Source organism: Onychomys torridus, chromosome 8, assembly GCF_903995425.1.
Source record: "Onychomys torridus chromosome 8, mOncTor1.1, whole genome shotgun sequence".
Lineage (NCBI taxonomy): Eukaryota > Metazoa > Chordata > Mammalia > Rodentia > Cricetidae > Onychomys > Onychomys torridus.
In genome coordinates this window covers 16,976,437-17,029,370 of record NC_050450.1, presented here as the reverse complement: position 1 = coordinate 17,029,370, position 52,934 = coordinate 16,976,437, and the positions used below count along the sequence as shown (strand labels likewise).

The following is a 52,934-nucleotide window of genomic DNA, read 5'->3' as shown; positions in this document are numbered from 1 at the left end:
TCACAGGTATGTGTGTGTGCTAGTGCATGTGTACATGTGTGTATGGAACTCTCTCTATAGACCAGGCTGGCCTCAAACTCACACAGATGCGTCTGCCTCTGCCTCCTGAGTGCTGAGATTAAAGGTGTGCGCCACCACCGCCCAGCCAAGAAATCCTTTTTATAAATTCCTCAATTGTGAAGGAAAAAAAAACACCCAATAAAGCCGGCTCCTAACGGGTAGGTGTAAGCCGTAGAAAGATTAGCATCCCTCCCCCACTTCAGAAGCCATGTGCCCTTGAGTGAAACATTCAGCATTCTGATCAACCCTTTTCAGGCTTGTTTTTATGCTCCCTTCCCTGGCCTTCTCTGTGTTTGGTTTTCTCACATTAAAGGAGTGCACCCCCATGCCCGGCTTGGAAACCAAGTTCCTTATGGTTGAGGAACAGAGCTACAAACACAGAGGTAGAAGGACAGAACAAACCTGGCAACTTTAGTTAGAACTGGAGGTATTGGGGATCTGGAGAGACGGCTCAGCAGTTAAGAGCACTGGCTGCTCTTCACTGGTTCAGTTCCCAGCCCCTACATCGAAGCTCACAACTGTCTATTAAATCCATTTCCAGGGTACCTGACATCGTCCACAATGCACATAAAATTTAAAAAGTCTTTTAAAAATAGCCAGGCAGTGGCAGCACAGGCCTTTAATCCCAGCACTCAGGAGGCAGAGGCAGGTGGATCTCTGTAAATTTAAGGCCAGCCTGGTCTATAGAGCAAGATCCAGGACAGCTGGGACTACACAGAGGAACCCTATCTCAAAACAAAAAAAACAAAAAAACAAAAAAAAAGAACTAGAGGTATCAGTGTGAACTCTTGATATAAGTATACTTGCCCATTTCCTGTCTCCACTTTGAAGAGGGCCTAGAAGTAATATAGAACCTTAGTATTGACAAATAAACTATCATTCAGATTTTGCCTTCTAAATACATTTCACAATTTGCAAAAAACAAATCATGAAGGTCTATTAGTTCCTGTTCCTTTCGTATAATAAGATACTGAAACAACCTCACTCTAATGACATTTGTTTTGGAGATCACAGCTTTGGAGGCTGAAACTCCAGGCAGCACATCCAGTGTGCATGAGGTCAGAGAGAAGAAGGCAAACTAAGTGCACATGTGTTTTCATCTTTTTTCTTTTCTCCCCAGACCGACCGACCGACCCCTAGACGGTGTCTCTGTGTAGCTCTGACTGTCCTGGAACTCTCTCTGTAGACCAGACTGGCCCTGAACTCACAGAGATCCTCCTGCCTCTGCCTCCCGAGTGCTGGGACTAGAAGTGTACACCACCGCCACCACCACCAAGCTATATTTTCATCTCCAAGGAGGCAGATCATCAAGTAAGCAAAAACAAGCATTTATTAGCAATACAAGAGTCCTTTCAGTCCCCACTAGCAGAATATGAATGGGCCTGCTTATCTACAGCTTCTCCAATAGAGGGAGTTATGATACTTTTGAATTTTTGTTACTATGCTAAATAATAAATGGTATTTTTTTTTCTTTTTTTTTTTTTTTTTTTTTTTTTTTCGAGACAGGGTTTCTCTATAGCTTTGGAGCCTGACCTGGAACTCACTCTGTAGCCCAGGCTGGCCTCGAACTCACAGAGATCCACCTGCCTCTGCCTCCCCGAGTGCTGGGATAACAGGCGTGCGCCACCACTGCCCGGCAAAAAATGATAATTTAGTGTAGGTTTTTCATGATAAAATATACAGAAAACAGAATTTATCATCTTAATTCTATAATTCAGTGGTATTAAGTATATTCACAATGTTATACAACCATCACCACTACCTATTTCCAGACCTTTTGAACAACATCCCAAATAGAAAATGTATTCATTGAAAAGTAATTCCAGAGTTGGGCATAGTGGTACACACCTATGATCCCAGCACTCAGGAGGCAGAGGCAGGTGGATCTCTGTGAGTTTCGGGACAGCTTGATCTACAGAGTGAGTTCCAGGACAGGCAGAGCTACATAGAGAAACCCTGTCTCAAAAAACAAACAAACAAAACAAAACAAAAAGTAGTTCCAGGGCTGGAGAGATGGTTCAGCAATTAAGAACGTTTGCTGCTCTTCCAGAGAACTCTAGTTTATTTCCTCATAATTACCTGTAACTTTAGCTCTAGGATATCCAACATTTCTTCTGGTTTCTGAGGGTATACCACACGCACACACACACACACACACACACACACACACACACACACACACGAATGAGTGACAAAATTTTTAAGAGTAGGTGTGTTTGTTCAACACCTTTAATCCCAGTATTCTGGAAACAGACAGACAGGCAGATCCCTGTGAGTTCAAGGCCAGCCTGGTCTACAAAGAGTGTTCCTTAACAACCAGGGCTACAGAAAGGGACCCTGTTTAAAAAACAACAATTTTTTTTTTAAGATTTATTTATTTATTATGTATACAGAATGTATGACTGCAGGCCAGAAGAGGGCACCAGACCGCATTATAGATAGTTATGAGCCTCCATATGGGTGCTGGCAATTGAACTCAGGACCTCTGGAAGAGCAGTCAGTGCTCTTAACCTCTGAGCCATCTCTCCAGCCCCCAAAAACAAAAATCTTAATAAGAAAAAAATAACTCCAACGCCGGGCGGTGGTGGCACACACCTTTAATCCCAGCTCTTGGGAGGCAGAGGCAGGAGGATCTCTGTGAGTCCCAGGCCAGCCTGGTCTCTAAAGCGAGTTCCAGGAAAGGTGCAAAACTACACAGAGAAACCCTGTCTCAAAAACAATCAGAGGTCCTGAGTTCAATTCCCAGCAACCACATGGTGGCTCACAGCCATCTGTAATGAGATCTGGTGCCCTCTTCTGGCCTGCGGGGATATGTGCAGACAGAACACTGTACACATAATAAATAAATTTTAAAAAACAAAACAGAAAGCCTGACAATTTGAGTTCAGTCTCCAGGCCCACATGGTAGCAATAAATAAAAATAAAAAGTAACCAACACATGCTGCCCCTCATGATTTTGCTAGCTCTGGGTACATCAGATGAGCAGGACCATGAAAATATGTGCCTGGTTTATTTCATTTAGCATGGTGTTTTAAAGATTCTTACATGTCACAGCATAATGACTGAATAAAAGTGGGATCACAGACAGGAGTTGGGGATTTAGCTCAGAGGTAGAGCCCAAGGCCCTGGGTTCAGTCCTCAGTTTAAAAAAAAAAAAAAATTGGATCACAGAACAGTGGAACAACGTCATTCAAGAGTGTTTGTATTGTTTCTGCCTTCTGGCTGTGGTGATGATGTCACTGTAACCATTTAAATACAAGTTCTTGTTTTTTATTTTTGGTTCAGGTTCTCACTGTGTAGCCCTGGCTGTCCTGGATCTCACTTTGTAGACCAGGCTGGCCTGGAACTCACAGATCCCCCCTGCCTCTGCCTCCCAGTGCTGGAATTAAAGGTGTGTGTGCCACGATGCCCACTCTGCATGCAAGTTTTCGTCAGGCTATATTTTTCTTTATCAATTTGGGTTTTTTTGAGGGGAGGAGCGGGTGATTTTTAGACAGTATCTTACTATCTAGTCCAGGCTTGACTTAAACTCACAGGAATCTTCCTGCCTCAGCCTACCAAATTCTGGGATTACAATGTGTGATATTACATTTTGCTATATTTTTCATTTCTTATATCTAAGAGGAGAATTGTTGGTGCCATGATAATTGTTATTTATTAGTGGTAGTAGTAGTAGTATTGGGTTTTTTTGTTTGGTTGGGTTTTTTGTTGTTGTTGTTGTTTGTTTGTTTTTTGAGACAGGGTTTCTCTGTAGCTTTGGAGCCTGTCCTGGACTAGCTCTGTAGACCAGGCTGGCCTCGAACTCACAGAGATCCACCTGCCTCTGCCTCTGGAGTGCTGGGATTACAGGCGTGTGCCACCACAACCTGGCTATTTTTGTGTTTTTTATAATAGCTATTCCAGTAGGTGTGAACTGTATAATCCACCCCCCTTCTCTCTCCCTCTCCTCTTTTCAGGGTGAGCATCAAACACAGGGCCATGTATGTACCAGGCACTTGAAAGCTCTCCTCCTGAGCCACCTCCCCAGCCTGTGATCTACCATAATGTTTTGATTTTAAGATACATTTATTTTATGAATGTTTTTCCTACATATATTTCTGTGTACCATGCGTGTGTCTGGTGCCCTTGAAGACCAGAAGAAAGCATTGAATCTTAATGTCTAGGAACCAAATGTGGGTGTTGGGGGAAACCTGGGTCCCTCTGGGAGAACAGCAAGTATTCTAAACTGCTGAGCCATCTCTTCAATCCCTGCCATAATAGTTTTACCATTTTTTTTTTTTTTTTTTTTTTTTTTACCGGAGCTGAGGACCGACCAGGGCCTTGTGCTTGCTAGGCAAGCGCTCTACCACTGAGCTAAATCCCCAACCTCCATAACAGTTTTGATTGGCAGTTTCAATAACTAATGAAATGGAACATACTACATATGGTGGTTGAAGATTTTCTTATGTCTTTTGGAGAAACTCTATTCAAGACCATTGTTCTCACTTGTGGGAGGTGTGCTGGAGACTGAACCCAGGGCCTTATGCATACATGTGCTCTACTACTGAGCTGCATCCCAGGACCTCTTTCTCATTTTTCTTTTTTCTTCCTACAAAGAAAAAGGAGAGATTGGTGGGATGGCATCCTTTGTTTCTAAGCCTGACCACTTGAGTTTGATCTGTAGGACCTACATGGTGGCTGGAGAGAGCCAACTGACAGAGATTGTCCTCTGACTTCCACACAAGCACATGCACACCCACACACATCGTGCAAATACACAATAATAGTAAAAATTTGTTTTAAATGTGATGCATCACCTTCTCCAGTCCTACTTGGGTGGATCATAATATCACAGAGGAGGCAGGTAGCTCGTGCCTCAGCCTGTCTCTGTTGCTCTCAGCCACCACGGCCCATACCCACACTGGCCCCAAGTGATGGCTTCCTCTCCAGTTCCTACAGCTTCCAAAATGTTTTCTCAATTTTCATTTGAAAAATTGTGTCATGCAATACAGCAGTTTGAACAGTCTTGCTCAAAATGTCATGTCCACCCAGACATGCAGTCTGGTTTGAGATAACAGGCTTTGCAGATATAATTAAGAAAATATATATATATACGTATATAAACATATATAATTAAGGGTCTTGAGAAGACATCATGAATTTAGGTCATCCCTTAAATCCAGTGACTTTACAAAAAAGTAGGAGGGGAGCCTGGGGAGACAGCTTAGTCAGTAAAATGCTTGCTCTGCAAACATGGGGACCCAAGTTCAAGCCTCAAAACCAAGTAAAAAGTAAACAGCCAGACATTGTGGTGCCCACTGTAATTTCAGTAGTTGGGAAGGCAGAGACTGGTGGGTCCCTGGGCCTTAATGACCAGCCAGCTTAGCCTAATCAGCAAGCTCCAGATCCAGTGAGAGACCTGTCTCAAAAACAAGGAGGGCAGGCAATATGGCTCAGTGGGTAATGGCAACTGCTAACAAATGTTCATGACTTGAGTTCAATTTCGGGGACCCATGTAATAGAAGATAAGAACTGACTCCTACAATTGTCTTCTGGTGTCCACATGTCTGTACATACAAAATAAATAAATGCAAATTAGATTTAAAAAATATCAAAACACAAGATGGGACCACTTGGGAGGCACAGAAGGTGGATCTCTGAGTTTGAGGCCAGCCTGGTCTACAGAGTGAGTTCCAGGACAGCCAGGGAGGGGCTAACAGAGAAACCCTGTCTTGAAAAACCAAAAACCGAACAAAGCAGCTGACAGGAAGGTGCTGGAGGGAGAGGCTGATCACCCTCTGCACCCACTCTTTCAGGGAGGGCGTATCATAGGTACAATCTTGAGGGTCTCTGGGGGACTGTCATAGCTGCTCTGATGTATGTCGCAGTAGTGTCAGGCATGGTGGCGCACGCCTTTACTCCTAGCTCTTGGGAGGCAGAGCAGGTGGATCTCTATGAATTCAAGGCCAGCCTGGTCCACATGGTGAGTTCCAAGCCAGCCAATATTACATAGTGAGACCCTGTCTCAAAAACCAGACAAACGGGCTGCAGGGATGACTCAGCAGTTAAGAGCGCGTACCGCTCTTCCAGAGTTCCGGCCTTTGAGTCTCAGTAACAACTTCCTGTAATACCAGCTCCTGGGGGAGCCAACTCACCCGGCCCTTGTGGCCACCTGCACTCATGTGCCCATACAAACTGATAAAAGCAGTTCTTTAGCCGAGTGATGGCACCACACACCTTTAATCCCAGCACTCAGGTAGCAGAGGCAGGCAGAGCTCTGAGTTCGAGGGCAGCCTGGTCTACAGAGCAAGTTCCAGCATAGCAAAGGCTACACAGAGAAATTGTATCTGGGAGAAAAAAAAAAAAAAGTGGTCCAGGCAGGCATGGTGGCTCACACCTTTAGTCCCAGCATTTGAGAGGCAGAAGCACGTCGATCTCTGTGAGTCAGAGACCAGCCTGTTGTCCAGAGAGAGTTCCAGGACAGCCGGGGCTACACAGAGAAACAAATCCTGCTTTGGGAAAAAAAAACAAAAACAAAAACAAAAACAAAAACAAAAAAACACTAAATAAATAAATAAATAATAAAAAGCTGACAATGGCTGTTACGCTAAGAGAACAGTGTTGTACAACAGCAGGAACTGGTAACCAGGCCTTATTCCTGTCCCTTCCAAGGAATGTAACCTATTTACTGCAGGCTGGCTGGGCAGGCTCCTCTAGAAGCAGGCTGATTTTCAGAGCACTAGGCTGCTGGCTCCTGTGGTTTAGAATCCAGTGTGACTGCCTTTGGGGGAATCTCTCAGCAGGGCAAGTGAAGGACACAGAGTGGAGATTCCATTCACTCTGATGCTTCCTTGAGGAGTAACTCGGTCGTCTTTTTCTGCCCACCCGGAAGTAATAAGCCCACTCCAGGTACCACACCTTGTTGTGTGCAAGCCTGCTCTTCCTCGGTGGACTCTCACGGGTGACCTTGAATTGGGCAGTAGAAAGACCCTATTCCTGTTCCAGGTTGGCTCAATGACAACCTTACCCTTCTCAGAGGTACTTTCCACAACTGGATTTGATTACGGAAGCCCTTGCCTCCTAAGGCCTATCTCCAGGGAGTATCCTTCTCCAGCCTGACCTTCCCAGGATGTCAGAGTCTTCCCTCCACCCCCCACCTTCCCATCCCCCCACCCCCCACCCCCCACCTCCCCACCCCCGCCCAAATCTTCCAGGCCTGATGGATTCCATCTGAGAACAGTGTGCCACCCACTGCTGCTGCTGCACTCAGCGGAAGCCCAGGCCCCAAAGCTGCCTCCCTGACGCCCCAAGAGGACTCAAGGACCAAGGGCATCTACCGGAGCAGGGTGGTCCAAGGCTCCCAAACAGCCGACCTGGGCGCAGGGAACAAAGGCACAGCGACTGCAGCTGCCTGTGAGCCGTTAGTTAGCAAAGCGCAGGTCCAGCTGCAGGTTCCGGAGTCCCTCACAGCTGCTGATTTTGATTCTTGAGACTGCCCAGGCTGCCCTGTGCTCAGTAGAAGTCCAGACTGGCCTCTCACTCCTCCTGCCTTGGCCTCCCCAAGTGCTAGAATTACAGGCATGAGCCACCATACTAGAGGAACACTGTTTGCCATACCGCAAAGGAGGGAACAGAAATAAAAACACGGGGGAGGGGAGTAAAACCCTGTCCATACAACTATTGCTAATATTACTTCTTTTTCCTTTTTCCTTTTTGGACTTTGTTTTAGACAAAGCCTCACTAAGACAAGGGTAAGTGTTAATGCTTGACCACTAGGCTGTATCCTCAGCCCTTTATATTTTTTTGACACAATTTCATGTAGCCCAGACTGGTCTCTAACTTGCTATGTCATTGAAGGGGACCATGATCATCCTCTTTCAACCTACTAAATGCTGGGATTACAGGCATACACCTGCTAGATCCCAAAGAAACTCAGGACAAATGACTAAATGAGGTGCCTACTAACCATCAAAGCAGAAGCTGGCTGTTAATATGCTGATCGCCCCTTGAAATCCCACCCCTTGCTGCCACCCTGCGTCCTGACGTAAGAGCCTCATTCTAAGGAAAAACTCCTCCCTTCCTCTCTCTGTCTTCCGCTTTCCTCCCACGAGGGGTGTGTGCTCTCTCGCTCTGTCTCTCTCTGTTTGTCTGTGTGTGTGTGTGTGTGTGTGTGTGTGTGTGTGTTTTCTATCTTTCTCTTCATCTCTCTATTATAATACACTCTGCACGTGGATGCAGCGTCTGGGTGGTGAATTGCTGCCCTGCCCCCTGCTGCCACCACCATGCCCACTTGGTGTGCATCTGCCCAGCATAGCATGTTTCCCTTCACACGCCTGGGATACCCTCGTGGGTTCTCCGCACAGTAATTCATAAAACTGGCTACCTGGCTCTCTCAGCATAGCAAGAACCTGTTACAGAACCCTAGCTCCTGTCAGCTTCTCACCCCACTCTCTACCCTAACTGTCTCCAGCCCCTGAGCTTCCCTTCCCTTTCTCAGCTTCTCACCCCACTCTCTACCCTAACTGTCTCCAGCCCCCGAGCTTCCCTTCCCTTTCTCAGCTTCTCACCCCACTCTCTACCCTAACTGTCTCCAGCCCCTGAGCTTCCCTTCCCTTTCTCAGCTTCTCACCCCACTCTCTACCCTAACTGTCTCCAGTCCCTGAGCTTCCCTTCCCTTTCTCAGCTTCTCATTCCCGGATAGCCCAGCCGTTTGGCCAGGTGCTCTCTTAGCCTCTTGGTCCTCATTCTCTTGGCCATTTGATTTTTCTCCCTCTCCTGGTCCCCTCCCTTGTTCCTCACTCTCTTCTGCTCTGCCCCTGCCCCCATCTCATGGCCTAGTTCAGTCTGGCCCCTTCCAGATGCCTCTGGCTGTACTCTCCCTCATATCTACAAGAAAACCCTCCTCAACCGTACCTAGGACTGGTCAGGTCCTTGTTTCTTTCACATTACCATGTCCAGCTTTTTTTGTTTTTTTTTTTTGGACAGGGATTCTCGCCAGGCGGTGGTGGCGCACGCCTGTAATCCCAGCACTCGGGAGGCAGAGGCAGGCAGATCTTTGTGAGTTCGAGGCCAGCCTGGTCTACAGAGTGAGATCCAGGAAAGACGCAAAGCTACACAGAGAAACCCTGTCTCAAAAAACTAGAAGAAAAAAAAGGACAGGGATTCTGTGTAATAGCTCTGGCTGTCTTGCAACTCACTGCCCAGGTCTTTTTTAACTTTTTATTTGACACAGAATATCACTAAACTTCTCCTCTTTGGCCATAAATTTATTCTCTTGTCTCAACCTCCTGAGTCACTGGGAGTACAGTCTTGGGCCATTTGATTCAGATAAAAATTTAAGAGTTTTTAACTCACTGGCTTAATTTTCTTAGAATTTTCCCTTTGTACAAGTTAGCATTTTTAAAAGCATAAATAAATTAGGGTTAGCATTCTTTTAAACATAAATAAACTAGGGCTGCCGACCAGAGCATGTTTTCTTTTACAAATACTGTGTGTGTGTGTGTGTGTGTGTGTGTGTGTGTGTGTGTGTGTATGTTGCACGTGTATGTTCCTGAATAGCATGCCTGTGTGTGTCCAGAACAGAGGACAGCTTTCTGAAAAGTCAGAGTCACTTCTACCATCTGGGTCCAGGGGATCAAACTTGGCTTGTCAGGTTTATCAATAAGTGCTCTTACCCACTGAACCATCTTGCTAGCCCTTGAATACTTTTTTGTCCTGTTTTTCCATACAGGGCTGTCCTGGAACTCACTCTGTAGACCAGGCTGGCTTTGAAGTCAGAGATCTGCCTGCCTCTGCCTCCTGAGTGCTGGGATTAAAGGTGTGCCCCACCACCACCACCTGGTAAAATACTTTTTTTTTTTTAATTGGAAACCCTGACTCACTCTGTTGCCCTTACTGGCCTACAACTCTATACAAATGGATGAAGGAAGTAAATAAAAAGGTAAAGAAAGGACATGACTGCTCCTAGGGATGGTGGAGGAGAAAGTTTATTATAGATAAAAGGGAGAGCGTAGGTAGAGGCAGAGACATCTGGGAGAGTCCAGAGTGGACATGACCAGACTGAGCTGGGCTACATGGGAGGGGGGAGGGGAAGAGAGAAGAGAGAGAGGGGAACCAGTTGCAGCAGCCAGGAGGCCCAAAGATACAAACAAAGGGTGGGTAACCAGAATGTCCGGATTATATAGGGAAGAGTCTCTGGAGGAGGGCAGCCCAGCCCTGGGCTGGAGAGTTCAGGTACAGAGTGGAGGTATGCCAGCTGTATAACAGGTATATGTACTCTGTAACTGAGGGATGCTGGGAAAATGTAGCCAGGTCCTCTTTGATATGTTAAATAGGCACCTCAGATGTTTGTCCTGAGTTTGAAACTAGGCTGGCCTCAGAGTCAGAGACCTGCCTGCTTCAGCCTGAGTACTAGGGTTTGACACCACGACTGGACCTTGAATACATCTTAAAAACACTAAAGCCAAATGTAGTTTAATCTCAGTACTCAGGAAGCTGAAGCAGGAGGATGGAAAGTTCCAGGCCATCCTGGATTACCTAGAGCGTTGCAGGCTGATAGATGGTGTTGCAAGTGTATACTCCCACTAGTGGGAGGGGAGAAGGAAAAGAATCAGCAAAAAAAGAAAGAAAGGAAGGAAGAAAGAAAGAAAGAAAGAAAGAAAGAAAGAAAGAAAGAAGGAAGGAAGGAAGGAAAGAAAGAAGGAAGGAAAGAAAGAAGAAAGAAAGGAAGAAAGGAAGGAAGAAAGAAAGAAAGGAAGGAAGAAAGAGAGAAAGAAGGAGCCGGGAGGTGGTGGCGCACGCCTTTAATCCCAGCACTCAGGAGGCAGAGGCAGGCGGATCTCTGTGAGTTCAAGTCCAGCCTGGTCTACAGAGTGAGATCCAGGACTGGCACCAAACTACACAGAGAAACCCTGTCTTGAAAAAACAAAAACAAAAAAAAAAAAAATAAAAATAAAAGAATCAGGAGTTCAAGATCAGCCTCTGCTGCAAGATTTCCAGGCTGGCCTGGGCCCATGATACCTATCTCTAAAAACCCAAAAACAAAGAAAAATTAAAAAAAAAAAAAAATGGCTGGTAGAGTGCTTGCCTACCAGACACAAATCTTGTGTCCAATTATCACTAACACACACACACACACACACACACACACTATGATATTTGTGGTGGTTTGAATGAGATGGTCCCCATAAGCTCTATAGTTGAATGCTGGGTTACCAGGGGGTGAAACTCTTTGAAAGGATTAGAAGGATGAGGAGGTGTGGTCTTGTTAGAGGAAGTGTGTCACTAGGCTTTGAGGTTTCAAAAGCCCACGCCAGGCCCTGTTTCTCCGTCCTCTCTCTGTCTCTCTCTCAGCCTGTAGATCAGGATGTAGCTCTTATTTCCACTGCTCCAGCACCACGCCTGCCTCCACGCTCCCCGCACACCATGATGCTAACGGACTAAGCCCCAGAAACAATAAGCGAGTTCCCACTGCAATGCTTTCTTTTGTCAGAGGTGCCTTGGTTATGGTGTCTCTTCACAGCAGTCCAACAGTGACGGAATGGGTGACTGTAAGCACCCACTTGCGAGGACAGAAGCAGAGGAGTGGCAGAAGTTTAAGGCTGGCTTAGGGCAGATGAGGCCCTACCTCAAGAAAACCACCAAAAAGCTAAAGGGGTAGAAGATATTAGTTAGGTGTAGTCTCTTCTTGTTCTCAAGGAACTCCTGTGTCGGACAGGCTTCTTTGTCAACCGAGGCCCAGGGAGGGTAGTACCATGGTGCTCAGTCCAAGCAGGCTCGGTTGACCCATGGCTTTGACTTGAGCTCCATAGCAGCCAGACTCCCACCTCCTCTGCGCCCTACTTCAAGGCTGTGGAAACTTTCTGTGGCCTAGCTCCTGGGCAAGGTTAGGATGCTCTTCTTCCAGACACCAACGGCACGTGGGACATTAGTGGTACATTTCTGTGCAGAGGTCTCAACAGTACTCTGACTGTCAGGGTTGAGGAAGCATCATGCTTAGCTCCCCACAGGGAACTCTGTCTTGTTCTGTCTCCAGTCAGAACTTAAAGGCCCCAGATCCCTCCTGCATGTGTGTCAATAAGGGGTGCATAACCCTAGCAACTTGGGAGGTGGAGGCAGAGAGACCACAAGCTCAAGGACAGTATGGGCAGCTCAGGGAGGCAACAATAAAGAAACAGGTGCAGCTCAGTAGTAGAATGTTTGCCTGGCACACACATCCCACCTTCTTGCCCTCAGAGTCCTGACTCAGCCAGCTGGGAGCCCAAGGCAGGCATATCCAGAGAAGGAAATCGCCAAGAGGAATATGGTCCTGCACGCTGTGCCATGAACACAGAAGTAAATGCAATTGAGCCCCAGCACCCTGAGGTGGAATCTTCCTTGTAAGCTCTGGGATCAACAGCACCTGGATGCTGCTCCTGGGCCCTGGATGACAGTCACTGTAGTGGCCTCTGTTTGTGGTCTTCTGATTCACAGGCTGTCTCCATCTTCTCTAGGGTCCCTGTGATCCAGTCCAAGCCAGATCTTTGGGCCTCCTGGAGTCCTTACCCACTTCATACCTTTACACTGCAAAGGACAGGGAGTGCTCCCCCTCCCTGCGCCCCTTTGGAGCCAGACCCCGTCCTTGACCCAGAAGTCCCCCCACTCTCTCCAGTGTGCACCTTGATGCCCTTCCCAGCCCAAGTCCCACTTCTTCCAGGGAGCTCTCCAGCCTTTGTGGTTTCAGCTCTGAGCTGCAAGGCCGTGACTCTCTGACAAAAAGAGCCGCTCCAGGGGTTATCATGAGGACTAGGTAGAGCTGTGGAGCTCTGCATGGTGGCCAGGCCCATTTATGCAGTCAACACTGGGGCCTCTTAAATCCTTTGCGGTGAGGGTAATGTCATGGGTTCTTAGCTTCACTTTGTCTGGTCTTGGCCTAACCAGGTGCTCTAGGCCTGCGCCTGCATCTAATTCTGTGCTCGGCCTCAAGAAGGCTCCTTGGGGGGGTTCCTTTGCTACCCAGAAGTCAGGAGCAGTTGGTTGAACTTTGATTTCAGAGCTAGGGAAAAACAAAAACTAGTACACTCCAGAGGCAAGCTCAGAACTGAGCCGTGTCACGTGACTTTGGAGAAAGTAGTTCGCTTTAATCAACCGTTTCTGGGAGAGGGTAGTAGGAGTTTTATTTTCAGCTACTGATGACAGTGACCCCTGCAACTGAGCGGAGCTTGCCTCTTGTCAAGGTGAGAGCAGGGTGCCCAAAAGGGCACAGCCAGAAGGAATCATTCCCAGCGTGGGTCTCACTGATGGTGCCTTATCAAGAGAGGGCAGCCAGGGAGGATGGACCTCCAGGGTGGACTCCCATGGGATAGCACATTGTCCGGAGAACATAAGGGTTGGACGGGGCAGGTTGAATCTGGAGAAGGTTCTCCACCAAGGGGAAACCCAGATGAAACATGTCAAAATCATGCTTTCCTTGGAGAAGAGCCAGCAGGGTCCTCTAGATAGATGGGGGGTGGGGTGGGGTGACAGCTCCAGTGTTCCATGACATTTAGGGCCGAAGGCAGAGACCCTAGGAGGAAGTGGCAGAGAGTAGATAGAAGACTAGACTCTTTCTTTCTTTCTTTCTTTCTTTCTTTCTTTCTTTCTTTCTTTCTTTCTTTCTTTCTTTCTCTTTTTTTCCCCCCGAGACAGGGTTTCTCTGTGTAGCCTTGCTCCTTTCCTGGGTCTCGCTCTGTAGACCATGCTGGCCTCAAACTCACAGAGACCTGCCTGCCTCTTGCCTCTTGAGTGCTGTAGACTGTTTCTTTACATTCACCCCAGGGTTACCCATCCCCCTCCCATGCTATCTCCCACCCAAGGCTTGACCTACCACCATTGGTTCTCAGGATCCATATGTGCCCAGGGCTCTGTCAGAGCATTAAAGTGAGAGTCTGGGCAGCAGAGGAAACCATCTGGGGACAAGAAGTGATTGCAGAGTGTTGACTGAGGACCCAGGGATGAAAGGGGTGAGGGGACAAGCCTGGGGTGCTCAGTCTGGAAACTAAGAGGGCTTTGAACCCTCCCAGAGCACAGTCTGTATTCTAAGATGGGAGAGAGAACAAGAAACAGAAGCTGAAGAAGCAGGATGCCAAGGGAGGCAGTGACCATTGCGCAGGCCACAAGGGCTTGCCAGGAACAACAGGCAGTTGACTTCTAATCAGCTCGCTGGCAGCTGGAAGCCCTGTGGAAACAGTCCCCCGATGCCCCCCTCAGCTGCAGCCTTCTTCAGCTGCCTCCTCTGTCAGGGAGCCACAAGATGGCTGTGAGCAGCTTCTGGAGAAGCTCCTGCAGAGCTTTGATGGCTACCCAGACCACTCTGGGTGAGCCCAGGCAGGATTGGGGAGCCTGGGAGGAGTTCCAGCCATGGTCTGAGAGGCCTGAGGGCATCTTCCTAAAGTCCAGAGTTTGTAAGCACTGCTAAGCTATTTCACTAACCCCTGCCTCTACTTTTGGGATGCTAGAATTATTTCTATTTGGTGTGTGTGTGTGTGCGTGCACATGCGGGTGTTTGAACTCCTCCACATAGCTCAGGCTGGCCATAGACTCACTATGCAGCTGAGGCTGGCTTTGAATTTTTTGATCCCCTTGCCTCCTCCCAAGTGTTGGGATTAGCCCACCCATTTTGGTTTTTAGAGAAAAGGTCTCACTGTGCAACCTAGGCTATTCTCAATACTCTATCTTCCTCCCTCATTGTCCAAGGCCAGCCTGACCCTCAGAGTATTGGGTTGCAGGCATGTTTCACCATACCCAGCTATTCCTGATACACGCATGCACACACGCGCGCACATACACATACACACACACACACACACACACACACACACACACACCTTCATATATATATATATTTCAAGACAGGGTTTCCTCTATGTAACAGCCCCAGTTGTCCTGGAACTTGTTCTGTAGACCAGGCTGGTCTCGAATTCACAGAGATCGACCTGCTTCTGCCTCCCAAGTGCTGGGATTAAAGGTGTGTGGTACCACTACCTGGCTCTCCTTCTATTTTTAATCTTTATTTATTAATAATTTTATTTTGTTTTTTCGAGACAGTCTCACTTTGTAGCCCCTCTGGCCTGGAACTCACTATATAGACCAGGCCAGTACCGTCACACCCAGTCCTGCTATTTTTAATAAATAAGTTTTTACCTTTTCCATTTAAAACTCTATGTGAAAAAATTTAAACTCACATAACCAGAATCTCTTTGAATTTCTCAATAATTAAGAGTTTGTAAAAAAAAAAAAAAAAAAAAAAAAGGCAAATGTCTTTAATCCCAGTGCTTGGGAGGCAGAAGCAGGCAGAACTCTGTGAGTTTGAAGCCTGATCTACATATTCTAGGACAGCAAGAGCTACATAATGGAGAGACTCTGTCTCCAAATAATAATATAAAAGGGCCGCCAAGGGAGATGGATTCTTTTTTTTTCCCCCTTGGTTTTTCGAGACAGCTCTGTGTAGCTCTGCACCTTTCCTGGATCTCGCTCCATAGACCAGGCTGGCCTTGAACTCACAGAGAGCTACCTGCCTCTGCCTCCCGAGTGCTGGGATTAAAGGCATGTGCCACCGCCCGGCAGGAGATGGATTCCTTTTTCTTTTTTTGTTTTAAGATTTATTTATTTATTATGTATACAGTATTCTGTTTGTATGTATGTCTGCACACCAGAAGAGGGCACCAGATCTCATTATAGATGGTTGTGAGCCATCATATGGTTGCTGGGATTTGAACTCAGGACCTCTGGAAGAGCAGTCAGTGCCCTTAACCTCTGAGCCGTCTCTCCAGCCCCCGGGAGATGGATTCTTATTTGGCTGTGTGGTGCATGCATGAAATATCACAGTTGTGAAGTATGCAGGGATGATGAATACTGGTTTAGCAATCTGGGATTGGGCTATACACCTGCTTCTAATAATGCACATAGTAAGTAGCCTGAGACCTTTACCCACCTGAACTATGAATGTACAGCCCTCTCTAAACAATAAAAGTATGTTTCTCCTTATTTAATAACTGTCAAAATCGTACAATTTTTTTTGTTTTTTATTTTTAAAGATTTATTTATTTGTTATGATACAGTGTTCTGTGTGCATGTTTGCCTGCATGCCAGAAGAGGGCATCAGATCCCATTATAGATAGCTGTGAGCCTCCATGTGGTTGCTGGGAATTGAACTCAGGACCTCTGGAAGAGCAGTCAATGTTCTTAGCCTCTGAGCCATCTCTCCAGCCCTGCCTTGTTTTTTGTTTTGTTTTGTTTTGTTTTTTGTTTGTTTTTAAGACAAGGTCTCTCTGTGTAGTTCAGGCTGTCCTGGAACTCTCTCACAGAGATCCATCTGCCTCTGCTTCCCAAGTGCGGGATCAAGGCATGTTCACTATGTCTGGCTAAACTTTGACAGGTGTTTTATTGTTTGTTTGCTTGTTTATATTATTTTCTCCTAAAACAGCTTCCTGTGTAGTCAAAGGTGGCCTTGAACCCTTAGTCCTCCTGTCTCTGGGATTACAGTCATGTGCTACTATGTGTGTTTGTGTGTGTGTTAATTTTTTAAAATACAAGATCTTTATTGGTTCTATGCTTTGAAAATAGCTTCCACAATATTTATTTGATATTTTTATGTGTTTGGGTGTTTTGCCTACATGTATGTTTGTGCACTACCTGCCTGGTACTCATGGAGGCCAGAAGAGGGCATCAGATCCCCTGGAACTGGAGTTATAGACCATTATGAGCTGCCATGCGGGGGTGGGGGTGTGGGGGTGGGGGTGGGGGTGTGCTGGAAGAGCAGCCAGTGCTCTTAACCAATGAACCATCTCTCCAGCCCTAATTAATTATTTTTATGTGTAGTCATAAGCTTGTGTGTGGAGATCAGAGGACAAGTTTGTGCATTCATTTCTCTCTTTCCACCTTTATGTGGCTCCTAGAGATTAAACTTGGGTAGGCCAGGCTTGGCAGCAAGTGCTCTATAGACTGAGCCTTCTGGCTGAGCCCAGCTATCTAACTGAGCCAATTCGCTGGATTTCTCGTTTTGATCTTTTGAGACAAGGGCTTTACACCAGTGATTTATGTACGAAGATATTTATAACATAATACATTTAGAAACAACCAAGACTGGATCGATTGCAGACAGTGTGATTCACGAAGGCTCTTGAGTTACTGGAGAATGCCCAGGAAATGACGTTGACTCAGGAGAAAAGATGGGGCCAAGGAGATAAAGGAACCAGAAAGGAGGGTGGGACCTAATGATCCCAGAGCCAGGAACATGAGGGAGTAAAGGGGGTGAACCTTTCCGCACGTGGGTGTGGGTCAGACAACCCCAGGATGTAGGTATGCATAAGCACACAAAATACAGAAAGAACTCAGTGTCCAGAGCCATCCCAGTCTCCACCTCCACAGTGCAAGGTTCCCGGGACAAAGTGGTCAATGAGCCAGGTTTACACCAGCAGGCGGTGACTACAACAATGGCCGAGGGCTAAACTGATGCTAATGGATGAACCAATGGGCGAGGGCTGGGCCAATCGGTGAGAGCTGAGCTAATGACGAAGGGTGCTGCGCAGTTAGGAATGCTTGTCTGAATAATCCAGTGAGCTTCAGTGAAGAGGAAAACATTTCCCTCCCTCAATGGGACATTAAAAACAAAAACAAAACTTGAAGTAAATGTCCCGGCTTCCTCTGCAGGGAGCCAGATCAAATACTGCGTCAAGTGAGTGGAAAGACGTCAGTAAACCATACCGGGACCCCAAATCCGGGCTGCTCCAGCCCCGCTGGCTATGGATCGAGCGGTCCACTCGCCGTGGCGAAGGTAATATCCGGATAGGCGGAATTTGTCAAAGGAATGGATCGCCCTGGTGGCCCTACTGCGCATGCTCGCCCCGTGACCCCAGCTTGAGGTGACGGCGGGAGCCAAGGCGGGGGCCCAAAGGCACTGAGGCTGAGGGGCCCGCCGCGGCTCCGTCGTCCGAGAGGGCAGGGCCTGCTGCCGTCGGTGAGGACGGGCCCCAGCGGGCGGGAGGGTCCCGGCCTGGCTGTCCAGGGATCCGGGACTGGTGCTAGGGAAGGGACCCTGGCTCTGCCCCGCTCCTTGCCCGCCATCCGCAAGGCGCTTCCTTTCTCCATGCTTCCCTTCACTAACCCATCCTACCCCTGAACCGAACGGACACCTCCAATGTGGGACCCCCACCCCCACCCCCATTCTCACCTACCCCAGTCGGTGTCCATTCTGCCTGGTACACGCCCATCCTTAACATCTGCAGTTTTGTCGCATCTGTCCTGGGGGCCTTGTCCCAGTGGGAGAGTTTGAGGGCTGGGAGCTGGGAGATGCTTCAGAGACTGGGGAGGAGGGGGTCGTTGGTGGGAGGGGAGCAGGGAGCCGGGGCATTTTAGGCTCAAGATGGGATATGTTAGGCAAGGGTGGTGGAGGTACCATTCTGAGTCCAGGTGATTAGTGGAAGGGAGACGCCCTTGTTTGAGACCCCACATGGGGGAAGCTTTGCTCTGTTCTGCATCTTATTCAATTCTTGGCCTTTTGGGAGGGTTACCGCCTTTTTCTTCTGTCTCCCTGTGAGATTATGTCCTGCACATCCCAGTGTCATATCGTTCCCTAAGCAGTCCAGTCACAAGCCCTCCATGGCTGTGCAGGACAGTGGCTATGGGAACAGCTGTTGGTATCCTGAGTTCAACGACCTTACCCTTCACTTGATGCTAACAAGTCCAGTTACACATATCAGACCAGCCCGGAGAGGGAGGGTGACAGGCTCTGACCTTCGTGAGGACATTCATGATTCCCTCTCATCTTGATGAAGGTAACTCTGTGAGCACCCAAAGGTAAAAAGTGAAGTGCCAAGCCTCCAGAGGCTCACCAGTAAGAGTTTGGACCTTTACTGTTTTATGGCCACCATAACAAATTGCCACCAATTTAGTGACTTAAAAATAACACAACTTCAGCCGGGCGGTAGTGGCGCACGCCTTTAATCCCAGCACTCGGGAGGCAGAGGCAGGCGGATCTCTGTGAGTTTGAGGCCAGCCTGGTCTACAAAGCGAGATCCAGGAAAGGCACAAAGCTACACAGAGAAACCCTGCCTCAAAAATCAAAAAAAAAAAAAAAAAAAACCACAACTTCAATATCGTACATTTTAGAGGCCGGAAGTCAGATGTGGGTGTTAGAATCAGCAGGGTTGTATTCCTCCTGAGGCTTGGGGGAAAAACATCCCATCTCAACCCATGAACCCTGCCTCTTGCTTATCTTTCCTGTTTTTTACTTCAGCTTCCACATTTTTCCTTCTTTTTTCTATCCTTTCTTTTTCTTTTTTGTTTATTTTAAAATTGTGTATGTGTCTGTGTGCCACAAGTGTGCAGTGCCTATGGAGGCCAGAAGAGGACATCAGATCCTCTGAGCTGTACAGGTGGTTGTGAACCACTTTATGTGGTTCTGTCCTCGAAGAGGAGGATGCACCCGACCACTGAGCCATCTGTCGGGTGCTGTTTCTTCTGTTTGATTTTGGGGGCAGGGCAGCAGTGTGCACACGCCTGTGGCAGTCAGAGCTGTGTCCATGACATGTAGATCCTTGGGTGGAACTCAGGTCTTGAGGCTTGGTGGAAAGCACTGTTACCTGCTAAGCCATCTTGATAATGCTTGTTTTGGAGACAGGTTCTCCATAAGTAGGTTTGATTTGAAGCCCCAGGCCCCTGTGTAGCCTTCCTACTGCTGGGGTTATAGGTGTATGCCACCACACCAGCTTCTAGGGACTCTCTGGACTCGTTATTCTGCATCTCGCAGACCTGATGGTGTGTGAGTGACTCCTGCTCGTTGTATGCTCTTGGGTCTTGGACCACTTTTGCTCTTCCGGGTCTCATGACCAAGGTCATGAGAGCTGCCTCCCTTTGCAGTGCTGGGGACTGAATGTGGGCAAGCTCTCAACCCGGCTACACCAACTCTTGCTTCTCTTTTTTGGGGGGTGGGTTGGGGGGGGGATAATTGTGTGTGTGTATGTGTGTGTGTGTTATGTGTGTGAGGGTGTACAATGCTTTTGTGCACATGCAGAGGCAAGAGGGTGTTGACTGTCCCCCCCACCCTGCACCCCCACCTGCCCACCGTATTCCCTGGAGACAAAGCGTCTCACTTGAACCGGAAGCTCACCATTTTGGCTAGGCAGATTGGACAGCCAACAAGCTCCAGGGATCTGAATGTCTCCACTTCCCAGTGCTGGGCTTCAGGCATGTATGGCCAGGCCTGGCTTTTAAATAGTGCTGGGGACTTGGACCCAGGTCCTCAGGCTTGTGCAGTATGTGCTTTCACCCTCCCACCCCCACCCCCCACCCCATGTTGGGGTGGACCATGTGACAGTTTTCCTGCTTCATTCTTCTTAGTGCTGGGATTTTGGGTGTGAGCCACCACACCTGGCTTCATTTATTTATTTATTCCTTCATTCATTTGTTTGAGACTGGGTCTCATGTAGCCCAGGCTGGGCTTGAACTCCTGATCCTCCCACCTCAACCTCATATGAGAGAGGTCTGGTCTGAGACTGTTTTTCTCTGAGTAGTAGACTAATAAAAATTACCTTTTGAGTAAATATATCCTATCTTTTAAAATGTGAAATATGTGCCTACTGCAAAAACAAAAAAGGGAGTTTATGGACTCTACAGTTTGAGAAGATGGGTCTGGAGAGATGGCTCTACAGTTTGGGAAGATGGGTCTGGAGAGATGGCTCTGCAGTTTGAGAAGATGGGTCTGGAGAGATAACTCTGCAGTTTGGGAAGATGGGTCTGGAGAGATGGCTCTACAGTTTGGGAAGATGGGTCTGGAGAGATGGCTCTGCAGTTTGGGAAGATGGGTCTGGAGAGATGGCTCTACAGTTTGGGAAGATGGGTCTGGAGAGATGGCTCTACAGTTTGGGGAAGATGGGTCTGGAGAGATGGCTCTACAGTTTGGGAAGATGGGTCTGGAGAGATGGCTCTACAGTTTGGGAAGATGGGTCTGGAGAGATGGCTCTACAGTTTGGGAAGATGGGTCTGGAGAGATGGCTCTGCAGTTTGGGAAGATGGGTCTGGAGAGATGGCTCTACAGTTTGGGAAGATGGGTCTGGAGAGATGGCTCTACAGTTTGGGAAGATGGGTCTGGAGAGATGGCTCTGCAGTTTGGGAAGATGGGTCTGGAGAGATGGCTCTGCAGTTTGGGAAGATGGGTCTGGAGAGATGGCTCTGCAGTTTGAGAAGATGGGTCTGGAGAGATGGCTCTACAGTTTGGGGAGATGGGTCTGGAGAGATGGCTCTACAGTTAAGAGTACTTGCCGCTCTTTCCGAAGCCCCAAGTTGGGTTCCCAGCACCCACCCGTGTGAGGCAGCTCACAACCACTTGTAACTTTAGCTCCAAGTGAGCTGACACCCTCTTCTAGCCTCAGAGGGCACTTCTACATGTGGGTTCACTCACACAGACACACAGACATATAAATAAAAATAATAGAAACAAATCTTTAAGATTGTGAAAGGTGGGACTGTGAAAGGTGAAATCACACATTGTCATCATCACCTCAGATTCATCCCAGATCACAGGCACCGTTGTGCAGTCTTGGCAGATTTGAAGAGCATTAGCCATGCATTTTATAGACTAACCCATAATGTGGGGCTGAGATTTCCTAAGATCCCACCGAGAAAAAGGGCCTCAGCACAGCACAGCCTCACATCTACGTGACTCATCACAGATACTGTTGACTTTGATCACCTGGTGGAGGTGGTAGATGAGCTCTGTTACTATTCTTGGCATCCCTGTTCCCTTGGGAGTGAGTCACCAAGTGACAGGGGGAGGACCTTAGGGAGGAGCATATTCTTTAGAATTCTGCTAGCTTGAGACAGGATCCTGTTTAGCCCTGCCTGGCCTTGAACCCTGAACATGGCTAAGGGTGATTTTGAACTCCTGGTCCTTCTGCCTCTACTTCCTAAGTGCTGAGATTATAGGCATGTGCTACATAAAAGGTTTCTGTTGTGTTGGGACTGGAACTCATTGCTTTGTGCATGCTAGACAGGCACTCTCCCAACTATATCCCAGCCCTGGAATTCATGAGGAAGACTTGGGCCCTCTCCGATATACATTCAGTTATTTATATCATTGTGGGCTTGTCTTGTGGATATTTATTTTATTCTTAGGATTATTTTTTTAAGATGTATTTATTATATATACAGTGTTCTGCTTGCTTATATGCCTGCCAGCCAGAAGAAGGCACCAGATCTCATTATGGATGGTTGTGAGCCACCATGTGGTTGCTGGGAATTGAACTCAGGACCTCTGGAAGAGCAGGCAGTCCTCTTAACCACTGAGCCATCTCTCCAGCCCTGTTCTCAGGATTATAATCCTGTCCACTTAAGGGTGGACCCCACTCTGGAGCGCTTTTCTCCATAGCTGGCCTTTCTTACTGGAATTGGCTCTTGGACAATAGGACTGGGTTCCAGTCCTAACTCTCACTAGCTGTATGGCACTAGGTCACTCCACTAAGTGCCCAAGGTTTTCTCCCTGAGGGCAGAGTGGGATGATGGCAATGCTTGGGAGGGACTTCATTGGGTTCCAGTAATGAAGGTCAAGATTGACATCAGATCTCATCCCTGACTCGGGTTGCTTTGTGTTGGACTTGGACAAGAAAGCCAGTGGGGCAGGATGCCTGACCTCTTCCTCACACCATTTCATCCAAAAGGTTTCTGGGTCTCTCTGTTGTGTGTGTGCATGTGTGGCATAGTGTGTGTATACATGTGACTTGTGGTGTGTATATGTATATGTGTTTGCAGGTGTGCTTTCCTAAGCATGTGCAAGTCAGAGAGGTTGGTATTGAGAACCTTCCTCAACCTCCACTTGCTTTTTTTTTTTTTTTTTTTTTGGTTTTTTGAGACAAGGTTTCTCTGTGTAGCTTTGGAGCCTGTCCTGGAACTTGCTCTGTAGACCAGGCTGGCGTCGAACTCAGAGATCTGACACCACTGTCCGGCAAATTTTTTGAGACAAGGTCTCTCACTGAACCTAGAGCTCACTGTTTTGGCTAGGCTGGCAGGCAAACTCTCCCCTGGGGTCTACCTGACTCTGCTCCTCTCTCCACAGTGCTAGAGTTAGGGAGGCTGCCTGCCACACTGGGCTTTCTATGTGAGTGTTGGGATCCAAACTCAGGACTCACGCTTGCACAGCAAGACTTTGCTCACTGAGCCTCTGGGTCACTTCTGTCTCTGTCAGCTTGTGCTCTGTCTAGAAGTCTGAACCAAGATCTTTTCTTCCCGTGCTATGGATTGACCACTCAAATGCTAGGCAAGTGTGCTGTGTCCCTGAACTATATCCCCAAACTAAGACTAGAGGGTTTTTGGTTTTTTGTTTTTTTTTTTTTTCGTTATATAGTCCTGGTTGTGCTGGAACTCCCTATAAGATCAGGCTGGCCTCAAACTCAGTTCTGCCTGCCTCTGTTTCCTGAATGCTGGGATTGAAGGCATATACTATCATGCCTGGTCCTAAATTTTAATATGCTTGATTTTATTCTATCAATTTGTATTAGTCTTTTTGTTTGTTTGTTCGTTTGTCTCTGTGTAACAGCTCTGGCTGTCCTGGAACTTGCTTTGTAGACCAGGCTAGCCTCACTCATGGAGATCCGCCTGCCTCTGCCTCCCCAGTGCTGGGATTAAAGGCGTGCGCCACCACTGTCCGGCGATTTGTATTAATCTTATTTACTTGCTATTAAACTTTTTTTGAGGTTCTGGGGCTCTAACTCAGGACCTTTTGCATGCTAAGCTTGAGCACTACCACTGAGCTGCACCTCAGCTCACAGCTCATGTGTGTTTTCTGACATTTACATTGTACAGGAGACCCTTTTCTTCTGAGTAATGGACTAATGGGGAAAATTTCCTTGTGAGTAAGTACATCTCATCTTTTTTTTAGATGTTAAATATATTGCCACTGGGGGCATGGAATGAGTTCATGGCATACAAGATAGTGAAGGGTGAAATCACTCATTCCCACCATCACCCCAAGTTACATTCCAAATCCATTTGGTAGCACCCCATCCTCCTCCACTGACTGCTTTGCCTCCTCCCTTAGGACAGAGCCCCTGGACTCCCAGGTTCCTGGCCAGGGAGGTGGAGGAAAAGGAGACCCCTATCTGCCAGGGCGAGTGTGGCCTGAAGGCCAGGCTGCTGGTTCTGGGATGCCCCAGCCCACGCCCAGTGAGCAAGAGGGTGAGAGCATGAAGGGCAGCCAGGAGCCAACTCCCCAGCCTGGCATGGATGTGGTCCCAGCAGCCCCCAGGAAGCCCAGAAAATGCTCCAAACTGGTCCTGCTGACAGCCTCCAAAGACAGCGCCAAAGTGGCTGGGGCCAAGCGCAAAGGAGTGCACTGCATCATGTCCCTGGGGGCGCCAGGCCCTGCCACCCTGGCCAAGGCTCTCCTCAAGACTCATCCTGAGGCTCAACGGGCCATTGAAGCAGCCCCCCAGGAGCCTGAGCAGAAGCGTAGCAAGCTGGACCCGGGTGAGGCTCCTGTAGCTGGCGCTGTCCCCTCAAAGATACCTGGTCCCTTTCAGAGCTGCCCCAGGCACCTGCCTCCAGGTCTAAGAGTCCCCACTCTTCCTTCCCTTTGCCTTCATGATCCCCGCTCCTCTACTTCTCTGAGCACAGGTGGGAGGGAGGTGGGGGCTCAGGGGCTACAGGTGCTGCTGGGCATTCCTGGAGGAGCCGGGTCCCTATCTTAGCCTCTCCTAGTCCTGCAAAGTAGTCTCGTCCCTTTGCGTCCACCAAGAGTCCCCTCTGCATGGCCTGCATGCCTTGCTTCCTCACAGGAGTGTCTGGTTGAGGTGGGCCTGCTGCCATGCACTTCCATGCTGGAGGCTGCTGGCCACTCCTAAGGGCTTGCCTACATACAGGTGTCTCCAAAGGCCTGGGCTTCTGCTTCCACCTGCTGCCGTTCCACCGCGTTTCACAGCCAGCACAAAGAGTGCCGTCATTCTTCAGTCAGCTACTTTACCTGTGTTTGTAGACTTGCAGCTCTGTGCTCACTGGGCGCTGGGCTCAAGGCTAACAGGAGCTGTGAGGACTCCCATGCCTGTCTCTTCTGCTCCAGCCCCACCCACACTGAAGCCGCCACAGAGGATAGAACAGGGCTCTGAGGCAGCAAAGACGTAGCCTTAGAAGCTGCAGGCTGATGAGGGTGCAAGGCCCCCTGGGAAAGTTCACTGCTCTCTTCTCTTGTTTTACGGTGATGAGATGGTGGGAGGCGATGGGCAGCTTTTGCTTACTCACCGCTCCACCATGGCTGTGTCCCTTTCTCCAGTGGGACTGGGTGGGTGCTGGATGGCAACAACTGTCCCTTTCTCATACCCAGCTCAGGCTGGCCTCATGTCAGATTCTTGGAACCTGTGGTTACCTCAGGCCTCCCTGGGAGTAGTGAGGTGGCAGGTAGCAGAGGAATTGGCTGGGGACTAGCAGAGGAGAGCTGGCAGATGTCCTTTGAGCACTCAAGAGGGTAGAGGAGAACAGCAAGTGGCCGACTTGGAGTCCTCAGTGTCAGGACATTGGGGTTTGTGCTGAGGTGGGGGAGAACGGCCACAGGATGTGCTTACAGGAGTCAGACTTGAGACTTGGTCTAGGGTGTGATCCACTGGCCAGCACACACAGTTCCCAAAGTCACTAGAGCTGGAAGGAAAGCCCTAGGCCAACAGCACCTGGAGGCCCAGGGAGGGTGACAGGACACCTTCTTAGATGGAGGTGGAAGTTCCCTGACCGAATGTCTTACTGCGCGTGTGTGTTCTGTGTGTGTGTTCTGTGTGTGTGTTCTGTGTGTGTCTTCCATCGTTTCTCTTGTGCCTTTGTATGACTTTTACCCGTAAGGGTGAGTGTGTGTCAGTCTGAAGCAGTCCCCTCCTCACGAGGCTTGGAGCAGCAGCAACTGCCACTCAAACACACCTAGTGGCAGGGAAGAGGTAAATGAGCTCATCTCTCCCAGCAGAACAGTGTCTGGTAGGCCTGAGATGGTGGGGATGAAAAAAGCTGAGTCCCGGGGCCCCTGCTTTCTGCCTTTGCACAGGTGGCCCCTTGGGATCAGCCATGTGCTCACTGGCATGAGGAAGGAAAGGGCGCGCCTGTGTTACCATCGGTTAGCTAGGCTGGGCAGGGGACCCTGCCTCACGGGTAGAAACTTAATGGGCTAGCCTAAGGTCATAAAGATTCATAGTCCCACTGCCCACCCCCACCCATAGGGGCTAAAATCTCAGGAAAACCAAGATGGAGTGTCCATGGCTACAAGCCTGGAGTTCTTTGGAGACCATAAGGATCCTCAACCTCCCATCCACAGCTGGAGCAGTACTGAGAAGTTGAGGAAGACCCTGGTATGCTGACTCTCTGGGAGTGCTCCCACTAGTCAGTCCTGCTCGGGGTGCCTCCCTGCTTTACAACCTGGTTCTCATCAGCACACAGGTAGAGGCCAAGTCTCCAAGACCCTTGGGAGTCTGATCTCAGAGAGTCTGTCATTACACTGAGGCCACCTACACAGAGGGAGGGGGTAGAGTCTAGCTGGGAATCTGTTCTTCCCACAAGAATTAGGTATAGACACGTCACGTGTGTCCTTTCCAACCATGGGAGACTTTAGCTTGTTTCTTGTGTAAGTTCAGGCTCTGCAACACCATGGCTTCTTTGAGAACTGGGACAAAGCTCACTGCTCGGGATGAAACACAAAGGGAGGATGGTACCCTTCAGGGCTGTGCTGGGCAGCTGCTCTTTATCAGTGGACACCTCCTGCCTCCTGTTCCCACATGCACACCTCCCTGTCTCTGGCCCGCCCAGGCCAGGTGGTGGCGATTCAGCCACTTCCTGCTCAGATGTTTCCTAAAAAAATGACTTAAGAAATGTTTGTAACCCTGAACTTGATGGCTCTTTAGGAACAGTGTCTCTGGTGTGGCAAGTACATCTCTAAGTCAGTTAACAAAGCTGTCTGGCCCTATGCTGACCCCTAAGCCAAGGTGAGGGTGCCTCTCTGCTTACAGTCGAACAGTGTGAGCACAGGGCCAGCTTCCCAGCCTTCCTTTGTTCTTTGTTGCCGACCTATCTGCCTTTCTTCCAAACAGATGGCCCAGAAGACAGCGGATGGTTTGGGGTGTCTTCTTCAAGTCCCGAAGAGACCACTGTGCTCCCCGAGGCACCCAGCACTTCCCCATAACCTTGGCAACTGCTGCGGCATGTGTTGCTCACTGCATCAGTTACTTTTATAAGCAAGAAGGAAAAAGAGAAAATAAAAGAAGCTGTATGCTATTCCCACCATGGGTAGGTTTTTGTTGTTGCTGCTACTTTTTCCAAGCAGGGTTTCTCTCTATAGTCCAGGCTGTCCTGGAACTTGCTCTGTAGACCAGGCTGGCCTCAAACTCAGAGATTCAAGAATCTGCTTCTGCCTCCCAAGTGCTGGGATTAAAGATGTATGCCACTACCTCTAGGCTAGGGTAGGGTTAAAACATTGTAGGACTGTAGAACTTTGGGTCATTGGAGCCTGCTCTGACCCCATCACTCTGGAGACTTCCTTTCTAAGTTTTCTTCCCATTTCTGACTTGCCTGGCCTGGGCCATTAGACTCAGTGGAGTCTCTCTTGAGGCCTCTAACTGCTAACCTCACAGATGGGCTCCGTTGGTCTGGAAAATGATTCTTGGCATAATTCAGAGTGGTTCCCAAGGCTTTGTCTTCATGCTGCCACTGGCCTGAAATGGGACACTGAGAACTCCTGCCTTGGACCTGGGACAGTCTGATCCTCATCGCTGCCTGGCCCTTCCCTCTACAAGTGGCATCAGGTTCCTCTAGCTGAGTCCTCCAAGGTTGCTATAGGCCACTGTCCTTAACCTAAGCCCGCCCTCTAGAAGAAGACTTTCAGAATGCTGGCTCCCAGGTTTGGGACCCCAGCACCCTCCCTGCAGATGCCACTGAGGAAGGGATGAGCCTGCACCTGAAACTTGTCAAGGATCTGCCTCAACAAGAGTGTAAGGCCGACAAGAAAGCGTGCACACACACAGCCTGAGCCTCTAACAAGAGTGCAAGGCAACCCCAGGAGATGAGCACACAGACTGAACCCCTTTCCAACTTGTGGACAGGAAAGAAAGGAAAACATAGCTGCCTTCCATTTCCAATCCCCAAGTTGGGAACTCCCAGAGACCCCAAAGGCAAAGGCTTTGGCTTCTGGTCCTTTTACCTATAAGTCCTTATTCTTTGAAAACTACTTCTGAGTATGAAAAACATTATCTTTTTCAATGTAGGATGTAAGGGACCTATGTTCCAAACTTGTCTTCAAAACTGAATGCCTCTGAAACATACTTGGCACATTTTTCTCCTGCCATATTGCTTATTGCTTTTATAGGGCCCTTTTTTTTTTTAAATTTATTTATTTATTATATATGCAGTATTCTGCCTGCATGTATGCCTGCACACTAGAAGAGGGCACCAGATCTAATTACAGATGGTTGTGACCACCATGTGGTTGGTAGGAATTGAACTCCGGTCCTCTGGAAGAGCAGCCAGTGCTCTTAACCACTGAGCCATCTCTCCAGCTCTACAGGGCCTTTTTATTTTTGGAGCTGAGGATTGAACCCAGGGCCTTTCACTTGCTAGGCAAGCGCTCTACCACTGAGCTAAATCCCCAACCCTAGAGCCTTTTTTTAAATTAAAAAATAATTAATTTTGCCTGTAGGTATAGTATGTGCATGCAGAACCTTTGGAGGTGAGAAGCTGTTGGGTCCCCTGACACCACAGCCACAGACAGTTATGAGCTGCTGTGTGGGCACTGGGAATAGAACCTGGGTCCTTGAAGAGCAGTCAGTGCTCCTAACCACTGACCCATTACTCTACCCCATCAGGACTGTTGTTTGTAATATTTCTACTCTGTTCCAGCCTTGGAGTTAGTTCTTTTGTCCTAATGCTCCTGTTAAATGGAGTCCACTGTGGTTTCTCTTTTGCTATGTGCTTTTGGTTGTCTAGTTTTGTCAGATGCCTTTAATCCCAGCATTTAGGAGACAGAGGTAGGGCTTGGGGCTTGGGGTGGGAAGGACAGGACCTGATGTTAGGGAGATGGCTCAGTTGGTAAATGCTTTCTGCTGCTCAATCATAAGGACTGATTCTAGCAACCACACACACATACATATATTACACACACTCACATATATTACACACACGTATTACATACATATGTTACACATCACACATATATATTACAACATATATTATACACACTTATATATTACACACCACACATATATTACACACATATCACACACATATATATTACACACACATATATTACACACACACACACACACACACACACACACACACACAAGCAGGATGCTGTGGGTAGGCCTCTAACCCCAGGGCTGGGTAGTCAGAGACAGTAGCATCCCTTGGGCATGTTGGCCAGACAGTCTAGCCAAATCAACAAGCTTCACGTTTAGTGAGAGATCCAGTTTCAAAAAATAAGAGGGAGCACAATTGAGGAAGGCATCCAACACCCAATGTTGACTTCTGGGCTAAACACACACGCACACGCGCGCACGTGCACACACACACACACACACACACACACACACACACACACACACAAAAGACCTGAGAACAGAGCAAGGGAGAAGAGGGGCCACTCTAACCTTTGTGTGCAAACCTCTATGTGTTTTCCTCCAGCCTGTGTGGACATATTTTCCTGGGTTAGAGTGGCTGGCTCTTTCCAATACTCCTAGAATCTCCACCGCTGAGACTCTGCCTCACAATTGCTCCTGGAGAACAGAGGGGTCTCGCACGCAATCCTGCTGCTCCCTCATGCCAAGTACCTGAGTGGTGAGCGCCTCCTGTAGTGGGGTCTCAGATTACTGATCTCAGTCAGTCCTACATGGCAGAAAGTCAGAAGCAAGGGCTCCTTAAGGACCAGGCACAGGGTAGCTTCGTATGATGTATTAGATTTATTGCTGTCTCTTCCTACCACCCCATCCCTACATCACATAAGCTAACACTACCAGAGAAGGGATCTCTGTCTATTTGGGCTCCTGAGTTTTCTAGTAACGAGGCCATAAAGAGAGGAGCCTGCAGGGTCACTGAACAGAGCATGGAAAGGAGAAATGGAACAGAGATTTGAGGTTACCAAACTGCAGAGGGCTTATAGGTTCTGCCCATGTGTAGATCAGATGTGTGGGGATCAGAGTAGACCTGGGGCCGGGGGGGGGGGGTTTACAGGAAGCTGGTGTCTCACCAACTCTGAGGTGAAGGGATGGCAAGGCAAGTGGGGAGCCTGCTAGTCCTAGGACCTTTCAGCTGTGTTAAAAGCAAGAGAGTACAAGGCAGAGCAAGCAGTTCTCCTGTGGGAGCAGTCCTCCCTCCTGTGGGAGCAGTCCTCCCTCCTGTGGGAGCAGTCCTCCTGTCTCTGCCTCCTGAATACTAGGGTGCAGGTGAGCAACCACCATGCATGCCTGTTTTGTTTTTGTTTTTAAGATTTATTTTTATTTATTATGTATACAGCACTATGACTGCAGGCCAGAAGAGGGCACCAGATCTCATTACAGATGGTTGTGAGCCACCACCATGTGGTTGCTGAGAATTGAACCCAGGACCTCTGGAAGAGGTCCTCTTATCCTCTAAGCCATCTCTCCAGCCCACCATGCCTGTTGTTAAAGGTTGGCTTTTAAAACAAGATCCCCTTGTGCCCTTGAACCCCTGATTATTCTACCACTGCCCAAGAAGCTAGGATTCAAAGTGTTGATCATCATACCTGGCCAAACCATCCAGGGACCTCAAAATTTACCTCACAAGGGCTGGGATTGCAGATGCGACCACCACACTCAGTTTTGTTTGTTTTCAGAGATTTATTTGTCGGTTTTTTGAAACAGGGTTTCTTTGTGTAGCCTTGGCTGTCCTGGGATAGACCAGGCTGGCCTTGAACTCACAGAGATCCGCCTGCCTCTGCCTCCCGAGTGCTGGGACTAAAGGTGTGCGCCACCACGCCAGGCCCAGAGATTTATTTTCATTTCTTCTGTATGAGCATTTGCCTGCATATATCTGTAACATGTACATGCCTGATTCTGAAGGAGGCCAGAAGAGGGAGTCAGATCCCCTAACTGAACTTTGTCTGCAAGAGCAGGGAGTGCTGAGAAATTCTAAGCCAGTGGTTCTCAACCTGTGGGTCCAAGACCCATTTGGCAAACCTCTATCTCCAAAAATATTTACATTATGAGATTCATAACAGTAGCAAAATTACAGTTATGAAGTAGCAACAAAAATAATTTTATAGTTGGGAGTCACCACAAAATAAAGAAGTGTATTAAAGTTTCACAACATTAGGAAGGTTGAAAACCACTGCCTAAGCCATCTTTCCAGCCCTGTTTGTTTTTTGAGACATTTTATGTGGCATCAGCTTCCCAGTGACTCACTCACTATGTAGCCTGGAATAGTCTCATTCTCCTACCTCTGCCTCCGGAACCCCGAGATTACAGGCTTGCTCCTCCACACCAGGCTTTGCATTTTCTGTGTTTTTTAGCTTATAGATTTCTGAAAAACTCTTTATTTTATCTTCTATTTACTCATTCACCTATGATTTGTTGTTTTTAAGAGAGTTCATATAGTCCAGGCTTGCCTTGCATTCGTTATATAGCTGAGGGTGGACATAAATTCCAGATTCTCTGTGTATCAGCCCTGCTTGTTCCAGGTCTTGCTTTTCTAGACCAGGGGGCCTAGAACTCACAGAGATCTGCCTGCCTCTGCCTCTTGAGTGCTAGGATTAAAGGTGTGGGCCACCACTGCCCAGTCCAGCTCCTGGATTTTTATTTAAACTTGTAATCTGTTATTGTCATTATTTTGAATCTCAGGATGTCCTGGATTGGGAGTGGAGGAATTTAAAGGCTTCATTGTGCTTCATAAGAAAGTTCAGGAGAACTGTAGAGATGGCTCATCCATTAAGAACACTGGCTGCTCTTCCAGAGGACTCAGGTTTGAGGCCCAGTACCCACATGGTGGTTTACAACTCTTGGCAACTCGAGTTCCAGTAGATCTGACACCCTCTTCTGACCTCCACAGGCACCAGACATGCACATTGGTGATATACACATGCAGACAGGACCTCAAATAAAAATTTTTAAAATTTTTTTAATGTAAGAAGTGTGATTTTTTTTTTTTTTTTTTTTTTTTTAAGGAGAATCTGGACAATGGTGGCATATGTCGTTAATCCCAGTACTCAGGAGGCAGAGGCAGGCAGATCTCTGAGTTCGAGGCCAGTCTGGCTTAAAGAGTGGTCCAGGACAGCCAGGCTACACAAAGAAACTCGGTCTTGAAAAGTCAAAATAAATAAGTAAAAATAAAAAAAATAAAACAAACAAACAAAAAAAGTACCTTCAGGAAGGTCACTGGCCTAACACATTTAAGCCAACACTACAGTTAAATCCTATGAAAGGCCCGGGTGTCTCAATCAAGACCGCTGGCATCCTCTTGATGCCCCGCCTGCATCCCTACAACAAATTCACCTGTCGCCCTGCCCCCCCTCCTCCCCGGATGCAGCAGCCGGACCATGGGTTGTCCCACCTCCTCCATGTTAATAGACCCGCCCCTGTACGCTGATTGGCTAGGGTCTTAGGTTGGCACTGCGCAGAGAAGACCCGGAGAATTGATATCTGCCTCGGGAATGGCTCCGCGCCTCTGCTGCGCATGCTCGCTAGTAGTGTTTAGGTGTTCCAAGCCGGCTCCGCGCGGGGGCGCGCGCGCGGGCACGGGATCGCTCTCCGGGGGGCAGTTGGCGGCGGGAGCGGGCGCTGGGGTCCTGGTTCGTAGAGCAGCGGGCTGCTAGGCCGACGCCTCGGTTGGCGGAGACCCACACGAAGGACCGCGTGGCTCAGCCGCCGCAGAGGCAGGGTCCGCTGCCGTCGGTGAGGACGGGCCCCTGCGGGCGGGAGGGTCCGGCCCGCGGAGCCATGCCTGGTCCGGCTGCCCCGGGGTCGGGCCCGGTGCTGGGGAGGGGCCCCAGCTCGGCAGCTCGGCAGCTCGGCAGCTCGGGCTCAGGCCGCCTCCTGGTCGGTCACCCGCGGTGCATCTCCTTTCTCTCTGCTCTCAGCATCAACCCACCCAACCCCTGTACCGATCTCAACATCCCTAAATCCGGGATCACACATTCACCCATCTTCCTCGGACCGTGTCCACCCTGCCCAGTGCGTGCCTACCTGACTGTCCTCTGTCGCGGCCCATCCTTGCGGCCGCAGGTCCCAGTGACCTTGCACTTTTTGCCGGTTGTTATCCCTCCTAGTTCTGACTATAGATTGCCCGTTATGGCTTTTTCAAACTTTGTGGCTCATCCTAGACTGAGAAATATGTTTCATGTGTATATTCTGTGCCTAACGATAGATTCGTGAACCACAAGTTTAAAGAGAGCCGCTTACCCGGCTCACATGACGCAGATCTATTAGGCTCTGTTCTAATTCATTCCTTTCTGTTCCGTTCCATTCCATTCTATTCCAAATGACTGACTTGCTAACCCATTGATTCAAGACATGGTTTATCTGACAGCTTTAAACCCTTCTTTACTCCTTACTTCCACAATCAGATAACCATTCCAAGGAAAGATCTTTTTGTTGTGGTAGTGTTTTTTTGTTTGTTTGTTTGTTTTGTCTTTTGTTTTTTGTTTTTGTTTAACTTTTCTCCTTTCCAGGGTCCATACCATTGCTGGGGCTTGATTTAGGTTTTCTGATATGATTCAGGTATTTTTATCTCATTGTTCTTCCAAAAGCCACTTGTCTGACTTGTAAAAAACTGAATGAAGTTGTGGCCAACGGAGCTTCTTAAGGGAGAGCTGATGAGATGCTTGGCTATGACAGAGAAGGTTTTTGCTGGAGGTGGTGTGTGTGTGTGTGTGTGTGTGTGTGTGTGTGTGTGTGTGTGTAAAACATGATTTTTTAAGAAGAGTAACATGTCAGTTTGTCAGTACTCTTGGGGAGAATTGGAGTGGCCAAAGCTGAAGACCCAGATTTAGCTGAGCTGAAGAGGAGGCAGTGAGGAAGGAAGGCCTTGACAGGAAAGCAGATGGAATATGGTGTGATTATATACAGAGAGTGACATTTGAGGGCACCTCATCCTAGGTAAAGGAGTACATCTAGCCAAGATTCTGATCTGGAATGACTGGGGAATGTATCAGGTGGCTTCCCACGTTTCCTTATCATTCGTGTGTGTGTGTGTGTGTGTGTGTGTGTGTGTGTGTGTGTGTGTGTGCATGTGCATGCATGCAGAGGCCTAATTCCATCACTCTTTGCCTTATTCCTTTGAGACAGGGTTTCACTGGACCTGGAGCTATCCTGGAAGCCATGTCTCTGCCTTCTGCAGCACTGGGGTTGGGTACAGGCCTACAGTCACATAAATGCTGGCATCTAAACTAAGGCCCTCAGGCTTATGCAGCAAGGTCTGTTGTCTGCTGAGCCATCCCCACCCCACCCCCATCCCCAGCTTTCCCTATTTATGACAAAACAAGTGCTGGTGTACTCCTCAAGGGGGAGGGGTAAGGGGATGATGACGTTGTAAGAACACGTTAATTTTCTTTAGTTTTGGAGATTCTAGTCCAAGATCTGGCAGACGAATTTCCTTGCAATGGTTGGGCTGTGTGATAATGGCCTGGAGCATTTAATGGAGCAAGCTGCTCAGATCACAGTCAGGAAGAAAGAGTTATAAGGACTGAGCTTCCCATAGGTCCCTCAAGGGCATACCCCAGTGTTCTAAGGACCATTGTGGTTCTTTGGGGAGATAGTCATGATTCAGATTATAGCAAGGTATTAGTAGAATAGGCTCCTAATGGCTGGTATCTCTTCAGTGTCTATATTTCTAAAAAAAAGAAAAAAAATTGCTCTCTTGAGACAGGGTCTTTCTATGTAGGTCTGACTCCTAGAACGCAATATACCAGGCTGGCCTCGAACTCACAGAGATCTCCCTGCCCCTCCCTCCTGAGTACTGAAATTAAAGACATGCACCACCACGCCCTGCCGCAGTGTCTGTATTTCTAAATTGCTTTGAAACAGTGCTCTCAGACAGTCCACAGTTGTTGCCCCCCGAACTCCAAGTCAGCCAGCAGTATTGGTTCCACAGTAGCTTGGAGTGGGTTTATGTAGTATATAGAGGCCAGAGGTGCCAATAAACATCCTACCCTGCCCTGCCCCTCCCAGTGAAGCAGAATCAGGTCTAGAATGCCACCGATGCTGAGGTTGTGAGACTCTAGGGTAGTAAATGGAAGTCTTTCTGGGGATTGTTACACCTTCATCCTGTCTCGGGAGTGATGCTTGTCCACATAACTTCACTTAGAGTGTCACGTTCACTACTTTGGGGAAGGGGGTCAGAGGAGGGAGCCAGGAATGGCTCTCCATCTTATTTTTGAGACAGAATCTCACACTGAACATGAAGTTCACAATTTCAGTGAGGCTGGGTAGCAGCAAGCTCCTGAGATCTGCCTGGCTCCACACCCCAATGCTGGGGTTGTAGACAGGCATGTGACCCTGTTTCACATAGGTGCTGGGGAGTTGAACCCAGGATCTCATACTTTTATAGCAAGTACTTTTACCCACTGAGCCATCTCCTCGACCCTCACAAGTTTTCCTACTTTGCAAGTGAGAGTGGCTGGGAAAGTTCTGGGCTTGGCTGGTCTCCCACCTAGCAAGGGCATGGTGATACAGTTTATCTCCCAGGTAAAGATAACTGTTGCTCTGCTGTTACCTGCCAAGAGAGGCTTCTGGCTTTCAGGATTTTGTTTGGTTTTTTTGTTTTGTTTTTTGAGCTGAGGATTGAACCCAGGGCCTTGCGCTTGCTAGGCAAGCACTCTACCACTGAGCTAAATCCCCAACCCCGCTTTCAGGATTTTAGTTAGTTGTTAGGGATTGGATTTAGCTGTGTCTGAGAGGCACTGGATAATTCCTAACATTGCAGAGCTACTTGGCCTGCTCTGAGTAACGTGTGACTACCAGCAGGGCCACAGTGGGATAACTGTAACCATCCAGCTCTGATGGGGAAGAGAGGATGGAAGAGTAAATCACAACCTTTAGATTCTTGAATATCCTTTTCACATCTGTCTAACCTGAACACACTGTGCTTGCTTGCTTGCTTGCTTTCCTTCCTCCCTCCCTCCCTTCCTTCCTTCCTCTCTTCTTTCTTTAAAAATATTTATTTATTGTGTATACCTGTCTGTTCTGCCTGCATGTATGACTGCAGGCCAGAAGAGGGCGCCAGATCTCATTACAGATGGTGATGAGCCACCATGTGGTTACTGGGAATTGAACTCAGGACCTCTGGAAGAGCAGCCAGTGCTCTTAACCGCTGAGCCATCCCTCCAGCCCACACTGTGCTTTCTTATAGGCTTATATTGAGTGAAAAGTACAAATTGAGCACATTAAAGCCTAAGTCAATGGACAAAGTAGATAGTACAAGGCTGGGCATGGCAGCACACATCTGTAATCTTACCAGTTGGAGGTAGAGAAGGGAGGATCAGGCATTCAGAACCAGCCACAGCTGCATTATTAGTCTGATGCCAGCTTGGGCAGAGGTAGGTGGATCTCCTTGAGTTCCAGGCCAGCCTGATCTACATAGTGAGACCTGGTCTCAAACAAGGAGGAAAAAAAAAAAAAATCCCCAAACAAGTAAGTCTTGATGGCTGGATAGATGACTCAGCAGACAAAGGCATCTGCTGCCTTGTGAGGATCTGATTAGATAGCCAGAATCCATCTTGGTCATAGAGCTCTGACTACCGCATGTGCCTTGACCTCCATGCACTGTGCCTCACATGTAATCAAATGCATGTACACATGCACATAGACAATAAATAAAAAGTAATTTAGGGTTTTGTTTTGTTTTGGGGTTTTTCAAGACAGGGTTTCTTTGTGTAGTCCTGGCTGTCTTGAAACTTGCTCTGTAGACCAGGCTGGCCTCAAACTCACAGAGATCCGCCTGCCTCTGCCTCCAGATTGCTGGGATTAAAGGTGTATGCCACCACCACTGCTACCTGGCTTTGTTTTGTTTTTTAACTGAATTAGTGTTGGGGACATGGCTCAGCCAATAATCATGAGGACTGGGTTTTGGATCCTAGTGTTCACATAAGACCAGACGTGGTATCTATAGTCTTAGTGTCCTGTGGTGATATGGGAGAGAGGAGACGCTCAGGACTCTGCTTCCAGTAGTGAATAAGAGGCTGCTTAAATGAGGTGAGGGCAGACTGACACCCATTTCACCTCCACATGCGCGATGCACTTGCCTGTACTTACATTCAGGTACGCGTGTATACATTCATGTACATACGTACAAAGACACACAAAGATTTAAAAAAATTGCAGGGTTGTGTAGAGAACCCCCACATCTTCATCAACATGAATGTCAGCATCTTACACTTTTTATCTGATTTTATTTGTGTGTGTGTGTGTGTGTGTGTGTGTGTGTGTGTGTGTGTTGTTTTATCGTGTTTGTGTGGTGTGGGAGAGTTCTTATGCTGTGACACTTGGGTGGAGGTCAGAAGACAAATCTACAGAATCATTTCTACTTTGGGGAGGCTTCCCGGGTCAGGCTTGCACAGTTAGTGCTTCTGTCCCCTGAGCCATGCCACTGGCCTTGACTCTTGTTGGTTGAGACGAAACCTGGTTAGGAAGCCCAGACTGGCCTCAGATTCTGCCTCAGGCTCCTGAGTGAACTGTCCTCATGTCTGGTTTTACTTCCTTCTAGGGCTTGAAAGTAGCCTTTACTCACCAGGTAAGCGTTTAGCCGCCGAACTCCACCCCAGCTGCATTTGTGTTCTCAGCAGCCACCACCACGACCATTTCTGGGACACTTTCATGACTGTAGAAGAAAAGCTAGACCTATTAGCAATCACTCCCAGTCTCCCACCACTCAGTTGTCAGTCTCTGTATGCTGGTCCACTCTAGATATTTCACATAAACAGATCCTAAGAGACTGATCTCTTCTTACTGGTTTCTTTCACTGAGGTTATTAAAAAAGAAGCCACTGCCCTGCCAGGCATGGTGGCACACACCTTTGATTCCATCACTAGGGAAGCAGAAGCAGATCTCTGTGAATTCGGGGCTACCTGGTCTACATAGGAGTTCAGGATGGCCAGGGCTACACAGAGAAACAAACAAACAAAAAAACTTTGAAAATTCTATGGTTTGTTTGTTTGTTTGTTTGTTTTGGAGACAGGATATTGCTATGTAGTCTTGGCTTGCCTGGAACTCACTATGTAGACCAGGCTGGCCTGGAACTCAGAGATTTGTAAGCCTCTGTCTCCTGAGTACTGGAATTAAAGGCGTGTGCCACTATGATCAGCTTGAAAGAAAGAGAGAGAGAGAGAGAGAGAGAGAGAGAGAGAGAGAGAGAGAAGAAAGAAAGAAAGAAAGAAAGAAAGAAAGAAAGAAAGAAAAAAAAATGTCTGGAGTGCTATAGTCTTGTTTAATGGCTCTTATTGAAAGGTGGGAAACCCCTTGCTAATTACTCAGTTATCCCAGAAACACAGAAATGTCAGCCCACCCTGGGGAAGCACCCCACGACCATCCTTGTCTGGATTAGAGGTGTGGAACCCTGCCTCTGCCCAGCCAAGGCAACACTAGGAACAGTAGTTGCAAGGTCAGTGCAAAGGCCCTGTGGTATCTGGAGGACTGGGCTGAGCTGAGGCCTCCAGAATAGCCGGTGTGAGCCCAGAGAGTCCCATTTCCTGGTGCTAGACTTCAGCCTTCTGCCATGCCAAAGTACTAGCTAGTACTTACTGGCCTGGGTTCTTTGAGACAGGTGCCCAGCATTGAGGTGAATTGCCCAGGGCCAAGCCCAGGTAGGCACCCAGGCATCTGAGCAGGCACAGTGGGATTTCAGCCTCTTTATTCTCAGGCCTGTCTGGTTCCTGTGCCTCTGTTCTTAACTATTAGATGAGTCACTAAGAATGGTCTGGAAGGGACCTATGCTAGACATGAGACTTCTAAGGTAGAAACTCAATAGTACGTTAGTCACCAGCAGCCCTGGAGGGGCTTGGGTGGGGCTGCCAGGAAAGGTACTGGTAGGGAGTGCATCTGCCCAGGGCTCCTACCGTTGTCAGGTCTCTCCACAGCCTCCCAACCCCAGGGCACTGAGGAAGTTCCATCTGCCCCAGGCTTCATCCCAGATGCATTGGTTAGAGTCCCAGGCCCAGGGACCTCCTCCACTAACTGCCTTGGTTCTTCTCTTAGGACAGAGCCTCTGGGCTCCCATAGTCTGGCCTGGGAGGAAGAGGAAGAAGAGGAAGAGAGACCCATCTACCAGAGGGCTGAAGGTGGCCTGAGGGCCAGGTTCTCAGACCCAGGATGCCCCTACCTGAGCCCAATGAGCAGGAGGGTGAGCCTGTGAAAGCTGGCCAAGAGCCATCTCTTGGAGCCAGGAAGCCCCAAGAGTCCTCCAATCTGGTCCTGGCCGGGGATAAAGAGGGATCCAAACCAACAGGCCCTGCCACTGTATCCAGCAACACCCCCCAGACCCAGCCGGCCAAGAAGCAGGGGCGGATAATTCACCGGAAACGTAGCAGAGTAGATGCAGGTGAGATTCCCTGGCCCTGCTGGGCCTTGCTCTGCCAAATCTGTTGACCTGTACACCCCCATTTTCTATCAGGGTGACCTTGGGTACCCCATTCTTCCTTCTAGTTGGACCTCTTAGTCTGTAAGCACATCCTGTGTCCCAGGCACCAGGCCCTTTCCCCAAGCTCATGGGAACTGCTACTGTATGCAGAGGTCTCTAAACTCCTTAAATCCTCTCCCTTAATTGCAAAAGCAGCTTCTAAATCCCAGGCTTGTCTGACAGCTAGGAGCCTGAGAAAGCATCTCGCCCAGAGGACCCTACCGTATTCTAAGTACCGCTCACTAAGGGCCTTGCCCTAGAGAAGCTAACCCAGCCTCTTTCATTCCCCAGTTCCCCCCCAGCCCCTGGAGTTCCTGAAGACCCCATATGGGGGCCGCCTTCTAGTCCACAAGTCGTTCCTGTACAAGCAGGAGAAGGCTGTGGGGGACAAGGTGTACTGGAAATGCCGTCAGCACTCAGAGCGGGGCTGCCGGGGACGGGCCATCACGCGTGGCTTCCGAGTCACGGTGATGCGGGACCACTGCCACCCACCTGACAAGGAGGGCCTGAAGATGCGGCGCCGGAAGGAGAAGGTGCCTGGCTCAGACCTGCCCGAGGGCTCTGAAGGCCACGAAGATGGGGTGAGCCTATGGCTGTACCCTGTGGAGCCAGAGCCCACCCCTCAGCAAAGCATTGAAGAGCCAGAGGAGGACCAGGGGTACCGATCCCTGGCACTGCAGAGCTTGCCTCCCAAGAAACGCCCTACACCAGGAGTGGGTGAGTACATGTCCTCTCCTCACGTGCTACAGGAAAGAACTCTCAGCTCCTTCATGCCCAGATACAGATGTGGGTTCTCAAAATGTGCTCAGAGTCAGAATATAAATGCATCCCAGTCATCATGAAGCCCATGGGACAGACAGCATTGTGATCTGGGGGTCCCAGGGCCTTTCAAAGTGTCCCAGTGCAGCAGGGCTTGGTATAGGTCCTAGAAATCTGCATGCTGATGGGCAGGTTTCAGTGATTCAGGCTAAGTTTAAGCAGGGTGCCCGGGGGCAAGGCTTGGCTTTGAGTCCCAGGTTCAGATTCCAACCCCATGGATGATGCCTTCAGCCTTAGTAAATTCATGTGAATTCTGGGGTCTCGGGCTTCTTCCTGAGGGAGGGTGTGGCAGCTTGGACTGTTGTGGAGCTTGTGGAGTGATGCTAATCAAGTCATTCTGCGCTGCTTAGCTGGGTGAGGGTAGTCTGCACTCTTGGAGTAGGTAGGCATGGTTTTCAGAAAGCCGGTGTCTCCTGACTCACAGGACCTGAGGATCTGAGTGACTGGGCACTGAGCCCTGGGTTCTAGTGGGAGGGAGAACATTCCTGAACAAACCCAAGAAGGGCCCAGAGCATGACCTGCTGAATCAGAGCCCAACTTGGCCCCTCCCATTATGGTGTGTACTGGTGGGCTGAGGTCTAATTGACTTGGAGAAGGAACCCTTGTTCCTTTTGGGTGACTTGGTGGGAATGCATTGGGCTTCACACATGCCCGGCTCAGGGAAGTATGTCAGCATTGGGGAGGAAAGTACTTGGCGGTTCCTCCTGGGACTCCTGGGCTCTTGGCCATGGTGTGTGACCTTCCTGGGTTCTTCCTCCAGTACGGTATCGGCCCCTTGAGTTCCTGAAGACATGCTATGGGGGCACTTTCCTGGTACACCAGTCCTTCCTCTACAAGCGCGAGAAGACTGTGGGGAGCAAGGTGTACTGGACCTGCCGGGAGCATGCAGTCCATGGCTGCCGGAGCCGCGCCATCACCCAGGGCCAGCGAGTGACAGTTATGCGCAGCCACTGCCACCCACCTGACATGGAGGGCCTGCGGGCCCGGCGGCAGCAGGAGAAGACCATAAAGAAGATACAGGCAAGGCGGATTGGCGCCGGGGACTTGGAGGATTGTGATGACATCGAGGACACGCTGCTCCAAGGGGTGGACAGCTTGTTCTACCGCAGGGGGCAGGGCACACTGACTCTCAGTAGGTCCAGGTCCAGAAAACGAGCAAGGGAGCACCAGGAATCCTTACAGGAGTCCCCCGAGGAGGAGGACCAGAATGTGGACCCCAGTGAGTCTCAGTGTTTGGGGCCTGCTGGCTAGAGTTGGTTGCCTCATTTTGGGAGGGGGGGTGGCCATCCTTCTCTACCTCCCCTGCATATTAGTCTACATCCTCTGGCCCCACCCCTAACTCCCTTTCTCATGTCCTGCAGGAGGCCCAGAGTTCCTGAGGACCCCTCTAGGGGGCAACTTCCTAGTGTATGAGTCCTTCCTATACAGGCGGGAGAAAGCAGCTGGTGAGAAGGTGTACTGGACCTGCCGCGATCAGGCACGCATGGGCTGCCGCAGCCGAGCCATCACTCAGGGCCGGCAGGTGACTGTGATGCGAAACCACTGTCATCCACCTGATCTGTTAGGATTGGAGACTCTGAGGCAGCGGGAGAAACGACCCGGCCACTCTCAGTGGGATGGCCCAGGTACCTGTGGTGACCCCACAGCTTTTTCTGTTGATTACCTGTGTCCTGCCTTCCTTCCTTCTATAATTATTCTGGAAGTCACAGTCTTCTCTGTGCCCCCAACTTCTGCCCCCACACTCAGTCCATCTGGGATTTGCTCTCCTGGGTTCCTCTTTACCTGCCTGCTTACTCTTCAAGGCCCCAAACCTGATAAACCTAATCTCCTCTCCTGTTATTTTAAGTTAGTAGTAGAGTCTGCTGAAGGCCAGAGGGCAACAAGTCAGCCTCAGTGTCTGGGAGCTGAAGGAGCCAAACCTCTCTCCAGCTTTGTCTGTTGCACACCTGCGTGCCAGAGTCCTTTCTCTGCCCATTTGGCTCCAGAAGAGCCTGGTGTCTGCCTAAGGAAAGTAGTTGAAGCTAGTCTTCTCACCTGGCCAGCACTCAGCTCTTCAGCTCACACCCCCGGTCTCTTGTCCTGTAGTTTTTGGAGTCCTCTGAGTTACCTTTTGGTCCTAAGCTTATTCCAGATACAGGAGATATTTTATCATCCTCACTCCTTTTTGTTCCGTTTCTATGACACCCTTATAAGCAGGAAGATGGCGCCAGGACATGACATTACTTCCAGCCCCTCATCCCTGCTCTACATTTCTTTTTTCTTTTTTCTTTTCTTTTCTTTCTTTCTTTCTTTCTTTTCTTTTTTTTTTTTTTTCAGAGACAGGGTTTCTCTGTGTAGCTTTGCGCCTTTCCTGGATCTCACTCTGTAGACCAGGTTGGCCTCGAACTCTACTTCCCGAGTGCTGGGATTAAAGGCATGCACCACCACCACTGCCCAGCTTCCCCATTTCTTAAAATGCATTCTACCATTATTAATCCATTTAATCCATTTTCAGTTTCCTTGTTACCTGCTGACGTCCAGCCAGAGGAACTGATTCATAGCCTTGGTGTACTTTTTGAGTAGGTTTTATGCTTTCTATTTGTTTGATTTGGGGTTGTTGTTTTATTTTCTGAAACCGGGTCTCAGGTCTCAACTATGTAGCTCTGGATGGCCTCAAGCTCACAGAGCTCTGCCTGCGTCTGTGTGTGTGTGTGTGTGTGTGTGTGTGTGTGTGTGTGTGTGTGTATGTGTACACGCACATATATACATGCATACTTTGGCATGCATGTCTCAGTCCAAGGACAACATAAAGGAGTCAGTTTTTTTCCTTTTGTCACGTAGGTCCTGGGGATTGAACTCAGATTGGTAGTCTTGGCAGCAAGTGCCTTTGTGTTCTGAACCATTTCACTAGCCTCTGCCTTTGTTCTTATCAGATTCTGCCTGTGCAGAGCTTCGACTATTCTGCGCTTCTCTTTCCTTGCCCGGGTGGCTGTTCAGCGGCTGCTGTGTGTGCCTCTTTTCCCAGGGACCCATCACTGCCTCCATCCTTCTGTGTTTGCACCACATCAACAAACGACTCCAAAGCTTGCTGAGCCCCGCTTCAGCCTTGCCTGGGGGCTGATGTCAGGCCTGCCTATCACTTAGATTTCCCTGGCCAGATGCCCTGCCTCTGGGCTTTCTTGTCTTGGTTTGAGAGGTCCTTGAGCCAATCACCTTGGAAGACCCGTTTGAGACCTTGCCCATTAGAAGCTGTTGGTGATTTCCCCCATACTTGCTGGACAGTGTCGGCGGCCTGAGAGTGCCAGGCTGTGAAGCATCATTCCGCAGTAGCTGAATCTACTTGAAAATAGCAGAGTGGTTTCTTATGGCTGACCCAATGTGTGAGCAGATTCTGCTGTAGACCTCGGAAGTCTTCTGATGTGCCAAGGCTGGGGTTTACCAGGGGCCTTTTCAGACCATAGCTTGTGTTCTTCAACATGGAGTCTTCCTTAGTTGGTTTTGTTTAGAGACGGGGTCTCTCTATGTAGTCCTGGTTGACCTGGAGCTGGACATATAGACCAGGCTAGACTTGAACTGAGAGCAATCCTCCTGCCTCTGCCTGAGTGCTGGGATTAAAGGTAGAGCCACCATGCCTGGTACAATACAGTGTCTTCTCACGTGCCTACCTAATGCTCCTGTTCCGTGGCTTTCTGTGACTAGTCACCTACCTAGTCATTGACCCTCCTGTGATGACCCTGGTCGCTTTCGCTGTATGGTCTGAGATTTCCGAGGTTTTCTTTTCTGTTTCTTCTACTGAAGCTTTAAGTTTCTGCATTCATAGCGAAATGACTTCTTTGTATTGTGCCTAGTGCCGGCAGTATGGTAGCCTCTGCCTGTGTCCTGCTGAGGCAGGAGCTGGTTTCTCCAGGCACAGTCTTCGCCTGCCTGCTCTGGTGTCTGCCTTCCAGCGTGCAGCTTTTCCCATGGACACTGGCCTTCTCATATTAAAGGAAGGCCCTGCCCTGTCTGTACACGGAGCCTAACTTTGCCTCTGCAGAGCTGGCAGCTGGGGTTCTGGGTCTTAGGAGCATTCCAACATAGACTTCTGCTTCCCCCTTTCAGTGTCCCCTCTCTTCCACTGGGCCACCCTGCTTTGTTCCTTATATATAAACCCACCTTGCTTCCCCTTTGCCTCCAGCTCCCCCAGGGCCTCTCTGGCTCAGCTTCTCCATATGCTTGTGTAGATCTTGTTACAAGGCCTGGCTGAGTTCTGTTGTTTACTACGTAGGAGTGTTTGTCCTGCATGTGTGTGCTTACTGGAGGCCAGAGGCGGCACTGGCTCCCTGGGAACTGGAGTTACAGATGGCTGTGAGCTGCTGTGTGGGTGCTGGGAACTGAACCTGGGTCCTCTGGAAGAGCAGCCAATGTTCTTAGTGGCTGAGCCATCTCTACAACCCCTGGCTCTGGTCTTATCATGCTACATCCTTAATATTTTACAGTTCCTCTGCCTCTGCTTGTTCTGTTGGTGTCTTTGGCTTACTGTTTCTCTACCCTTGTACTCTACCGTTTTTATTTCCCAAAAGCCATTTTTTTTAAGTGTTCACATGTATACCTGTTTTGCCTGTATGTATGTTTTGAACCATTTGTGTACCCAATGTCCATAGAGGCTGTGCCTGGTACCTACGGATGCCAGAAGAGGGCATCAGATCTCCTGGAACTGGAATTCCAGATGGTTATAAGCATTTGTGTGGCTGCTGGGAATTGAACCTGGGTCCTCTGGAAGAGCAACCTGTCCTCTTAATGGCTTAACTACCATCTCTCCAGCCCTTCCCTGAGAAACATTTTACTCCAGTGTGGAGGAGGTGGACCATTCTCCACAGCCACAAGGCTTGCTCTCCTCCATCTGATACCTCCTTCCCTCTCGGCCTCTGGGCTGCTTTGCTCTTCAGGTGGTCCTGACCTCCTGGTCTCCTTCCCCACCTTTCTAGGGGCTGTGCTGCGGAGTCAGATGCTTCTATCCAAGCCTTCAGCCTCTCAGGGCGGCCCCATCTCAGCTTCTTTCTGACGACCCCTGGTCTACCACTGTCTTAATGCTCCCACTAGTATGGCCCATTAAGCCCTGCTTAGTGTGTTCAGCTGCTTTCTTAGTCCAGAGTCCACATTCCAACAACAAGCAGCATGATCGGGCCTGCCACAGCAACACCTGGCTCGCTGGTGCCAGTTTCTATCTTAGTAACTATTGCTGTGAAGACGCACCATAACCACAGCCACTCTTAGAAAAGGATATGTTTCACAGATTTAGTTCATTACCATCAGGTCAGGGAACATGGCAACATACAGGCAGACATGATGCTAGAGGAGTAGTTGAGAGCTCTACATCTACATCTGCAGGCAGCAGGAAGAGAAGGAGCCACTAGGCCTGACTTGGGCTTCTGAAACCTCAAAAAAAGCCCAAGGCCATACCTCCCAGTCCTTTCAAATAATGCCACTCTCTGGTGACCAAGCATTAAAATCTGTGAAGCTGTGGGGGCCATTCCTATTCAAACCACCACAGTAGAACCTTATACCTGGTCAGAATGAGGACAAGGAAGCAGGGTAGGGGCTAGAGGGTCCTCTGGGCCAGGCCAGGCTATATTTCAGGTTCCTCTTACCTGTGCAGCTCATGCTTACACCCAGCCTAAACACACATACACAGCCCTTGGGCTCATGATCCAACTCCCTTCTTCAGCTCTGAGCTGCTTTGACCCTAGCTCTTCATACTATGGCGTACCTGCCCAACAGCCTGGAGGGCACCCAGTGTAAAGGAGCAAACACCCTGCCCCCTCCCTACAGTAACATGATGGAAGCCTTCACCTACAGGACTTGGCCTGGCCAATCTCTAGCCTCAGGACAGGTAGACCCTGGCCCCTGAAGGCACAGTGGGTTTTGAGGACAGGACTATCTTACTGTGAGCAGGTGGGAAGGCATGAAGTAGTTGGTAGGGTCTCTTCAAGGTGTATGGTGTTCTTGGTATGAAATTGGGAACATTCCCCAATCCTCCCCTCAAGGCCAGGTTTAGCCTCCATGCCCACTTCCCTGAGTGCGTCTCTGGTTTCTTTGCAGAAGGGCCTGAGTTCCTGAAGACCCCTCTGGGGGGCAGCTTCCTGGTGTATGAGTCCTTCCTCTTCAGGCGGGAAAAAGCAACTGGTGATAAAGTGTACTGGACCTGCCGGGACCAGGCACGCATGGGCTGCCGCAGCCGCGCCATCACCCAGGGCCGGCGGGTAATGGTCATGCGCAGGCACTGCCACCCACCTGACATGGGGGGCCTGGAAGCCCTGCGGCAGCGGGAGAACTTCCCTAACCTGAGCAGCTGGGAAGGCCCAGGTATGTGGAGGGAGAGTGGTTTCTCCTCACTGCCTACAACATTCCAGTTCCTTCCCAGGATCTGTGTGAGAGGCACTGATTTTGCCACACGATTGATTGCTATTGCTGAGAGACATTAGCTCTGACCCATAGAAAAAGTGGGGGTGGTAGGCCAGGGGTGGCATGGCTGGTAGTCCCTGGAAGTATACATACTCGTTCGTGACTGAGCAGTATGCCTGAACCCCAAAGCTCCTCCATCCCAGGGCCTCTCCTTCCTCCTTTCCTGTCCCTGGGCCTGTTCTGCCCAGCTTCTGTTTTCACATGCTCTCTCTAGCCACACTCCCAACATCACATGGCCTTTGACTTCAGTTTCTTAAGAAGTCTGAGAATGGCTTTGTGGCCAGTGGGTGGATGGGGACAGGACAGGCCCCAGTACACAGATCTGATGAACTGCAGGCCTCCCAGCAAGGCACCACCTCTGTCTGGGAGATCCCAGGAAACATGGAGTTTGTGGTCTGGTGGGGCCTCCAACAGAGCTCCAGGGACAGCCCGGGCAGCACTGGATCCTCTGTAAAGGAAAACAAGTATATTAGAGAGTCTCAGGAGCATGGCTGAGCATTAGTCCCCAGAACCCTGAGGAGCAGGCAAAGGGAAGGGGGCAGGCACCAGAGTGGATCCTCCTGGGATTGCAGTGGGCAGAGAGAGGCCCAGTCCCCTGTTGCCGAGGGCTGTGCTCCAGTGGTCCCCTCACGGTATGACTCTGCCCCTCCAGAGCCTCGGAAGCCACTGGAGTTCCTGCGGACATCCCTAGGAGGCCGGTTCCTGGTTTATGAGTCCTTTCTGTACAGGAAGGAGAAAGCTGCTGGTGAGAAGGTGTACTGGATGTGTCGGGACCAGGCCCGGCTGGGCTGTCGCAGCCGTGCCATAACCCAGGGCCGGCGGGTCGTGGTGATGCGGAGCCACTGCCACCCAGCTGACGTAGATGGTCTGGAGGCCCTGCGGCAGCGAGAGAAGGAGCTATTCCCCAGTGCAGCCAAGAAGACCAGGGCAGCCAAGAAGGCCATTGCAGCCAAGAAAGCCATTGCAGCCAAGAAGGCCAGGGCAGCCAAGAAGGCCAGTGCAGCCAAGACCAGTGCAGCCAAGACCAGTGCAGCCAAGACCAGTGCAGCCAAGACCAGTGCAGCTAAGACCAGTGCAGCTAAGACCAGTACATCCAAGACCAGTACATCCAAGACCAGTACATCCAAGACCAGTACATCCAAGACCAGTACATCCAAGACCAGTACATCCAAGACCAGTACATCCAAGACCAGTACATCCAAGACCAGTGCAGCCAAGAATTCCAGTGCAGCCAAGAAGACCAGTACAGCCAAGAAGAAAAGTATGTACTGAGTGACCAGGGCTTTGTGCCTGACCTCATTTTCAGACCCTTTTCCTCTCATTTCTATTGGTCCCTTCCCATTACTTAGTCCTTAGACCATCTTCAATTCCAAATTGATTTTTTTTTTTTACTTAAAATTTATTTATTTATTATGGATACAATGTTCTGCCTGCATGTATGCCTGCAGACCAGAAGAGGGCACCAGATCTCATTACAGATGGTTGTGAGCCACCATGTTATTGCAGGGAATTGAACTCAGGACCCCTGGAAGAACAGCCAGTGCTCTTAACCTCTGAGCCATCTCTCCAGCCCCCAAGTTGATCTTCCTCCTTTTTTCTTTTCTTTTCTTTCTTCCCTCCCACCCCTCCAATGAGACAGGGTTTCTCTGTGTAATAGTCCTGGCTGTCTTAGAACTCACTTTGTAGACCAGGCTGGCCTCGAATTCAGATCTGCCTGCCTCTGACTCCTGAGATTAAAGGGAGGGGATTAAAGGCGTGTACCACCATGCTGGGAGTGATCTTCTTCTTTTATTCTTAGACAGCTCAATATTTTATAGGTCGTTTTCTCTTGAAAAATCTGGTTTAAAAAAACAAAACTAAAAAAAAAAAAAAAACTACCCCAGAAGGATGCGATAGTATTGTGTGTTTGTATACATGTACCATACACACAAGTTTGCAAATAATTTTATTTAATTAAAAATTAGTTCCCAGGCTGGGCGATGGTGGTGCACATGCCTTTAATCCGAACACTTGAGAGGCCCAGGCAGGCAGATCCCAGTGAGTTCTAGGATAGCCAGAGCTGTTACACAGTATAACCCTGTCTAGGGGAGGAGGTGGCAGTACAGGGCGGCTGGAGAGATGGCTCAGAGGTTAAGAGCACTGGCTGTTCTTCCAGAGGTCCTGAGTTCAATTCCCAGCAACCACATGATGGTTCACAACCATCTATAATGAGATCTGGTGCCCTCTTCTGGCCTTCAGGCACACATGCAGGCAGAACACTGTATACATAATAAATAAATCTTTAAAAAAAAATTAGTTCCCTTTATATAAACAAATACAAAACCAATATTTTTGTTTTGTTGTTATTTTGAGATAGGATCTATAAACCCAAGCTAGCATCAAACTCACAATATATTTTAGGACAATCTTGAATTCTGATTCTCTTCCCCCTACAAGTGCCAGGATTACAAATGTGTGGTCTCACCATTGTGGCCCAGGTTCAGTATCTGGTCAGGAAAGCATTTATTGGGGCCGGAGAGATGGCTCAGAGGTTAAAAGCACTTGCTATTCTTGCAGAGGATCCAGATTCAGTTCCCAGCATCCACATGATGGCTCACTACCCTCTGTAACTCTAGTTCCAGGGGATTTGCCACTCTCTTTCAGGAGAACATGGTATGCAGACAAAATACCCATACACATAAAATAAACATTTAAAAAAATAAAAGGAGAACGGGAAGAGAGAAAGAGGTTATATTGCCAAATAGAATAAAAACAGATTCAGGGTCTGGAAAGAGGGCATAGTGGTCGAGGGTACTGACTGTGCTAATAGAGGACTCAATTTTTGGATCCCAGCACCCATGTCATGCCATTCACAAGCATCTATAACTCCAGCTGCCAGGATCCATCACCCTCTTCAAGCCTCTGAAGGTACATGTGACTATATATAAACACACACATACTACACACAAATAAAAACTTAAACTAAAATGATAAGTCAGGTGTAGTAGCACATACTTTTTTTTTTTTAAGATTTATTTATTTATTATGGATACAATGTTCTGCCTGCATATACACCTGCAGGCCAGAAGAGGGCGCCAGATCTCATTACAGATGGTTGTGAGCCACCATGTGGGTGCTGGGAATTGAACTCAGGACCTCTGGAAGAACAGCCAGTGCTCCTAACCTCTGAGCCATCTCTCTAACCCATAGCACATACTTTTAATGCCAGCACCAGGGAGGGAGAGGCACATGGATTTCTGTGAGTTCAAGGCTAGTCTGGTCTACAGAGCAAGAACTTGTCTCAAAAATAAATAAATAAAATGACAAATAAAAGAATCATAGACTATTACAGACAACATTTATTGGTATGTCAACAACTTTGATAACTTATTTAATGAATTACTAGAGAGAGGGCTGGAAGTTTGTGTAGGATGTGCGAGGCCCTGCATTTAATGCCAGACCCTGCATTTAATGCCAGACCCTGCATTTAATGCCAGACCCTGCATTTAATGCCACACCCATACACGAGTGGTGAAAGCTACAAAGACTGACTCCAGAAGAGGTTAGCGCAGGAATCATGTTGGAAGTGGGTCCTCTGCCCTTGAGCCCGCGGTGACTATAGGCCTGGTGACACCTCAGCGTCATGGCGAGTCAGAACTGCCCAGGCCAGCCACTCTTAGAATCCTGCCTCGAAAGAGCTTCTGGTGTGGCTTGTCACACTGCAGTAGGTAACAAAGAAAGGGCCTGCAAGTCTGCTGGTCTCAGGAGAACAGACCTCCAAGCACAGCTGAACTTCAGGCCCCAGTTTCATCTTTGCTGAGGAAAAACGAGAGCATGCCTGGCTCAAGGCCTGCCTGGGCTATATGGTCAGTTCCAAGCCCACCTCAGCTATATAGTGAGAGGGTTTAAAAAAAAAAAAAAAGCAAACTCAGATTCACATCATAATGGGTTTTGTTTTGTTTGTTTTTAAGACAGGGTTTCTCTATGTAGCCCTGCCTTTCCTGGAACTCACTCTATAGACCAGGCTGGCCTTGAACTCAGAGATTCGCCTGCCTCTGACTCCCAAGTGCTGAGATTAAAGCCAGTTTACACAGCTTTATTTCTGTTTTGCTTTGTTTTTTATTTGGTTTTTTTGAGACAGGGTCTCTAGTTATAGCTCTGGCTATCCTAGAAACTCACTAGGTAGACCAGGCTGGCCTTGAACTCACAGAGATCTTCTTGCCTCTGCCTCCTGAGTGCTGGGGTTAAAGGTGTGTGCCACCATGCCTGGCTTAAATAAATCTTTGGGTTTTTGTTTTTGTTTTGTTTTGTTTTGGTTTTTGAGACAGGGTTTCTCTGTGTGATTTTTGTTGTCCTCGATCTCACTCTGTAGACCAGGCTGGCCTCAAACTCATAGAGAACCACCTGCCTCTGCCTCCTGAGTTCTGGGATTAAAGGCGTGCGCCACCACCGCCCAGCTAAATAAAACCTTTGTTGTTGTTGTTGTTGTTTTGTTTGGGGTTTTTTTCCCTTGGTTTTTCAAGACAGGGTTCTCTGTGTAGCTTTGCGCCTTTCCTGGAACTCACTCTGTAGTCCAGGCTGGCCTCAAACTCACAGAGATCCGCCTGCCTCTGCCTCTCAGAGTGCTGGAATTAAAGGCGTGCTCCACCACCGCCTGGTCAATAAAACCTTTGTAATGATACACATTTCTCTGTCATCAGGAGCATCAAAGCGCAAAAACTGAACAGCCAGTCCTGATGAGGCGAGCCTTCTCTGATGCAACAGAGGAGCAACTGATACCCCAGGTGTTTCCCATCCACTCAGATGCGCTTGCCAACTCCTTTTCCTCTTCCAAAGCATTGACGACCTTCACGTTTCCTCAGAGGTCTCCCAGGAGGAGTGCTTGGTTGGACCTTGTGTGGTATCTTGTGTTGGCAATAAAGTAGTGCCAAGAGCTGGTGGGTGGCCTGCAGACCTGTGCCACGCTGCTGCCACCTTTATGATCTTAGAGAGCTGTGGAGAAGTGTGTCTGGACTGATATACCTCGACCCCACTCTGCTGTCCAGGCCTCAGCACCATTTGCTTCCAGAGCATGCAGCCTTGCAAAGAGCTTTCCAGGGGGGCGTAACCCTTTTTTAGCTCCATAAAGTTCAGCAAGATGAATTTGCCCTGAGCCAGGATGTGTACGGGAACTTCTTGCCACCCTCTGGAGACAGTGCAAGCCCCAGCAGGGGATCTTTTGTTTGCTTTTGTTTTTTGCATCTTTTAGGGACAAGTGCTGGGGCCTTCCTGGTCTTCAGTCACTTGCTGCTTACTAGGACCTAACCAGCCCCAACCATGACAGAGCAGGCCAGGCTCGAGGCTTCGCTGAATTCCTGTCAGACTTTGTGTCTTGCATTCTGTCCCCACTGAAATTAAACCTATGTCCACAGTTCTCGTGGCAGCAGAAGTTCCTAGCAGAGGGAGCCAGCTTAGATGTCAGGAGGAGGTGACACCAGATAGGCATGCTCTGGTGGTGGCTGCACCACTAAGAATTGTCCATATGGTGTTGCCTGATGCTCAAGGAAAGTTAGCCTGCCTCCTACAGAACTAAGAGAACCATGCCAGAAATGACACTGCAGCATCCCTGGGAACTGCAGGACTTGCTGCGTGCTGCACCCCAGACAGAGCTGTCCCTTACCCTGTCTCAGAGCTGCATGCTCCCCCCTTTAGCAAGCAAGTCATGAAGCAGCCACCCCTGTGGACAGTGATGGCCTGGTGCCGACCACTGGCTTCTGCTCATCTGCTTCCCTCAATAAACCCTGTTTAGTCTCATGGTGCAGAGCTGCTGTGTGTCAACATCTCTACAACAATAGTCTGCGCTGCCACAAAGCCACATCGTGTCTGCCAAGTGCTGGGGAAGTAATGGGTGTGGCTGGCAACTCCTGGGCCATGGTGTTTGCTTGGCCTGGACCAGGACTGGGAGGTCACCAGCCTAGGCTCTGTTTCCAGCCATAGGGAAGGTCTGAGGGGTGGGCCATGTGCCACCCCTCAGCCGGACTCCTTGATGAGCTCACTTGAATAAGTTGGGGTGAGCCCAGAATGGAAGGGGCTCACCAAACAGGCCAGGTTTG

At 49.0% G+C, this 52,934-nt stretch overlaps 1 protein-coding gene across 6 annotated transcripts; it reads left to right on the top strand.

Annotated features, from left to right (window-relative positions):
* Positions 1-17,590: 17,590 nt before the first annotated feature.
* LOC118588608 (FLYWCH family member 2) lies at positions 17,591-52,642 on the top strand. Of its 6 annotated transcripts, none has more exons than XM_036195162.1 (8): positions 17,609-17,830; positions 24,086-24,513; positions 39,913-40,338; positions 41,201-41,659; positions 41,802-42,065; positions 46,501-46,764; positions 47,516-48,124; positions 51,543-52,642. In XM_036195162.1, exons 1-8 carry the CDS (start codon positions 17,799-17,801, stop codon positions 51,563-51,565), a joined length of 2,505 nt encoding a protein of 834 aa, XP_036051055.1. In that variant the 5' UTR covers positions 17,609-17,798; the 3' UTR covers positions 51,566-52,642. The 6 variants fall into 6 exon arrangements, with proteins under 6 accessions (XP_036051052.1, XP_036051055.1, XP_036051053.1 ...); XM_036195158.1 differs by lacking the exons at positions 17,609-17,830; positions 24,086-24,513 and adding exons at positions 27,194-27,297; positions 39,201-39,543; XM_036195157.1 differs by lacking the exons at positions 17,609-17,830; positions 24,086-24,513 and adding exons at positions 32,703-32,906; positions 39,201-39,543.
* Positions 52,643-52,934: the final 292 nt, after the last annotated feature.

Bases quoted from the DNA above. Each gene is read 5' to 3' on its own strand.
- LOC118588608 (XM_036195162.1), top strand. From the start codon at position 17,799: ATGGATCGAGCGGTCCACTCGCCGTGGCGAAG. The intron at 24,514-39,912 runs GTGAGGCTCCTG...TTCATTCCCCAG, and splicing joins GCGTAGCAAGCTGGACCCGG to TTCCCCCCCAGCCCCTGGAG. The intron at 40,339-41,200 runs GTGAGTACATGT...TTCTTCCTCCAG, and splicing joins ACGCCCTACACCAGGAGTGG to TACGGTATCGGCCCCTTGAG.